Source organism: Glycine max, chromosome 19 (assembly GCF_000004515.6).
Source record: "Glycine max cultivar Williams 82 chromosome 19, Glycine_max_v4.0, whole genome shotgun sequence".
Classification (NCBI taxonomy): domain Eukaryota; kingdom Viridiplantae; phylum Streptophyta; class Magnoliopsida; order Fabales; family Fabaceae; genus Glycine; species Glycine max.
The window spans coordinates 38,344,417-38,399,245 of NC_038255.2; the positions used below are offsets into that span (position 1 = coordinate 38,344,417).

A 54,829-nucleotide genomic window follows, 5' to 3' on the forward strand; every position below is an offset into this window, starting at 1 on the left:
GGTAATATATTGTGTAGTTGGGATTCCGAAGAAACTCTGGGCATGATTTTTTCTCCTTGCTCTAGAAAATGGGTGGTAGTTTGTGTAGGAGCAACAGAGTAAGAACATGTATATATGAAGCATAAGTTTATCTCAAACAGAACAAAAAGTGTTTGTGATAAAAGGTATAAATGGTACTATGGGAAAATTTTCTTAATTATATATGGTGGTACTATGGATATCCAAACATTTGCTTTTCTCCCACATTAACGACTCACTTATGTGCTTGTTCCATTTGTTATTCATCTTCACTCACTAAAATGATTCCAACTGGTGTTTTCCCATCTATACCTGTCTCACCACTATGTTGCCACCAAAATTATGGTTCATGTGTCACAATTGCATGACTCAGCTTCTCCAATCTTGCTCAATTAAAACTAGTCTTTGCTTAGAATATCTTGGTTTCGTATATTTCATTAGCATGATGCTGCCTAAAGTTCATAACCGTAACTAGTTTATACAGGAATGCCTTGCAGCAAACTAAGCAGTTCATCAAGTTTGATGTAACTCTGTTTATGAATTCTAATCCGGCAAGCCAACAGTGTTTTGGGGAAAGGTTTAAAATCCAATATAAGTTTAGGCAATAGTCTCCCCACCAAACTCCATAAGGATCACGGAAATATAAATAATTGAAAATTACCTGTAATGTAATCAATGTTTAAGAAACAATAGCAGTAACCAAACTCAGTAAAGTGAATTTTATTTCAACTATTCTTTTCACTTCAGGGTTTCAAAATTTTACTATTGTTTTAGAATTAGTATCCACATCCTCTTGTTTCTCTTGTAAGGGCGATAGAATTTAGATAGAAAAAAGGTAGTTCAATCTCCTGCACAAAACTATTGACAGTAAAGTGAAGAGACTTCTTGGCTGCTAAACTATAAGAACTAGATCCTAATAAGTATTTCAAGAATTAGATGAAATTTAGCTTAGGGCCATATCTAGCAGTATCCATAACTTGATCTCTATGAAAATTAAATAAAAATCTGACATATAGAAGCAAGCATTATGTTGCATAGGAAATCAAATTCAATGTTAAAGATGCATCTAACAGGAGAAAGTCACGAAACTGCGTTACTTATGATGCACTAGTACTTCCATATGGGTTGAGAAATTGGGGTCTTTTCCTTTGGATTGGGTCCATGTTCGAGCCCAATCTGTTTTTTATTTCTTGTTTTTTTTTCACTGGCATTAGTCATTGCTTTATTTTAGTGTAATTGGTTTTGTGAATGTTATGTTATTGATGTTTATTTACAACCTTTGATTGATGATCTAAAGAAGTTGTGGAGTGGTGTTTTGACTTATGATGTTTTAATAAAGAAAATTTTCATATGAGGGAAGCTTTGATGTGGAGTATTAATGGTTTTCCTGCTTATGACATGTTATCTGTTTGGGGGACACATGGTAGATTGACATGTTCGTATTGCATGGAGGACACAAAGGCCTTACAGTTGGAAAATGGGGGAAAATTTTCTTGGTTTGACTCTCATCGTAGGTTTTTACCAAGTGATTATGCATTTAGGAGGAACAAAAATGCATTCAAAAAAGGGGAAGTAGAAAAGGATGAGCCACGACCTATGTTGACATCTACACAAGTTTGACGTAGGGTTAGGGATTTGCCAAAAATCATAGAAACTGGTTTGCCACCACCAACAGTACACAGATATGGGGAGTGACCTCATTGGACAAAAAGAAGCATTTTTTGGAATCTTCCGTATTGGAAAGATAATTTTTTGTGACACAATCTCGATGTTATGCACATAGAGAAAAAATTTTTTGACAACATATTTAACATTGTGATGAATGTCAGTGATAAGACAAAAGACAATGATAAGTATAGGATGGACTTAGCTTTGAATTGTAGGCGAAAAGACTTAGAGCTAATGGGAAGTTGTTAAAGCCAAAAGTAAATTCCACTTTAACTGTAGACCAAATAAAGTTAGTTTGTCAATGGATAAAAGAACTAAGAATGTCAAATGATTATTCTTCCAACTTGGCGAGATGTGCCAATGTTGATAAGGGAATCATGCATGGGATGAAAAACCATGATTATCCTGTATTCATGGAGTGTTTACTTCTTATTGCGTTTAGCTCATTGTCGGCACACATTTTAAATCCACTTATTGAAGTAAGTCATTTCTTCAAAGATTTGTGTTTTACAACTTTGATGGAGGATGACCTGAGTAGAATGAAACAAAATATTTCGTTCATTCTGTGCAAGTTGAATAGAATATTCTCCCCCAGATTTTTCGATTCAATGGAACATCTGCCTATTCATCTAGCATATGAAACTAGACTTGGTGGATCAGTCTAATATAGATGGATGTATCCATTTGAAAGGTGATAAAATCATCATTGTATTTTATTTAAAATTCATTTGTTCAATGCTCATCAATCATGACTTAGTTATGCAAATTTGAAGATTCATGGGCGATTCTGAACAATCAGTGAAAAATAAAGTTAAGGTTGAAGGATCCATTTGCGTGTCTTACTTACATCGTGAGACAACTCATTTTGGTTCTCATTATTTCAACAACTTTATGTTGTCCCCGTGTAATATTAGGAATGAAATTGCAATTGAAACTAAAAGGCATCCACCAACTCTTAGCGGTATTCCAAAAGCTAAGAGTCTCACATTACCTAAAGAATGCATATTACACACGAACATTGCATGAGAAATAAATTTCCATTACATCAAAAATAAGAATTTACCTCAAAAAAGTCGAAAGGTGATCAAACCTAATGGTGTTTATCCGACTTTCACAAGGAAAATTTGTTAATCCACCGACACAATGATTTCTTTCTCTATAGAAATGAGTTGTTGTAATTATCCCAAACTATTAAAGAATACTTGAGATGAAATAATCTTGGATTGAGATTGCTTGGTCGTAAAGTTTGAAGAGACTTAGAGAATACATGTTATTATAGCAGTTTGTTTAATGAAAATCTTCTAAGTTGAAGGAACTAGACATAGTTCTTGGTTTAAGTGTGAACCAATATAAACATCTGTAATCTCTCACACAGACACACATTCATGTCATTTTTATGGACAAATCTTTTACAAAGTGCTTAAAACGAAAGAAAACTTTTGTTTTCAAAAAGTTTTCAAAAATGACACAACTCACAATTCAATCCCCTTCTATTAGGTTTCTTTGTTATTTCAAATTGGACTTTTAGTGAGCTTGTGCCTCATTCCTTAAATGAATAGGCTTTTTAGTTTGCCATGCTATAACTCACAACCTATATCTATAATCGGCTCAAGCCCACTCCATGAAATATAGGTGTTAGACATAAATTTTGGACACAATAAATTTGAGCTTTTTTAACTTGATCTTATCATGTCTCAATTTGAGTTTAGCACACAAAACCCTAGTACAAATTAGGCTTGACCTTATTTTACTAACCTAAATTGAATATAGACTTTCCTGGCCTAACTCATTATAGTTTATGTCTCGTATCGTGTCTAGGACCAGTTTGACTCAAACCTACTTAATGAAATGTTGGACATAGACTTCAAATTTGGAGCAATATCAAAATATAGGTCCTTTTAGCCTTATCTAGGCTTCATCTATGACACATCCTATAAGCAATCAACCTAGTCCAAACTTGTTTGATATAAAATGCTAGACTTAAACTTTAAATCTTGAGCAAAATTAAAATACAGGCCTTTTAGCTCAAAGCTTACCCCCACAAAATGTAGTTGCACCATATTTAGAACAACTAACTTTCTATTTACACCCCATTTTTTACTAAGTACACCATATAGTCTCATTTTACATCTTAATTACTCATTATACCCTTTTTACTTAAAGGAATACACCCTATGAAATCTCTTTACCTTTCTGAAAATATCTTTCTAGAATAATATATACTTATCCTGCAAATGTATTTCCAAAACTATGATACATAGTTTTGGAAATGTATTTCTAGAATTATGTATCATAGTTCCATAAATACATTTCTGGAATAGGTATATGTTATTTTAGAAAGACATTTATGGTAGTAATAAAATATCTCTCGATATTATTGACATTGTAAATGCTTATCTTACACCCTCATATTTGTTAGTTTTATTTCCATCCTATCATTAGTGTTCTTTAAATCTTATCTAAAATCTTATTTTCACAGTATTTTTATTGTTCTTTAAATCTTTATTTTGAACCTCGTCTAAGGGGAAAATGCATAATGTTACATGTAATATACATAATTATATAATGAAGATGGGGTTCAAAATTAGGGTTTAAAAAAAATAAAAATAGAATGAAAATAAGATTTTAGATAGGGTTTAAAGAGCACTAATAATAGGATGAAAATAAGATAAGACTAACAAACGATAAACATTTACGACATCAACGATCTTAAGTGATATTTTATTACTAAAAAAATGTCTTTGTTTTTTTTCTTCATACACCATTCTTCGTTTCGGTTGAGCTCCCCCTTTGTTGTTGTGGTTAGTTTGGTTGAGGTGCATTATCACGGTGGTTCATTCACAGTTCATGGTTGTCGTCGTGGTAGGTGTTGCAATGCAAAGGCAAAGGAGGTAAATTTTTTTCGTCTACAACTTGAAGTTCGATCTGTGCAAATCTGTAATAAACATACAAATCCATATGAACCTCATGGATTGACAAAAATCCATATGTTATACGGATTGTTAATCCGTATAACCTAAAAAAATTATTTTGAATGTTTTTTTTTTATAAATTTAGTTATATTTTTTAATATATTTGTGTAAATATTATTACATTAAGTAGTTTATACAAGTATATAAGATATGAAAATTTAGATATACATTTTCATAAATATATTTATCAATTTCAATGTAATATATTAGTATATGCAGTAAAAAAATTATGATAATATATATTAAAAAAATATATTTATTGATACATCGACATACTTATCTAATGTAGAAGATTTTAAACAAATTTCAACATGAATTTTTTAAAAAATAAATAGATTTATTTATAATAACTATTTTAATAATTCATAAATAAATATTTAATTACTTTATAAATAACTATTTTAATACTTTTATATATTCATAAATCAATGTAGAAATTCATTTTTTAAAAAATGTATACTTCACATCACAAATTCTAACAAACTAAAATATATGATCAAATTTAAAGTAATATTTTAATTTTTATTTCTAATTAAAAAAACTACTTAATTATTTTATAAATAACTATTTTAATACTTTTAAATATTTATAAATAAATGAAGAAATTCATTTTTATAATTTTTTTATACTTCCAAAACCTATATATATATATATATATATATATATATATATATATATATATATATATATCTAATATTGTTAATGTAATAATATTCATAAAAATATATTAATAAAAAACCATTTTTCATATGCAATATTATCATTGTTAGTTTAACTAAATACTAAAATATATATACATTATAAGAATTTGGAATTTTTGTTATTTAAATTTTTTATAAATAACTATTTTAAATATATAAATGTATTAAAATAGTTACTTATAAAATAATTAAATAACAAAAAAAATTATACATTGATTTTTAAATAAAAAATTATTAAATAAATTATTTATTAAATAAATAAATTATTTAAAAGAAAATAAATAAATAAAAATAGTCAATTGAGTAAAAAATATTTAAAATAAACAATAGTTATTTATAAAATAATTAAATAACAACAAAATTTAAACATTGATTTTTAAATTAAAAAATTAATTAAATTAATAATTTATTAAAAAATAATTAAAAATAAACAAAAATACAGATTGGGAATCCCTATGGATCATACGGTAATCTGTATGGATCTAATCTATATGGATTACTAATCCGTATGGGTTTAACGTAGTAAAAATAAAACAAACACAGTTGGGGGGATAGGGGTACTCACAACGATGGTAATAGCGGGAGGCGATACCACCATGAAGATGATCCACATAATGGTGAAGATGAACGAAGGGATGAACTCAAGGGAGAGACTTGTGGTGGTGCAACAAGGATCCGTAAATGAATGTTGTGTCATGAGGGAGGGGATGAGTGTATTTCAATTTTAAGTGAAGGGTAATTTGATCACTTTAATTGTTGGGTGTAGAAGAAAATCATACGGTGCAGGAAGAATAACCTTGAATTTGAAATTTAGACCTGATATGCTATAGTTTGTAACCTGCAATCATCCGTCCCAACCATTTAATGGAATGTAGACTAAACTTAAATTTTTTAATACAAATTAAATCTAGATCTTTTTAGTCCAATTTGAACTTTAACTCACAAAAACCCATAAAATACTTAGATATTTTCTTTTCTATTCTACACTTTAGATCTTATCACAATTTCATGCAAAAAAATTCACATCTTTAAAACCAGAATTGTCAAAACTAGTCCGATTCATTGAGCCTGACCCCATAGTTTTACAGGCTGGGTCAGACTCTAAACAAAACCAACAAGCCACAAGCTAGTTCGAACTCAAGAAAAACATGCTTTATGTACCTATTTGACATGAAAATGTTATTCTTCTTTTTTTTTTTCGTTTTAAAAATCATATAAATTTAAACAAACAAAAAATGAAACGGGTTAATTTAACCGAGCCCAATCAGTGATCAAGCCAACAAAAACACATGAAGCTTTACTTAAAAGGGAGTTGCTAGGTGCACCCAGCAACATTGCTAGTGCACCCAGCAATTATGTGCATGGACAAAATTGTCCTTGTTTAAAAGTTTTAAAAATAAACACGAGTACTTTCATACGAAAGAACTATGCACATAATTGCTGGGTGCACCTAGAAACTCCCTACTTAAAACCACTAAAAACGAAGCCCATGAAGCTGATTATTTACATAATTACAGATTGATTATTGGCACAAAAGTAGCTTGCATATTTTGGTATGAAATTATCATCTTCAATTATAAAATAGGGAGACTGGATCCACACTCAAGCTGTCATACTTGGCATGATAGACTTATAGTAATTAGTGCGACGATAAATTTTATGAAGAATTTCCTAAATGCTAATACACGCTTAAATACAAAGGTGATGGAAATCAGCAGAAAGATTGATCTGATATTTGATTTTCACGTTTCTATATAGAGATAAAATGACAAATGCTTTAGATACATTTCATGTAACATTCTCCGCCAAAAGAAACAAAAAAAAAAGGAAGAGAAATGTTGAACTGAAAGGCAATTGTCAATCATCTCAACATGTTGTAAGCAGGTAAATCTTTCACGCTGAAGATGTCTTCAAGACCAAGCTCACGCTCTAACTGCGTTCTTGTGGATCTCAAAACATCCTAAAGAAGAAATTATAAATGAATACGGAAATTGTCACATAATAACAAAAATAATTAATCAATGGACAAATACAATTTAACAATACATTACATTAAATTCCATATATGACGCACGCTTTGCTAGCCACTGAGCATCCATCATTTGAAAGGCAACACAAAAAAGGATATCAAATGCCATTTCATCTTCTTCAAGCAATTTGAGAAAACGAATTCCGGACAAAGAAGATGGAAGCCCTGCAAGTAAAATAGTTGCATCAGTTGAGTTTACATATGAGTGAGTAATAAACAAACATCAACACTAGGTGCAAAAAAGGAAACCCCCAAAATAATCTTAAATCTGTGAAGGCGTAATGGTGAAACAAGATTCTACAATAAACTTAACTACTAGAATATATGCTACCTGCTTGAAGATCCAGCATCTGTGCTAACATAAAAGAAATATTGATTCCAGCTACTGCAAATGGGTATTCCCACTCAGCTCTGGTTCCATCTTGTTTATGCAATAATCGCTGGAATGAATCCTATGACAGTGACAAGTAGAAACGTGCTTAACTAACCAAAATCAAGCTACTTAATAAACTATGTAACACATTGTGTAGACCTGCTGTTTTCACGCAAGTGTGTAATACAGAAAAAAAACGTTTTTAAACATGCAGAATGAACACAAAATCAACTACTGCTTATAAAGCCTTGAAAGTAGAAATGCACAGAGGAAAAAAAAAAGGCTTTATCAACAGTAAATTGAAATTTTATATAATTGAGAGAAATATGAGGACCGCATACACAAGGAAAAGTTGGTGAGCCTATAGCAGTGCAGTATCAAGAATTTTACATTAAGGTTTTCTTATATAACCACTAGGGAATTTTTAAAAGAAGTCTTCTTAAATCAAACATGAATTTGTCTTCAAATATGGGTGTAATTTGCTACACTAATTCAGAAACAGCAACATTTATTTTTACATGGACCAGCTGTCAAATACAGTATGAATAGGCTTTTGCAAGTTTTTGGTGAATGTTGGGCATGCCCTCAACGCCACACAAGCTAAGTAGTTTGATCAGAGAAATGAGGGCAAAATGTGGCAGTTTGATGAGTATGCTATTTTCTGGAACCTTTAACTGGAAAGTAATGCTCACACCAGAGAAATGAGGGTATAGCTTGCATAGCCTCTCCGTCAGAGAAATGAGTGTATATTTGGGAAAATCTGCTAATAACGTCAAAATTCTGAATTAGCCTCATGAAAAAGCTACTGAGGTTGAAAGGCACACCCACTATTGACCAAGAAAACGACAGAATTCTACAGTGATGCCTTCTCAAAATGCAAAAATAAATAAATAAATAAATAAATTGGCACCTTGTTCTGAACTAGCCTCATAACACATTTGGGAAAATATGCTATTTCATGATTCTTTCAAAAACAGCTGAAACGCTGTCTACATATCATTTTCATGTGTAGCTGGTTAGTGGTAAGAGTAGAAATGTAGAATGCATGCTTTTGCAAGTCTGTTTCATTTCCCCCTACATGTTTTCTGATTTTGTCCATAGAAATTGCCCTTGCATATGCATGGAATAGGGTTGTGTTTTTGGTGGCCTCTCTTTGGTCTTTGCAATAGAGATTTTTCTTACGGAAGCTTCACTCTGATATACAGAGAGATTGGATAGCTGTGTAGAACTTCATTTTTTTTTTTACTTAATAGGCTCACTATTTTCTGACAGCTGATTTTGTTACACTTTTAGCCACTAAAGAGGACAGACTGTGGATACACTGATACGCCATCACCTCAGGAAGCAACTCATTGTGAAAGCCAGTGTAATCTAGTATTTTCCATTTTCTTTTAGTTTCTCCTTTCACAGGGATATCTTATCTTTATCCCAGAAACTTTTCTGTTTTCCTTTATAAAATATTTTTTTCTCATAAACAGAAAATATTTAAGCTTGACAAACTCCCTCCCCCCAGGGCAAAAAAAAAAGAAGTTAGCAGATACATAAAATACAATAGCTTATTTTCTTAATCACAATGGAATATTATATAGCAATCTGGTAATTTCTGAATCAAAGTGGATAAATAATGTGCCAATTTCAATCATGCACAAATAGATAGAAGTTTACCACAAAGGTAATAAAGTAAATCACTCTCTTTTTACAAGGATGGGGGTAGAATTTGGCCTTGAGAGAGAAATCGGTAAGCAAATTATAACTTTAAATATAATGAAAAGGATAATCAATAATAATGTATTGATAAGAAATATTAAACATGCTCATTAATGTGTGCATGAATGCAAATGCAATGGAAGAAACTTACAGGATACTTCATCGCAAAGAAGATGAGATTCTCTAATGAAATAAATCCTCCACCCCTGCACACCATGGTTAGAAGTTAATATTAACTAATCACAATTCCCCAAAAAAAGCAAAGAACGTAAAGTTAACTGTGTAAAGATCAGAGGTCAGGGAAACTATTGTTGGAAGATCAATAGTAGGATTGAGAAATATCTTGTCAAAAAAATAGTCTGTTTCTGGAAATATGTTTTGAATAAAATATTTTAACAGAAAATGATTGATCAGTATACCCTGTTCCATTATTTCATTCTATGAAGCAACTTCTGCATTCCATAAGAACATGCCAAGGGATTGTAACCCATTAGTTCCAAAAGTACACAAGAAACTACCCCTCAAAATCCAAAATTGAACTATCAAACATATAGAAGTACAATCTACAAGGACGGTGTATTAGCACATGATTATTACAGCAGTCAACAGAGTGCATAAGAGAGTCAAAATGTTCTCAGCCATTTCCTATTAGTAAACCAATGAGGTCTTAATGGTCTCAGATAATATTTTTAGTCTTTGACCTGTTGCTGAATAAAACACTATCCCACCCTCTCTTCTTAAAGTTAATGCATTGCTTTGGACCAGATACCTAAAATCTGTTGAAGGGTCAGAACCTTGCCATCCCATTTCCTTCCAAAGGTCTGATTTAAGTGAAGGAAGCTCCCTGTCCGGGTAAGCCAATTTCCACAATTGTTTAAGTGCGTCCTGCAACCAAACAAGATTGCAAATGTCATCCTAATAAAACAAAATGTCTATCGCATATTCTGTTGACTATTTATATTAGATTCTTAGAAACATCCTACGGGTACATTAGATACCCATGCTATATAGACATGGCAACAAATCGTCATTGTGCTTGTCCACCTTTCAGTTCATACATGACCATGTGAGGCAATTTAATTTTTATATTTTCCCTATCCTCATACGCAAGCATTTGCAAGTCAAGCAATTACCATGCTCACATTCCAGTTCAAACACATTAAGATTGTATATCAAGCATGCATGTAGATTGCAGAATGAAATAGAAAATCAGCCTAATGATATCAAAAGGTACACATGAAGATAACAGCAAAATGAAAACAAGTGAAAAATAAAACAGATAGGACGCAGGATATAGTAGCAAATGTCAGTAAAGTGATATGAAAATTAGAAACAGAAAATGCATTAGTTACATACTTGGTGCTCTGCTTTAGAACCATCAAAGGGAACTTCAAGCCGTTGTCGTAGATTTCTTAGTCTTTCTTCCTAAAAAAGAAATACATGTGAAATAACTACAAAAATCTATAAACAAGAAAAACAGGCAGTCAGAAGTTATAAACAATAAGTGGCAATATATAACAATTGTTTGACTTTTATATTACAGAAAACACAAATTTTAAAATAATTCATATGAATTCATTTGCTAAAGAATTAAATTAGAATTTGGTTTACTTGATTTTGGCAAAAACAAGCACATCAGAATTCCAAATAAGATTTCACTAGACATACCTGCAGAGGGCTTAGAGATGGAGGAAACATCCTATTGTTTTGCATATTTAGTGCAGCAGAAGGAAAAGATAAAAGACGCCCAAGAATAGATCCAGATCCTAATACCAAATTTGCTGCAAAAAAAATATGAATTAAATAAGGCTAAAGGTCAGAAAATCACCATTAAAATCATGACATGCTGCAGGTCTTGCCTCCTTATTTGTACACCAGTCGGCAATGAGGAAAAGATACAGACAATGAGACAAAACATACATGAAACCCAGATGTTAACTATTTAAAGTACAGGATCAAATTTTTTCCAAGGATCATAAACAAGGCTCTTAGAAATGAAAAATATAAACAGTCCCACATTTAGTAAGTTCATGTATTTTCAAAAACTACATATTCCAAGCAATGCTTCCCTTCTATATCTCTACTCTATGCCTTAGATTTCAAACCTCATGTACCTCACCAATCACCATGTGATTGAGCCCCCAAACTCAATTACTACCCTATTATCAATAACCTTTCTCCATCAGTTCAGTCAACTAATACTTACAAGTTCCACCAGAAATGTTCAATTATGCAAAGTTCACAGACAAAAGATTAATTCTTTTAGTTGCGAGTTTAAATGAAAGACCTCAAGGAAAAGAAAGATCATTGACTTTCTTTGCTTGAAGAGTCCCAAAAGTATTGAATTTTATTCACCCAATAATTAACAGCAATGGAAAACATGTCGACAAATTATAGCACAGAATGTGTGAACTATTATCACAAGACTCATGTTTAAGATTAAATGCAGGGCTTTATCTGAGAAAGTTAGGAAAAAACATGCCAGTCAGCATAAGCTAGAACAGAGAGAAGACAACTTCCTAATATGAAAAAACAAATATAACATCATTAGCTTAGCTGCAGTTAATGAACGTACTCATGATGAATAAACAGTCAGGCATTGCAGTATGCTAACATCAGTGAAACAACCTACTACTCAACTACTCATACTATCAAGCTTAATTGTATGAGAGGTAAACCAAAACAGCATCACATACCTAACCACTGAGCCCATTGCACAATAAGGTTTGAGAATATGAATGTCCAATGAAACTGCGCCTTCTTCTTCTCATCATCCCATAGATCTTCAAGAGTACATATCTGTATGACATGACATAGAAACATAACATCACAAAATGTAAAACCATTTAAAAAATGAACTCAGCCTGCCCCCATTTAACATACAGTTTCTCACCTTCTTATTCTCAATATAATCATCGTCTGCCAGCAAGGGCTCACTCAAAGAATCCAATCCCGAAGTCTCCAAATGCTCCTGCCTTTTGCCATCAACATCCCCATGATAGAGTCTTCTCCTCAATGTTCTTGACGACATTAATATGATTCTTTACTATGTGTCAGCCTACAAGTCAATAAAGGACCATTTCTTAGAGCACAGAACCATCAAGTTCAAAAACATTATGCATCAATGTTCTCAATCAAAAATCCATTAATTTCAATTTCCATGCATCACACAAGCTAGGACTCTAACTTTTCAACAACCCACTCCGTTTCAGATGTTGATTAACACCATAGAAAGGGTAATTCCCCTAACCCCACATACAAGAGGCATCAGAATCAGATTACTGAAATAAAACAACATAAACTGATAGAACTAAACTTCAATAACACAGAACGCACATAAATCAATTAAAAATAAGAATTGCATAAACCCTAACACTGACCAATTTACCGATTTGAAAAACGCAGTTTTTTTTTTCTTCTCTATTGAGAGCGAGACGAATAATTTGAATTGCGAATCAACAGAATTGGGGGCTCTTAAAAACACCTGAATTTCAAAGAGGGAAAGGAATCTTTGAATGGAAATGCAAAATAGTTAAAAATTAGGATTTATAAAAAAAAAAAAAAAAAAAAAAAAAAAAAAAAAAAAAAACAACAACAACAACAACAACAAAGGATGCTTAATTCCATTACTATTGCTTTTCGTGCCTGATAAGAATAAATAAAATAAAATAAAATAAATAAATTGTGGTGTGTTACCAAATCAACAGTGTGGCCAGCTGAAACGCGTTCTTTTGGGTGTGCTAACTCTTGACTTGTGAAGGATTCGATTCAATTCGATTTTAAGAAAAGGGGAGAAATAATTGAACGAAAATGAAACTCCCAATTCTTGCTTCCATGAAAAAGGAATTTATAGTCCTGTGTCAAATTGGGCATTCTGCTGTATTTTAGCTTAGTGTGTGATTTATTTATTATGTGTCACTTGCGGAAAAAAACTATTTACCAACTGTTTTTTTATTACTTATTATTATTAATTATTATTATTATTACTATTAATTACAAAAACTTTTAAGAATATCTTCTCTAATATTATAAATTAGAATATACAAATTAAAGATTAATTTGTGAAGATCTAGTTCAGTTGTTGAGTAAGGTATATGTTGTTTTACTGTAATTAATGAGTATTATATTAATATAACATGGCCTAAAATTAAAGAGTAATTCTTATTGTTAATATTTTTCCTTTTTTTAAAATGTGTATTTCACATATTTTTCAATAATTAGCCAAAAGAATTATCTATCAACAATATTATATATTACTAACTTTTATTTTTATCTATATATTAACTTTTTTTACTCTCATACTTGTTTTATAAATTAAATTTCAATATTTTCTTCTAGAAAAGTATATCAATCATTTAAAATAACTTTATATCATAATTGAAATTATTCATCATAAATCTAAAGTATAATTTATATATTTAAAAATAATTTTTATTGCAAATTTTAGTTATTATATAATTTATATATTTTAAATATTTATTATAAATTTTAATTATATAAAATAAATATGTAACTTATAGCATAGCCAAGAATGCTGATTGAGTTGGAAAGCTATATCCTAAGAACATTGAAAAATTTCTTTACAAGCAACAGACAAATCACAAGTTACTTGCAGAAAATTGCTGTACATAGATTTTGACACTTTAAATTAAATTGAAAACAATAAAAGCTCGTGTTAAAACCAAATAGTAAAATACACTTCCCTTATTTTAGAATCAAATCCTTATTTATTTATTTTTCAACTTCAATCTTGATCAAAACTTACATGTGACATTTCCAGTTAGGGTTGTGATCCATACAACACTTTGTAAGGTTCTCAATCAACAGTCACTTCACGGAAACTTCCATATTGTAAGTTGTAACGCATAATTTTATCTGTAACAATTGTGATCCGAACTATGATCACGTTTATTTAAAAGAACTAACAGATGTTATGTCCCGGAGGTTAAGTGTTTTTCCGTCAAAAGAAAACCTCAAAAGCCTCTGTATAAAAAAGAGGACTACAAGCACACTATCTAACATTCTCTTTTTAACACATTCTATTCTATTAGTTGAAATTCATGAGTCTCACGAGTTTAGAAATGGGATCCACCAAATGGAAAATTGACTAACATATTTAGTGAGATTCACATGAATTTCACCTAATAAGACAGAGGGTATCATGCAGAGAATATTAAAAGAGTGTATTACATTGCATTTCTCTTGCATGAATAAAGATCCTAACACACTATCCAGACACTAGCAGGTAAAAAATATCAATATTTTGTCAATTGGTATTAATCTACATTAACATTCAACCTCCCAGATTGTGAGCAAGGTGAAGCTCTGAAAATTCATCAAGAGGGGAATAACACCATCTGCTAATGTTTATCCCCACAGGCAGCTTCATAGAAACAAGATGTCCACATGCACCATAACAAAGGCTCCGTGATGTTTCAGAATTATTTAAGGGCCAACGAGGTGCTTTCTTTTAACAGTTGACACTGCTGAAGTAGATCTCAAGTATCATTATGATGTCAAAACCTACCACTCAGACTTTAGGCAGTAGGCAAAAAAAAAAGGGCAGGGTTGTACAAGGCTACAGATGAATTCTGGTCACATCTAATTCTATAACAATTTACATTATTACACAGCCTGCTGGAAAATCCTCAGCTTTCACAGCAATTTCCCAGAGGAACATGCTACAAGGTTTTGCAACAATGTTGGCTGATGATCTTGAAATAATGCTCACTGCCTAGGTACTGGTGGTGGTGTTGATAGGTGGCTTTGCCCATAAAACCCTATGCCAGGTGGCCTGTAAAATCCCGGTGGAGACTGCTGTTGCTGCTGCGCTGGTTGAGGGCCAGGCATTGATAAACCTATTGTCACGTGTGGAGGCAAAGGAGGTGGAGGTGGAGGTGGCAGGCTATTTGACCCGTATCCATAAGGAATTCCCCCAGCCATCAAACCAGTTGATTGGACATATTGGTTTGATTGTTGATATGCCGAAGAATGAGGCAGGGGAGGGGGAGGTGAAGCAAATGCAACTTGTAATTGATTGGCTTGAGATACGGTTTGCATGCCAACTGGCAGTGTAAGTGGTACATTAGGCACTGGTGGCTGTTGCATAGTGGCATAAAAGGGAGAGTTGGCCATATCATAATTGCTAACATCATGAGCAGGCGTTGGTTTTTCAAGTTTGGGTCTTTTCTCTGGGTTGAAAATAGGTAATACTGATGAAAATCCTGTAGAATTTAAGCTACCATTCAAGGAGGCAGCTTCTTCCGCAACAAGAGAAGAAAGAACGGATGTAAGCATCTGGGCAGAGGATGCAGAGGCAGCAAGCTTAGCAGCAACGGCAGCTGCTGCTGCCTTCTTGTTATCATCTTCAGTAGTTTGGAAAGGAGCATATGATACAGAAGATTGAACAGAAGTAGGCTGAGATGGATCTGTGGCTTCTGCTGCTTGGTTAAGCTGCTTCCTGATACCAACAACTTTTTCGATCTGGCCTCGTGCAACCTTCACAACATTAAAACCATCAATTTGTATAAATCAAATACATGTGGAATCAGTTGAAACAGATGCAAAACTTTACGCATTTAATCATCCAATATACGCAAAATCTGGGGAGATATCACATATAAACTCATAAACTAAAATACACCCTTTTGAGAGGAATTTAATCTCCTAGTGTGCTCTATCTTAGAGAATGACATGTCGTTATTAACTTCTTTTAAATTTTAGATACAGATTCTTACGAATTAATAATGGCTTAAATAACAATTTGGTCTCTATAGAAAATATCCTATTTTTGGTTTTAGTCCTTTGTGCAATGCACTGAATACTTGGAAGTTATGTTGCATGTGAAGTGAAAATTTAAGCAGCTCCTTATCAGGTGTTAAAGAACCAGCTACTATTATTATTTTTTTATTGATTTATCTACAAACAGTGAAAAATAGGTTCTTAAACAATGGTTTCAAACTAAAACTGCTTTCTTGGAAAGAAGTAAAATACGTTGAGTGCCAATTTGGGTGTATGTTGCTTCCTTTAACTCTTCACAAACCACATTACTGGAATTTAATTCAATAATAGAAATGGAATAACATGCTTGTCTTTTGAAATAAGGAAACACTAATAATCCGTATGTCAGACGTATATTAAACATTCATGAAGTGGCCATCTCATTGAATGTATTGTAGGCAATATAATCATATATTTCAGAAATAAAGACTAAACAATAATTGAACAAGAAAAGTTTCAAAACTAGCAGAACAAAGACCTCAAACAATTGTGGGAGATAAAATATATGCAAAAAGGAAGACTAGTTGATCAAAGGTTTAAAAACAAAAGTTTATAGCCCAAACAAATGTGGTCCTTCATTTTTATTTTTTTTTACAAAGGAACTAGGAAGCCAAAACTAACTTCATGAGCCACTTACTCAAATAATAATAAGCTCATAGGAAAATATTCAAATTGATTAAGACACATTTTCTGTCTCAGTTATTTTACAATTTGGTCTCTAAAAGTAGCAACTTGTGTTGCTTTAGTCCCTGAAAGGGCACATTTATATACGGACTGGTCCTCAAAAGTGTCAAACTGATAATAAGTTTGTTAATGTATTTGGGCAGAATACCTTGTTGGGTCCCTGAAAGTGTATGCCGCCTTCAATTTGGTCCAAGTGTTAATAAAAAAATTTTAAAAAATCCCTGAAAATAACTTTAACTTTCACATTCGTCTTTTGTTTCAGATAGGTCTTTGCATGTTATCATTAAAATGCAATTCAGTCCTTGGATATCTAGACTAAATTGCATTTTAATTATAATATACAGGGACCAAATTGCATTTAATGATAACATGCACGGACCTATCTGAAATGAAGGACAAATGTGAAAGATGAAGCTACTTTCAGGGACTTCTTTTAATTTACTAATATTCAGGGGCTAAATTGAAGGCGACATACACTTTCAGGGACCAAATAGGGTATTCTGCCATGTATTTATATCAAGAGTAGAATTTAGATAGATTGGTTCAATAGGCACACATAAGTATATGCATTTTTCATCATCTCTTGCACACAGGAATAACACAATAATACACTTTTTAAACATCTGGCTGTATCTATCACTTAACAAAGTTTACCCTGCCAAGTTGTCAAGTTGTAAATCAAAGATGAAAACTTTCAAGAACCAAATCAGCACGAGTTGCCATTTTTACAGATCAAATTATATATTAATTGTTTTATGTTATTTTAGCGACCAATTTGACCATATCAATGAAATCTATTGACAAGATATCTTCTGTTGAAAATTAAACAAAAGTTCACCTGTTTCTTAATCAGTGTAATATACTGATCAAACAAGATGGAAATCTGAAGAATACTCAAAGTGGATGTTATTAAGTGGCAACAAACACTCGAAATTATTAAAATTAGGAAAAACCAATAGTGTTAAAGACACGGAGAATGGGCAAAGACACAGATTAAAGAAAGGTTGATCTTACTAGCAACTGGGTGTGAACAAGCTCTTGCCTTGATTCCTGAAAAAGATTTAGATTTTAGATTAGTAAGCAGTTATCAGTTTTAGTTTTTCTTTTTTTAACATAAGCATACTTGTAGAAACAACTGTACTTGTTCCTGAAGTGCATGTTTAAGCTGAGAAAGCAATGAAGCCCTTGCAGCCTCCCCATTTTCAAGTTGCTCCATATATTGTTTAAGCTTTTTTTCCTGCTCCTGTAAGTCATTCACCAAAGTAGATTCCAACTGGTTTCCTGATGTGATATCCAACCAATTGTCCAAATAACCAAATTTAATAAAGTATCACTTCATTATTGCAATAGAAATATGCAAAAGCTATACTGCAAAGCTTGAAGTACAGAAGAGTCAGCATGTAGAATTGGCCATGAAAGTCTTCAAATGCCCTAAAAATCAGGTAAATACAATATACCAACACAATCTGTATCTGTTCTATGGCAATTATGACAATACACTCATGAGAAAATCCATATTCATAATCCAACACTCGCAAGGTATCCATACTTGTAATCCTTAAAAAAGAATAACTCTTGGCCACCACTGATGGATGTCCAAAAGGCACAGGCTACATGAGGAGAAGACTGATACAAGAAATATAGGCAAAAACACAAAAGAATTTAAGATCAATGTTTGGTCAATAGACACAATTTACAGTAGAAAATTTGGTCCATCTTAATGAATGCACAAGTAAGCCCCGCAATTTTACAGCTCTCTTCAGTGTCGTACTATGAAGCAACTATGTGTTGACAATGGATCCTATCACTTTATTCATATTAGGCATACCTCGAGGCTAAATTTTGTCCACTAAAAGTATGCTTGAGAATTAGATTTTTTTTTGGTAATGAGATAATTAGATTTTGGAGGGAAAGAGAATGGACAGTAATTTTGTTATTTTTAATAAAAATTCTCTAATTTAATTTTTTAAAATAATAAAAAGAAATGAAATGATAGATCAGCATTGTGAGTGTATACTCCATAAGTTAACTCTACTAGTTAGAGTTAACTTCTAGTTAGTTAGTACAGCTGCGTACAGTTGTCAGTTAGTTACATAGTTAGAATCTCTGCTCTATAAATATCTGTTAGTGCTCAAAGATTCATTTGAGCCAATTGTATTTTTCTTATGAAATCAATAATATCAGTTTCTCAACATGGTATCTAGAGCTTTCTGATTTTTTTCAAGGCTTCCACAACCGGTGGTGAGACGATTCCAGCAACCAGAACTCCAACTTCAGTCACCTCTGTACCGATGAATCAAGATGTTTCTTCTACGTCACTTCCTATGACGAATTTCTCAAAACAAATCACCAAAAAGCTCAACGATAAAATAATTTTGATGTGGAAACAGCAAATTCAGCCCACGATCACTATGCTTGGATTCAACAATTTTGTCACTAGTCCTCAAATCCCTCCGCGATATCTTTTTGACGCTGATCACGATCTAGATCACCTCAATCCTCAATTCTCGCTATGGTAGAAGCAGAACAAATTTTTTCTTGTTTGGCTCCGGTCTACTCTCTCGAGCTCAATGCTTACTCGAGTTCTTGGATCGCTGCACTCGTATCAAGTTTGGGACAAAATCCATGCCTATTTTCATCATCAGACTCAGACGAAGGCGAGGCAACTTCAATCTGAACTTCGTCATACCTATCTCGAAAATCAATTAGTGTTGGAATATCTCGGCAAGATCAAGATGATTGTTGATGTCTTGTTTCAGTTGGTGATGCTGCAACCTATTGTGAGCACATGGACACCATTCTTGAAGGTCTTCCCAGGGATTTCGATTTTGTTATTGTTCTCATAGAGAGTTGTCTTCCACATATCTCCATTGAAGAAGCTGAAGGTTTAATCCTTGCGCAAGAACTGTGTCTTCAAAAAACATGTGAATCTTAATCATGGAAACTCTTCGCAATCCATAACTGATGATGATTCTGGCTCTAATTCTTCCTCTAATACCAATATGACATATGCAAACCAGTATTCCTCTGATTCTAGGGTTTCTGGTGGTCGTAATAATCAAGGTGGAGGTGGCTACAAGCGTGGTGGTGGTCGTAGTGGTGGTCGTAGTGGTGGCCGCGGTGGTCGAAGCTCGGTCCAATGTCAAGTGTGTTTTAAGTACAATCACAATGCTCTCACATGTTACAACTGATTCAATCCTCAGTATCAGGCCTCCAACAATAGCAACAATGGCCATGATAATCATTCGAACTGATCTCAACCAGAATCAGAATTGGAACAACTCCTCTAGCTCCAATTGGCACTCTCAGCAGCAAAATCAGAATTGGAACAACTCATCTAGTTCTAACTGGAATTCACAGCAGCAAAACAATAACTCAGGACTCAGAATTCTGGAAATCGACCTCCTGAAGCTATGGTAGCCAATTCTGATGCTACTTCTTAATCCTCTTGGTTTCCAGATTCTGGAGCTTCATTTCATGTGACCAACAATTCTCAGAATATTCAGCAAAACTCACCTTTTGAGGGTCCTGACCAATTTTTTATTGCTAACGGACAAGGTCTGAAAATTTCAGCATCTGGTCATTCTAGTTTCCCTTCTCCTTATAATCCTAATATTAGTCTTGATCTTAAGCATATGCTTCACGTTCCTCAAATCACTAAAAACTTCAAAGTGTAAGCAAATTTGCTCATGATAATCATGTCTTCTTTGAGTTTCATGCTAACTGTTGTTTTGTCAAATCTCAGGATTGATGTTGGACCTAATGACTTGTATAAATTTCCTAGTCTCAAGCTCTACTCAGCTGCTGTTCCCCCCTGTATAAACATTGTTTCTGCTTCTAATTGTAATAATAAAGTGCCTAATTCTGTGTATACTTGGTGTAGAGAAGATAGGAGAAAAGCAGAGAAGAGGGATTTCTATTATTGATGTAGGAGAAAATACAAAGCCACTGAGATCTCTTACAAGAGCAGTATTTATATTGCTGAGATTCAGTTGTAACTGAAAACTAACTAGAGCTAACTGTCAATTGACTACAGTTATAAAAACTAACCAGAGTTAGTTACTCATATACACTTACACCCCCCCCCCCCCCCGGCGCGGCAAACTCAATGGAGCTGAGAAACCAAAGGTAGCTCTACTACATTGAGTTTGGAACTCAAATAGGTAAACCTAGTAGAAGACAAGGGCTTGGTAAGTAGATCTACCCACTGGTCTGTCCCAGGGATCTAGCTGCTTGGTGAGGACCCTTTCTCTTACAAAAAACACATCCAACTCCATGTGTTTGGTTCTAGCATGTAGAATTGGGTTATGAGCTAGCTGCACTGCACTTGAATTGTCACAAAGCACAGGAACAGCAAGTTCCTGAAGGAGAGTCTGAATCCAGAGGATATCAACTGTAGCAGCAGCTAAACTTCTATATTCGGCTTCAGTGCTGGAATTCGTCTTTACTTTCATCATGGATTAATTCTAAGCTACTCTGTAACCTCTAGTTAGTTAGTATAGCTGTTTACAACTGTCAGTTAGTTACATAGTTAGTTAGAATCTCTGCTCTATAAATATCTGTTAGTGCTCAGAGATTCATTAGAGCCAATTGTATTTTCTCTTATGAAATCAATAATATCAGTTTCTAAACAAGCATTAACTTAATGTGTAGATCTTTTTTATTTATACAAACATCTCTGATCTAAAAAAATAAAATATTTTCTCTCCTCCCTTTCCCTCCCAAAACTCAACTCCCAAACACATCCCAAGTGTGACGGGAATATAAAAGAGAATAAATTAAAAGTAATTTTATTAACTACTATGGTAATGGTAAACACCCTAGACTAGGGCTACTCCATTGAGGATCGATTCAATTACCAATATACCTCATGTTCAAAGGTTTTTAAATTGACATAATTCAAACATTCCATCAAGGATTGACTTAATTAGAAGTACACATCATGTTGTAGGCTTTTAAAAATAACATAATACCCATCCCCACTTCCACTGTCATCAACACATGCCCGAGCCACCACCATCAACATTGCTACTATAGCCACTAACCTCTACCACCGTCAATGCCACCACCAAATTTGGTGATAAAAGGGAAAAGTCATTCCATTCTTGACCATACCAAATATACAAACGGATAACCTATAAGACCTATTATTTTTTATTTGTTTGATTCTCTATTAATCCCACTTATTTCGGTCACAACCAAGTATGACATAAGAATTCAAATTTTCTGACCATTGCATAATATTTTTACATTGAGAAATGCTAGGAACACACTCTTTTGAGCACACTCTCTCTTATTGGTTGGAATTTATTGAAAATGACAATATGGTGGGTCCCACATAATATTTAATGTTTCTCCCTCCTGATTTTGTAATTTTAAATAAATTTTAGCCAATTAGACAGTGTGTTTGAAGGTATGCGTTAGAGAGTGTGTTTCTAGTACTCCTCTTTTACATTTTAAAATTAGTGTTTCAGTCATAATAACCATCCCTCCAAAACCATCTACAATTAGACCTGCAGAAGTTACACCTAGAAAGAGAGAAAAAAAAAAGGATTCATCATCATATAATTGATGCTAAATAATTTAAATATTTTCCATCCATGACATAAAAATGTTTGCTTCAGTCAAGCGAGAGTAGCAGGAAGAAATGATCAAGTCCCTCTAGCAATCCTCTTACCATGAGCCAATGTATTTTCAACATCTTCCACAACTTTACCCACTTCGCGCACAGCAGCACTGCAGTTGTTTAAAGCATCTTTCTCATTAAGATGTTCATCAAGAACAGGCTGAAATGCTGTTAGTATTTTCTCTGGCAAACACCCAACAGCCAGTTTCTGCAATGAAGATGACCAAGTATTGACACATCTAAAAATCAGACACATCAAAACATCAAATAGGCAACAGATCAAACATCAGACAGTGACCACAACTTGCTTACTATTCTCACTGAGTGGGCATCCCTCTTCACTGTCTTGATAGAATTTGAACTCTTTCCATTGCTTGCAGATGGAAGGGGATTCTTGCCCATTACGTCATCCTTAAGACCTTGACCTCGTGAACCAAAAACCTTCCTCTCTTCCCATATGTCAACCTATTCAAAATTCAACCCAACACACACCAACCCCAAAAAAGATTCAACCCAAAAGGAAAGAAAAAGAATGAAAGATCAGGTTAGAAAAATACTAATTGATAAGGCAAATGACACAAGATTGAAAAAAAAAAAACCTCAGAGAATAATGGTTTTTTTTTTTTTATCAGCAAAACTAAATATTATATATATATATATATATATATATATATATATATATATATATATATATATATATATCAATGATCAAAAGTACCAGAGGTACTAGTACATAGGGATATACATCCTGATATCTAGACACCGAGACTAAGGTATTCTAGATATATTAGTAACTTAGCTGACCAAAATGGATCTCTACAAAAGGAACCGCGCAGTTTAGCCTCATCTCACTCACCACAAAAGTGGATTTTCTAATACATCATTTTTCTCTGGAGTAGCATATAAAGATTGCATATATTACACTAAAATTGATTCAAAGATTAAGAATACACACACAAAAACCCCTGACATGACTGAACAAGACACTTTCATTACTATGTATGACAATGTAGGAAGCACTGATACAATACATGAATCGCTAGATAAATTGATGTCAACGGAAATGGAAACATTGTGATTGCAGGAGAAATCTATACCAATAACAACAATGAATAAAAAACTGCAGCACAATATAGAGAAGTAGATACTTCAACCGGGAACGTTTTAACTTTCAGAGCTATATCCATTCAGTTATGTGTACTCATTCTAATAAAAGGGGAAATGTCGAGAAAAAGAGAAAGGGACAATAAGATATCACCCAAGCCAGGCACCCACTATTCAACGCCATTACAATATAAACATAGTATGAAGTTTAAGACAATAATTATTCTGTGATTGTAATACAATTAATTCACAGAATTTGTAGAAACTGGAAATGAGACTTACTAGTCTGGTCACTGCTTTCCTTCCATTTTCATCACCACTTTCATAAACATGCCTGAGAGCTGCTGGGAGAACTTTCCAGAATTCATTGACAAACTCACTGCCCTTTCGCCTACTATTTTGCAAGATGTCATTAGCCAAGTATAGAAAAGAGATACGCTGCTCTTTCTGGGAAGCATTGAACAATTTATCCCAAGTTTCAACTATTTCTTTAGCTCTCTTCCGGTGAGAAATACACCAATGGGACAGTGCTGAATGATTGCTTAAGAAATACAGATAGCAATACCAATCTCACTAATAGAGAACTAAAAAGAGGAAGGGGGAATGGTATGAAAGAAATAAGATTGAAATCACAATCAAATCTAACCAAGTTAACTGACTATATATATTTTTAAGCTGAAAAAAGTAATTAAAACAAATATTACTTTTTTAAAAAATTATTCAGCTAGTGAAGATAATTGAGCAAAATGCTATTATCATTTGCCAACAGGTTAAAATGTAACTAGCCTATTGATAATTTCTGGTACAGACAGGTAGCAACATACATCTCAAACAAATTTCTAAACAAGTTGTCTGGATTCTCATTCTCTGTACTCACTGTCTCTTAATGGGGGAGGTCTCTTAGGGATATGCAAAGAGACAAGATGGATCATTTGTTGGTTTCCTTTGTTTTGTTGCTTTAGTTGTTTTATGGCACTCACTATCCTCTTGTTTCATACTCATCTCTTCCTCAGTTTCAGAATTTTTTCATCCCGTTCCCCCCACCCCACCCTTTACTTCAGTTTCAGTTGACAAATACTGTCATTGTCTGTACTTGCAAATTTTTCTTCATTACATTGCTTCTTCAGTCTCTACTTCTTTGTTTCTTGTTAGAAATTATCTTGCTTAATACTACCTCCGGTCCAATAAATAAAACAAATAATTCATCAAGACCAATGAAAATAGTTAAGTTAGTTCATTTTAATTAATAATGTCATAAATTTTAATTTATTTCAGAAACACCCATAGAATTAAATGGTAGTTATATTTAATGACACTACTCGTAATTCAAGGAATAATTTTTTTCCACCAATGGCTTAAGCAATTAATAGATCAATGAATGCATCCACTGGCATGGGAAATGAATGGATGTTTCATTAATAGATTTCACAATAAACTAAGGGTATAAAAGGAAATTAATAATTAATACATTTGAAAATGGGTCTCTGTTTCTTATAATTAGGAACAAAAAAATGCACCCATTTGTTTCTTATATAAAGGACTATAGGTAGTACTTAATAAGGGTTAAAAAAAAGTCAGAGGTGCAAAAGACTTCACCTGTTTTTATTTCAAATGAAACAAACAGTACCATCATATATAGAAAATCTTTGCCAAATATTATCACAGAAAGGCTTCCAGTTGAAGCCTCAATAAAGAATGCTTCAATAGCTGCTGCAATGTTCCGTCACCTATGAACACAAGCAAGGATGCTGAAACAACTGAATAATATATGATGCAACAATCCCTCCTATGATCTGATCAGAGACAGAGAGAGTTACTTAAGACCCAAAATACCAGCTTCCCAACAATAAATTAAAAATCAATCATTTAGGAAATATTTCTCACGGCACTTCTGTAAACAAGTAAATACAAGGGTTAAGGGTATGGGGGCATTTTTGACATAATCATAACAAGAGCTTATAAGGGCCCGTTCCCAAAAGGAGGTGCAGCAGAAAATGTTCAAGTCTATGCTAGAAGAAAGGAGGGTGGTAAAGGAAAATACAAGGCCCAAAAAATTTTACAACCCACATCAGGTGCCACCAGAAAAGAGGGGGAGATAACTATTTCGGACCCTGGGGATATACCAGCAACCCATTGAGAGACTGATGCCCAACCCGAACCAGCCATAGCCACTCTGGACACAATTCTGGCTCAACCTCAGCTTAGCCCTACCCTTCCATGCAAATCGAACAACCAAAATAAGGAGGCCCGGGAGGGGAGGGATTTCAACATCTCAGACCCAGTGGGGCTGACTCCTAAGCAGCAATACCCATCCCACAGCCATGCCACTAGTAGTGGTTTTAGTTCTGACAATGAGGAAGCCCTTCACATGGCAATTGCTAGAGACTTGGGGGTGTCTTATACTAAGACTAATAACAGTAAGGAAAAAGTGATGAATGAAGACAACATTAGTAGCTGTTACAATGAACTAGCAGGTCTGATGGGAATGAAGCAGATTGAACCATGAATATATTGTCCTTCAATTCTAGAGGGCTGGGCAATGGCATCAAGAGGTCAGCCATTAGGAAGCTAACCTTGGCCAACAATGTTGACATACTCTGCATACAGGAAACTAAAAAGGAGTCCATAGACAAAACTTTCTATCAATATTTGTGGGGGGATGATAATGTATCTTGGGAGTTTGTCCCTTCTATTAGTGCAGCTGGAGGACTTCTGTGTATATGGGATAATGACTCTTTTGTGGTGGATAGAAGGGTAGTGGATAGAGGATATATTTTGCTGGAAGGAACGTGGATGAAAGAAAACAAAAGGGTCTGTATCACTAATGTCTATGCTCCCTGTGATTTGCAGGGAAAGAGAGAGCAGTGGGATGAGATTAAACTTCTTAGATCTTCTCTTCAAGATGGCCCTTGGTGTGTAGTGGGTGATTTTAACTCTATAAGACACCAGCATGAGAGGATCAGCTCATCTCAGTCAGTGGGGAACTTCACTAGCACCTCTGAATTTAATTCTTGGATTTCTGATATGGCCTTAGAGGAAGTTAGGTCTGTTGGAAGGAATTTCACATGGTATAGACCTAATGGAACTGTCATGAGTAGATTGGACAGGTTTCTCCTATCTGATGAATGGCTGTCCCAATGGCCAGATTCTACACAATTTGTGCTTGATAGAGATTTTTCTGATCATTGCCCCATTCTTTTAAGGTCTAGAACCATTGATTGGGGGCCTAGACCTTTTAAGATAATGGACTGGTGGCTGAAGGACAAAGATTTTCAGAAGATGGTGTCTCACAGATGGGGCAATTATCACCCTAGTGGGTGGGGTGGTTATGCCTTAAAGATGAAACTGAAGTTCATTAAAGGTTGTATAAGGCAGTGGAGCTCACAAAATGGTGTTATTACTGCTTCTAAAATTCAGAATTTAAAAAAGGAGCTGAATGCTTTGGAGGCTGGTGGCAATGCTTCAATTTTATCTCAAGCTGAGGTGGAGCTTAAGAAATCTCTGCAGGAACAGCTTTGGACTGCAGCACTTGCTTATGAATCCATGCTGAGGCAAAAATCAAGAGTGAAGTGGATAAGAGAAGGGGATAGAAACTCTGCTTATTTCCACAGATTGATCAATCACAGAAAGAGGGTTAATGCTATTCAAGGTCTGCTTATTGCAGGTGAATGGGTCCAAGAGCCTAACAGAGTTAAGTCTGCAGTTTTAAACCACTTCAAACATAGATTCTCAGAACAGAATCCAAATAGGCCAACTCTGGATGGAGTACACTTCTCTTCCCTTGGCCAAGGAGACAAGGAATGCCTTATTGCTAGATTCCCTGAAGGAGAAATTAAATCAGCAGTGTGGGCTTGTGGAGGAGATAAAAGCCCTGGTCCTGATGGCTTTAATTTCAATTTTATAAAGCAGTTTTGGGAGACTCTAAAACCTGATTTTACTAGGTTCCTGGATGAATTCTACATCAATGGCAGATTCCCCAAAGGAAGCAATGCCTCATTCATAGCCCTCATATCCAAGACCACTAACCCTCAGACTCTTAATGATTATAGGCCCATCTCTCTTATAGGGTGTGCCTATAAAATAGTGTCCAAAATCTTGGCTACTAGGCTGGCTCGTGTCTTACCTCATCTAATAGATGAAAGGCAAACAGCTATCTTGAAAGGAAGGCATATCCTCCATGGGGTGATGATTGCTAATGAGGTTATAGCTGAAGCCAAATCTAAAAAGAATCCTTGTTTGATCTTCAAAGTGAATTTTGAAAAAGCATATGATTCGGTCTCTTGGGGTTTTTTAAATTATATGATGATGAGGATGGGTTTTTGTGAAAAATGGAGACAATGGATATATGGATGTTTGTCTAGTGCAACCATATCCATTCTAATTAATGGCATCCCCACTTCGGAGTTTGTACCGCAGAGAGGGTTAAGGCAGGGTGATCCCCTTGCCCCTTTCCTTTTTAACATAGTAGCTGAAGGCTTCACTGGGTTGATGAGGACAGCAATTTCTAAGAACTTGTTTCACAGTTATCAAGTGGGGAGTCAAAAGGAGGAGATTAATATTCTGCAATATGCAGATGATACGCTGTTTTTTGGATCTGCAACTACGGATAATATTAGAGTCCTCAAATCTGTCCTTAGAATCTTTGAGATGGTGTCTGGTCTCAAAATTAATTATGCCAAAAGCCAATTTGGGTGCATGGGGAAATCAGAGTCTTGGTGCAGGGAGGCAGCACTTTTTCTCCACTGTGGTCAGCTGGATATCCCCTTTTCCTACCTTGGAATTCCAGTGGGGACAACATCTAGAAGCTGGAATGTGTGGCAGCCTATCATTAGCAAGTTTGAGTCCAAACTTAGTAAATGGAAGCAGAAATGTCTTTCCATGGGAGGAAGGATAACACTCATTAATTCTGTATTAACAGCTCTTCCCATTTATCTGCTGTCCTTCTTTAGAGTCCCTAAAAAAGTGGTCAATAAGTTAGTCTCAATTCAGAGAAACTTTCTTTGGGGAGGAGGTTCTGAGGTAGCCAAGATTGCTTGGATAAATTGGGATACTATATGCCTTCCCAAGAACAAAGGGGGACTTGGGATTAAAGACTTATCCAAGTTTAACGAGGCCTTGCTTGGTAAATGGGGTTGGGAATTGGCAAATAATCAAGATCAGCTTTCGGCCAGAATATTAATGTCCAAATATGGAGGATGGAATGCATTATGCTATGGCAGAAATAGAGCTGACTTTTCTCCTTGGTGGAAGGATTTAAGATATGTTTTCCAACAACATCATCATAGAAATTGCATCTTCAATAACTTGAAGTGGAAGGTGGGCGATGGGTCCAGAATTAAGTTCTGGAAAGACAAATGGAGGGAGGATGATTTAAGTCTTCAAGATAAGTACCCAACCCTATATCAAGTGAGCACTCAACAGAATCATACTATCAACTCAATGGGCCTCTTAATTGGTGGTAGATGGGAGTGGAAGATTCAATGGAGGAGACACTTCTTTGACCATGAAATTGATATGGTGGCAACATTCATGGCTGACATTGAGGCTGTTCAGATCCAATCTTCAAATCGGGACTCTCTCATATGGGGGGATGATCCTGTTGGTCATTACTCCACAAAGTCAGCCTACAACCTCCTCAAAGATGAGGGCAATTCTTTTTTTTTTGCACAGCAAAAGTCAAATATATTATATATGAAATTCAGTACTAGGTGTACTGAAAATACAGTTATGAATACAAGGCATAAAAAGCCTAAACCCCACTAGGGAGAATCGGTAGATAGGACATAATACAAAGCAAACCCATCCCCTTTAAGAAAAAGCCTCCTTCAGATTAGTTGACCAGAAATTAAAATGCGATTGGAAACCCTTCTCCACACACTTAAGCCAGGACCAGGTGTGGAATAATGCCTCATCCATGACCTTTTCTGGATTGAAAGGCTGATTATTGAAAATCATGCCATTTCTGTGATGCCAAATGGACAATGACAGAGCTATCCAGAGAAATTCCCATCTCTTGGCTGTGCAGCTTGGTCTATTCCACTGAGAGAATTGCAGAAAGTGATTCTTTGGGTCAGTGGGGAAAGGACCCACTCTATTAACCCATCTCATAGGCTCCCACCAGAGACTCCTAGTCTTGGAACAGTTGAATAAAAGATGATTGACAGATTCCTCTTCAAGGTCACATTAAGGACAGCTATATGTATGCAATGTCACTTGCCTCCTTCTGAGATTATCCCTAGTAGGGAGCCTGTTCTTGAATAATCTCCATGAAAAAGCACTAGCTCTTGGGGGAATTTTCAGACTCCACATGATCTTAAGAACCCTGTCCTCATTAGCATTATCATGAGCCTCCTGCAACACTTTGTATGCAGACCTTGTGGAATATAGGCCATTAGGATCAGGCTTCCAACAAAGGAAATCCCTGCTGGAGTGATTGATGTTGCCTGACTCGATGTCAGCTAGAAAATCAGCTACCATGTCAATTTCATGGTCAAAAAAGTTCCTTCTCCATGTTAGCTTCCATTGCCTAACTTGAAGAGGTCTGCTGATTGCTTATTAAAAATAGAGTAGGATATTTTGTTTGAAGATTATAATTATCCCCCAGCCATTTGTCCTTCCAGAAACTGATTTTGGTGCCACATCCCACCCTCCACTTGAGGTTATCAACAAAACAGTTGGTGTGCTGCTGCTGGAAGATACCCTTTAAGTCTTGCCACCATTGAGAGTGGAATTTACTCTTTCCACCAGTGATCAGCTCTTTCCACCCACCATATTTGGAGATTAAAATTCTAGCCCAGGGCTGGTTGTGGTTATTGGCCAGCTCCCACCCCCATTTGCCAAGTAAAGCCTCATTAAAGATGGGTAAATCTTTGATCCCTAGGCCCCCTTTGTTCTTGGGGAGGCAAACTGTACCCCACTTCACCCAAGAAATCTTGCTGACCTCCCCAAAGAAATTTTCTCTGAATGGAGACAATCTTGTGCACCACTTTTTTGGGAATCTTGAAAAAAGATAGAAGATAGATAGGTAAGGCAGCTAAAACTGAGTTAATGAGAGTGATTCTGCCCCCCATAGATAGGCTTCTTTGCTTCCGTTTTGCAAGTTTGTCTTCAGACTTCCTTATAATAGGCTGCCACACACTCCAGCTCTTCGAGGACACCCCTATTGGAATTCCGAGATAAGAAAAAGGAAAATCCATGTGACTACAGTTAAGGAATTGAGCTGCAGCCCTGCACCAACTTCCAGTTTTGCCCAGACAGCCAAGATGGCTTTTAGAGTAATTTATCTTGAGGCCAGAAACCTTTTCAAAGCACCTCAGAATGCATTTTAAAGTTCTAACATTGTGCTGAGTGGCATCTCCAAAAAACAGGGTATCATCAGCATATTGGAGGATGTTCACTTCCTCTTTTAAATTTCCAACTTGATAGCTGCTGAAAAGATTCTTGGACACAGCTGATCTCATCAAACCTGTGAGGCCTTCCACTACAATATTGAAGAGAAGGGGTGCAAGGGGATCACCTTGCCTTAGACCTCTCTTAGGAGCAAATTCCTTAGAAGGACTTCCATTAATTAAAATGGATATGGTTGCAATAGACAAACAACCATTAATCCATTTCCTCCACCTATCACAAAAGCCCATCCTCATGAGCATGTAGTCGAGAAAACCCCAAGAAACCGAATCATACGCCTTTTCAAAATCTGCTTTGAAAGCCATGCAAGGTTTATTTCTAGCCTTAGCCTCAGCTATAACCTCATTAGCAATCAAGACACCATGCAGAATGTGTCTTCCTTTCATGAAAGCTGTCTGTCTTTCATCTATAAGATGAGGTAGTACAAGGGCCAGCCTCTTGGCCAGAACTTTAGCCACGATTTTATAGACGCACCCTATGAGGGAGATGGGTATATAATCATTAAAAGATTGAGGGTCATTAAGCTTTGGGATGAGGGCTATGAATGAAGCATTAGTTCCTTTGGGGAAGGAACCATTGATGTAGAATTCATCCATAAACCTGATGAAGTCTGGTTTCAAAATCTCCCAAAAATGCTTAATGAAGTTGAAATTTAGCCCATCCGGACCAGGGCTTTTGTCCCCCCCACAATCCCAAACTGCTGATTTGATCTCCACTTCAGAAAATCTAGTCACAAGGCTTTCTTTATCTGTTGAATCAAGAGTAGAGAACTGGACACCATCCCGGGTTGGTCTACTAGGTACTTCCTCTGAGAATTTGTCCTTGAAATAAAGGATAGCTGCATTTTTAACAGTGCAGGGTTCATGTACCCACACACCATCTATGGAGATACCTTGAATGGCATTTTTTCTTCTTCTATGGTTGATCAATCTATGAAAATAGGTAGAGTTGTTGTCCCCTTCTTTTAACCACTTTACTCTAGCCTTTTGTCTCAGCATAGATTCATAAGTATAAGTTGCATCCCACAATTGACCTTGAAGGGATTTCTTAAGGATCACTTCCTCTTGAGATGGAACTCTATCAATTAGGCCAGTCTCCAAATCATTCAGCTCCTTTTTAATATTCTGGACTTTTCTAGCATTAGCTTCCCCATTTGACATACTCCAACTCTTTATACTCTGTTTAAGGAGATTTATTTTGTGATTCAGGACAAAGCCTCCCCATCCAGGAGGGTGATAATTGCCCCATTTCTGCTCCACTAGATGCTGGAACCCCTTGTCCTTCAACCACCAATCCATAACCTTAAAAGGTTTTGGCCCCCAATCAATGATCTTTGACTTCCAGAGGATAGGGCAGTGATCAGAATAATCCCTATCAAGCACAAACTGAGTTGAATCTGGCCATTGCAGTAACCACTCATCAGACAAGAGGAACCTGTCCAATCTGCTCATAGCACTGCCATTGGGTCTAAACCAAGTGAATTTCCTTCCAATGGACCTAACCTCCTCTAAAGCCATCTCTGAAATCCAAGAATTGAATTCAGAGATGCTGGGGTCAGGACCCACAAACTGAGCTGCACTTACTCTCTCATCTTGGTGCCTTATAGAGTTGAAGTCACCTACTACACACCATAGACCTTCTTGAGAGGATGTCTTCAGATGCAAAATTTCATCCCATTGCTGCCTCTTCCTATGGATGTCACAGGGAGCATACACATTGATTATGGAGACCCTCTTATTGTCTTTGGTCCACATTCCTTCCAACAAAATAAATCCTGCCCCCACTACCTTTCTATCAACTGAAAAAGAATCATTATTCCAGATGCAAAGGAGGCCACCACCAGCATTAATTGAAGGGGCACATTCCGAAGCAACATTACAGTCATCCCATAAATACTGACATATCCTCCTATCAATGGCTTCCATTTTTGTTTCTTGGATACATAGAATATCAAGATTGTTGGTCAAGGTCAGTTTTCTGATGGCTGACCACTTGACACCACTACCCAACCCTCTAGAATTAAAGGATAAAATATTCATGAGTCAATATTATCCTTTCCCAACACAGCTGTTAAATCTGTTGTATGTTCACTAGCAACCTTATCAATCTTCATTTTTTACAGAACTGTGTATATGCTCTTCAAAAGATAGGCCCAATTCTCTGGCTAATTCAAGATGGAAATCTTCCTCATTTTCTAAAAGAACTTTGTTGAAACTGCTGGAGAGAATAAGGCTGACAGTGCTGGTGCTGAATTGGATCCACCTCAGCTACCTGTACACCCCCTGCCATGTCATCATTCTTATTAATCGTGTCATTTTCTGCAAGATCCAGGGAATATGGCTTGTTGTCGTCCCTTTTGGCCTTTGAAACAGAGTTGCTGTTTATATGGGCCAAAAAATTTCTTCCTACACCATCCTTTCTTCTAGAATAGACTTTTAAGTTGAGGACAGTTTCCTCTCCTTTTGATGTTGGGCCATTAGTAATCAGGCCCAATTCCTGCAACACCTCATTATTTTCCTTTTTCTGAACGGGGTTGTTTAATTCAAATGTCTCTTTATTTGAGAGATTTGAATTTGGTTTGACCAGAGGGTATGACACTGGGTTAATATCCTTTGGATCATGCTGTAAGACCCAAAGGTCAGCCCCTTTACCAGAGTCAACTTCATTGGGACCTTCACCCGCTTTTTCCTCAAGTAGCATCTGCTGTTGGCCAAGGGAGGAGTCCCTACGTTCCAGCATTCCATGTCCATGCAAAGGGCTATGGAGGGGACTGTTGTAGTCCACGTGTCGCGCGGGGAGAGGCAACAGACCCACAGCAGAAGGCACCTCCGAACGATGAAGCGACACGTCATCTTCAGAGTGAGCTTCAGACTCCGTGCGCCAAAGGTTGATGGCCCTGGTCCACCGTCGACGGCGTCTGTCCCTGAAGCAGTTGGACGAAGCTCCGTCGGGAGTAGAAGCTGTCATGACGTCGTCGGAGTCCTCCACCGCCGTTGTGAACGGCGATGGCGGAAGAATCTCCGTTTCCGGTCGCCGTTGCCATTTTCCTTTAAGACGAGGCATGTCCTCCTTCAAAACCAGCTGATGCTCTGTACCATTCACCGTAACCACCATCGATTTGGAGAAGAATGGCTTCTCCTTCGTACGCAACAGTACCCGCGCGACGTCGAGTCTCGAACGATCTGCCGTCTCCTCATCGAGCTCGATAAGTTCTCCATATGTCGATAACAAAATCGCAAATTGTTCCGCATCCCATACCTCCAAGGGAACACCCCATATGTGAATCCATATTAAGCGGAATTCGGGCTTCATCGCCGGCATCCATTTCTGGATTGAGTATAAGGGTGTCTCTCCATTAGTTTGTTCTCTGAGATTGATCTTTCCTGCTTTGACTTCATCCATGTCATAAAGGATAATCATGTCGTCCCCCCAGTAGGATACCTTGACCTCCTCTCCGACCACCTCCTGAACCTCTTCCACCACCCTCTCAAACATACCTCTGTTTTTTATACGACCCACCCAAGCTTGGTCCAGCCATTTATTGTTCTCCTTTGAAGTGTGAAGAGTTACAGATGCAGCAGGAGGTTCTAAACTATTCTTCCCCAACAAAGGCACCACAATCTCCTTCTCTTTCATCGCCGGATTGCACTTAACAACTTCCGCGTAGGATTTCAGGCTGGTGGATGGCATACTGTTGGGTCTCGGTTGATTGGGTTCCATGGGGATCATGAGTTTCTTCCTAACTCCGTTACCGTCTCCCGCCGGGTTCTGGATGTCTCTTTTTCCTCCTCTTTGGAACTTTGGTTTGTTAACAAACATCTTCATACCTTCTATGTATATGTTATTGTCGAGTTGTCTCTCCAATCTACCTTCTTCCTCTACGCCTTTAAAACGAACAAAGCCGTATTTGTGGCCTTGTTTGTTCTTTGACTTAGGTACGAAAACCTCCCATACATTTTCCCATTCCTGGAATAACTTCTAGAGATATGACTCACTAACGGAATCTGGGAAATGAGAGAAATAAAAGGAAGTTATGTCCTTTTTACTCCTCCATGATTGGGGTCTGTGTTTTCCGCTTGTCGGGTATACATAAATTTCTCTCTGTCTACGTGAACCAGCTCCTTGTTCAGTTTTTGTCTGTCGCCAAGCCTTCCTCCTACCTCCCACTTCAATCCAAGGATCCTCCTGGTGTTTATTATCAATGACTCTGTGATTGTCATCTTCTCTGGTGAAATTTCTTTCAACCATGACTTGACATCTTCTCCCCCTACTCTCCTTACTCAATCTGTATCGAACCCTTCCATATTGGTTCCTTTTCAGGTCTCTGGCACTCGAACGGCCTCTCTCTCGCACAGACTCCCTCTCTTCTTCTTTCACTCCCTTTCTCTTTGACTCTCTCTCTGTCTCTGTGTCTCTCTCGATCTCTCTCTCCCTCTCGTTCTCTGTTTCTCTCTCCATCTCTGTCTCTGTCTCTGTTTCTCTCTCTAACCCTCATCTCTCAATTTACCAATTGGTGCAACAGTTATCTGAGTGACTAAGCACATATGAGGGCAATTCTATTATGGAAGACAGCACTTCCAAGATTATTTGGAGACTGAAAATCCCCCCAAGAGCAAGTGTTTTCTCTTGGAGATTATTCAAGAACAGACTACCTACTAGGGATAATCTAAGGAGGAGACATGTGGTACTGCCCTCTTTGTGAACAGGAAGAGGAAACTGCTGGCCATATCATGTACTCTTGCAGGAAAACTAGACATCTTTGGTGGGAGAGTATGAGATGGGTTAATAGGGTGGGTCCTTTCTCTATTGAACCCAAAAGTCATTTTCTGCAATTCTCTCAATGGAGTGGGAAAAGCAATGTAGACAAGCGATGGGAAGCTTTCTGGATAGCTCTATCCATGACTATTTGGAAGCATAGAAATGCCTTGGTGTTTCACAACCAGAATTTTAGCACTGAAAAAGTCATGGACAAAGCTTTGTTTCACACTTGGTCTTGGATCAACTGCATGGAGAAAGACTTCCATACACATTTTAATCAATGGTCTACTAGCTTAAAGGACAAAATGTCATAGGGGTTTTCTTTTGCTGTATGGGTATCCACTTATTGTGGTTATATCTTATGTAGGTGGGGCTGGCAGAGTTCTGCCTGTGTATATTTCGTTATACTTCAGTACACCTAGGACTGATTAATTATTAATAATATCAGATTTTTGCTATGCAAAAAAATATATTAGGTACTGTAAGTCAAAACTGTAGCATAGTAACATCACGTCCATTGTCTGCCAAAATTTTACACATATCTTACTCATTCAAAAATGAATGTTAACTCTACATAGGCAACATTTCAACTCAAGCAAAAACTGATATTACATCAAGATGATATAGGTCATATTTCTTTACATCTATTTTTCTAAATCCATAAAAGCCACAGTTAAGTGTTGTAATTGCATTTCATGTAATGAACAAATCATGCCATAGAAAGTTTATAGACATAAACGGTCTATTGGTACTATAGGAAACCTGATAATGCAGAAAAAACCAAACAGAAGAATGTCATTAAAAACATAAACAATAAAGAAAAGAGGGACTAGTGATGGATACATTCAATGCTTTGTTGTGAATTGTTAAGTTTCAACAACTTCTCGGCTAACAACTGTCCATCAAATATGTTGTTGCTCATACTGCTTTTGACAAGTTTCACATATCCTGGAGAGTTTCCTATAATTTACCCAAATGGGATATCAATTAAAGACCGGACTTGATGTATAGATTGAATCAAAAATGCATAATCAAAATCAAATAAATCAATCATGAAGGAAAGACAATCATCATCATACATTTATCCATCTGTTTCATTGGGTTTTCATTTATTTTAAAAAAAATATTACACAAAAAGGAGAGAAAGTAAAACTACAAGACAGAAATAATAATAATAATAGGGGATACGGCAAAGTTTCTTTATCCCTATGCATAAATTAAATGGCAACTCCCTTGAAACTCTCATTAGCATAGTAAACCAAAGAGTAACCAATAAAATCATCCAATACCAAATTGAGAACAAGATGGGCAAAGAGAGAACCAATGAATTATATCAAATTGACTAGACCGGATATATCTCTTCCTATCTACATTGTAAGTCAGTTCCTTAACTCTCCTCATGAAGAAGTACTCAGCAAGCAATATATTTATATTGGTTCAATATTTAATTACATTTAATACTAGTGAAGGACAGTAAATTCAATTTCCTAACAGTTACGTGAATGATGAATCTGGAGAATCATGTAACTTATTAGACCAATTGCCAACAGATGTAAAGTTGTAAATCGGACTTGCCCTTAATAAGATGGTAGCATTTAGTGAATTGCCTCCAAAGAACAACCCAGCAGACATTTACCAGCCAGATCAATCATTTCAATAAACAGATGGTTCTTTACTTATGCCCTGCTTCAACAACAACAACAATTAAGCCTCTTTTCCTACTAGATGAAATTGGCTATATGAATCAAATGACACCATAATGTTCTATTGTCAACCATGTCTATAGACAAACCATTTAACTCTAAAATTCCCTCGTAATCTCCTATAGCCTCTAAGCAACCCCAACAAGGATCCGCAAAAGAAATCCATATTCCATAACAAAGAAGATTTCTGGACAAGAACGTTTCACCAAGATTAACACATCAACCTGCTGTAAAATATTAATTAATTAAAAGAAGCATTCCGATTATCGGTACTTCAAAACCATTAGCTGTTTGGACCAGGATCATGGCACTTAACATAGCTCAACGTCAGGCATTACCACCATTACCACTGGGAACTTCAACATACAAGAGAGAATGACAAAATCCGGCATGCAACTAAAGATATGAGGGGAGGAAAATTAGGAGGAACAAGGGAAAGAATATTCACAAATTCAGTGCAACACTATTCACTCTTCCAGAAATGAGATTTTGCAACCTACACACTGCAAGAGTAAGATGCCAAAACCTCCTACAATCTCACTCTCACGCCCTAGTAAAACCCTATCAACTACAACTACAGTCTACAAAGTACAAACCACCCAACAAAGCACACCCACAACCACAACTAAAGGGGTAAAAAAGTCAATAAATAATCACCATTTCTGAACTGAACAAAGCAATTGAGACTCACAAATGATAGAAAAACAGTTCTTTGTCTTACTGCACTTGGAATCAGAATGCAATAATTTTATTCGGCATGCGAATACATTACATATAACATAACACTGACCATACAGGAACCCTAAATCGATACTTTGTCAATTCCACTAGGTTTAAGAGCTCGAAACCTAATATGCGATAGATAAATAAATAAAGTGAAGCGAAGCACCATGAAGAGCGAGGAGGGGAGTTTCTCTACGCGTCGATAGATCCGAAAGACTTACGAGATGAGAGGAGTGTAGAAGGTGAACCACCGCCGTGCACGGCCGCCGTCGCCTCCGCCGAGAGAGGGGAGCTTCTGACGTTGTGATTTTGTTTTTCTTTTGGATTGTTCTTTTTTATTTTTCCCGAGCTTATTGCTCTATTACCGCGGCCCACTTTGTTATTGTCTAGGGGTGACAACAGAGGAGTCTATGATCTGACCTACATAAATTCTGACTTTAACTGATTTATTTAATTAAAATGTTAGACTTAAGTTTTTTTAAAAGTCTATTAAATTAAATAAATCAGGTTTAGGTTTATTAAAAAGCCTTATAAGTCTGATAAACCAGCATATATATATATATATATATATATATATTATTTTTTGGGTACAATTAATTTTATTTTTGAAACTAGCAGACTTTGATTACATATTACAGTTCCATAACTTCTATTCCTATAATCAAGTAAGACTTTAATTACAATTTAGGTGTGAATAATGTGTCTCTTTATATTTTTTATTATTTTTATTGACTTTCTTATTCCTGTTAATGTTTCATTTTCCTTTAACTTTATTATTACGTTCCTCCTACTCCAGAATATTAAAGATTTAATGTGAAAAGGTTATCAGGTCAGGCTAGACTTTTAAAAAGGTCAGGTCGAGGCAAAATAAAAGCCTTTGATAGGCTATAGGCAGACTCAGGGAGATTTTTTAAAAATAAAATTCTGAAAATATCTTTTCAATGGAAATATTACAACAGAATCGTATTGCATTGCACACATGGATTGAAAAACATAAAACAACAAAAATACAATTTTGTTGCATAGAAGCATTTATGTTGCTTTATTTATTTCACCCCCTTTATGTTTAATGGAAAAACAATTTCGTTGTATATTATGCAACATCAAAATCATATTTCCGTTGTTAACTCATCCCCAGTACCAAAAACAATGTAGATTTGCCCATCCCGGTCACCATCCCAAATCCAACAACAACACAAATTCAAAAACAACATCACTTGCAACAAAATAGATCAAGGACAGGGTGGGGTGGGTGGGTGGGTGGGTGCATGGATCGACACCAGGGTCAGGTGGGCTGGATCAAAGTGTGGGTTGAAGTATGCAGGCCGGATCAACAACAGGGGTGCTTGGAACTCGACAAGATGGGTGTGCGCACAGTTTGGAGGGGTGGCATGGGGGAGGGTGGTAATAGGGGTTTAGATCTAGGTTAGGATGTGGGAGATGATTTTGGATATGAGGAGAAGGGAACGGGTGTAGGGATTTGGTGAGTGGGCAAAAGAGGAATTTCACAAATGTTGGTAGTGCCAATGGTAAATATGGTAATATAAATAATTGTTCCTATAGTGAGCAAATTAGATATCAGGTTTGATTTTCGATTTCATAATTTTTTCGATCTTATCATTATTTTTGCTTATCAATGGTTTATTTTTTTATTTTAATATTTTTTTATAAATATGAATGAAAAGAAAAACAAAATACTTAAAATCATAAAATATTATAGAGAGTTTAATAGTATAAAAATTTCACAAGTCCATTTGTTTAAGCTTATTAAAAAAACACTTTTTCAATAAAATAATAAATAGTAATTTGTTTTTCTAATGTATTTGTCTAAATTATTTTTTCTTTGAAATAAATAATTTTCTACTTTTTTTTAAGAAGCAGATTGTTTGCTTCTTAAAAATGCATTTTTTAAAAAAATTATTTTTTCTAAGTTTAAACAAAATGGGTCAAATATCTACTCATTATTAATCTTTTAGGGAGTATTTGATATAAGGAAGAAAAAAAAATTCATGCTCAGACACCATAATTCATGAATATCATGAATTATAGTAATCATGATTTCTATATAAAAAAAATTTACACCATGATATTAGTGCGTACTATTTTTATCAATTACTTTAATTATTTATCACATTAAATAATGTGACATTGTAATGTGATATTCTACTCTAATAAAAAAATACTCAAAAAAGTTAGATTCTCACCTCCTTTCATGAGAATAATTTTGTGAGAAATCTTACTAAAAAATTATCAAGAAACATTTTGTCATGGGTATGTTATTTTTTAAAAATAGATACCAAATATGTGACATCATGAGTGACATTAGACGTGACAAGTGTCGTTTTTCCTCATCCAACCCTTCTATCATTCAAATCACTCCACATCTCTTATCTCTTTAACTCTTTAGAGGAGCAAAAATGGAGTGGGAGAGAATGATTAGAAAGGTGAGAGAAAAAGACTTTGAGGAAGACTAGCTGGCAACATCAATGTTGCCCTTCGTGGTAATATGGGAGGCCATTAGAGAGCGAAAAGAAAAGGGAAAAAAGGAATAGAAGAAGGCAAGTGTCAATGCCCACTAATGCCACCATGGTAGTAAGAGGTTGAAAGGGAATGAGGTGGAGAGAAAAGGAGGGGGAAAAAAGAAGAAAAGATGACATGTTGCTGGAAATCATCTTCGACAATAGCATATGATTGTTTACAATGAAGCTCACAACATTTTTCTTTATTTTTCTTGTTTTTATAGGGGTTTTCATTCCTTTAGTTGCTTCTCTAATTGTCCTTTCTTGCTTCCCTATGTTGGTTTGTAGTTGCAACTTGTTATTGTGGTGGATTTTGAGTGTCTGGTGGTTTGGTGCATTTTTCTAGTTGTGGCGTCATAGTGTTGCTTAGCTATAAAGAGGACAATAGTTTGATGGAGCTAAGGGTGTGTTTGGTTTAGAAAATAGAAATAAAGAAAATAGGAACAAAAGAGAAATTTTTTAATTAAAGTAGAGTGTAGGAGGTGTGAAATTCAGATGGGGCTCACAATTTCTTCTATTTTTCTCTCCTCTCCCCTCAATCAAGCACTACCTAAGGGATGGCCTAATGGGTTTGAGGTGGTGTTTTAGGGGCGTGCAAAAAAAAAAGTTGAACCTAACTAAATAGTTAAAAAAAATCAAACCAAACCTTCAAAATTGAACTAAATCTCTTTATGAAACTGACTTAGTTCACTTCTTTGAAGGAAAAAAAAAATTAAAACATGCAAGGGAAAGAAAAAGATAATTGAGCTAAAAAAACAAACTACTTTGAGAAAAAAATAACAAAATCACTTTATGGAAATGGATTAGTTTAAATCAAACTTTTTTGTAGAGTAGTTTGATTCATTTAAGAAAAAAAACTATGCAACCCCTAGTAGTGATTCAGTATGAGGAAGAAGACAATGATATAATTTTGATTTTGTAAAACACAAGAAAAATGGGATTGAGTTGTGTTTTTAAATTTGTTTGGTAAATCATCTTTCTAAAAACAACATGTTTACATATGACAAAGGTTTTGTCTTAAAATATATTTGTGAAGACAAGTTCGTAAATCACAAATGAGATATTTTACTCTTTTCTTTTGTCAATCATTGGAATAATAAAGATAAAAGTAAAAAAGATAACACGATGAAGTTATACTAGTTTGTCTTAAACGAAGAGTACATCTAGTCCTTGACTACTTTCCAAGAATTTCAGTAACAACTTTAACCATTAATATTACAAGTATTGTTTTGACTTAAGTCTTTTTAGTCTCAAATACCCAAGTATTCTTTCTTAGCAAAGCCTCTCCAAGCTTACAGCAATTTCACTACAAAATGCTCATGGGTAAAACTCACATGCTAGTTGTCTTAACAAAGAGAGTATATACTTTTAGATATCTCATACATTTAGAGCAAAGACAAATTAAGAATAAAAGATTAAGTTACAAATTTTCCACTACTTTACTTCTCTAATCTTTGATTTAGTATAACAAGAACAACAATATTCATCGAAAAACATTGAAAGCTTTTCTTGAGATCTTTTAATATGAATGTATAAGCATTGAATGATCTCATTAATGCTTTCATCATCTGTTCACTTAGGATATGATAAAGTATAGTGTTTATCTCCCTTTTTTCTCATACTATTAACACCATATAACGAGGTAATATATGCCTTTTGGAAGTAGTTCATTATTGTTGTTGTCTTGTCTACTATAATTATTTTTGCATGCTTTTAGGTTGATCTCAATATTTGACTTTTGAAACTTCAAGGACAAAGCACTTTGAGGCTTTCTTGATATACTTTTGGTTGTATAAGATAAGTCATTCTTTCAACTCTTGGAGATACATTCTTAGGACAAAATAAGTAAAGCAATTGAAGGGTTCAAAAGACATAGCATTTAGGTATCTGTTTGTAGGACACAACAACAATCTTCCTATTTCCAAACAAATCTTACAAGTTATGTGTTGTCATTAAAATTTCAAAGGCTACAAATGATCCTTTGATCTAATAGGTTTGATGGACGACAATGGTGGATTAAGAAGACAATGTGTTTCTTGTAGGGTTGGGTAATTTACTTTCCTTCCTGGGAACTACAACCTCTTGGCCATCATTAGAGAAGAAAACCTTTTCAATGACAAATGGTGACATGATTTGGGTTTGATGTGTTTGTTGCAAAACTTTGTGTTGTTCATGGGGAAATGAGATGGGGTTTGAGTGTTTGAGTTGTGCTAAATATTGTCTTAGATCTTGAAAACTTGGGGCATGTCTTAGAATTATCCATACAAAACTAGCTTATAAGATAAATATATACATTATTTTGGCCTCACAACTAGGAAACATGGAATTTCCAACACTCCTTCTTATGTCGAGGACTTAACATCTGTGGGTGGTTTGATAATGGCTTGATAACATAAGGCATGATAGGCCCAACAACGGATCACTTGCATAGGCTTTGATACAATCTTAGAATTGTGGGTTTTGATCTAACTCAACCTTACAAAATCGATTTATAAGGTGAAAGTTGCTCTCACTTATATTATACACATTATTTTGGTCTCATTAGTCGATGTGGGATTTCCAACGCGAAGCATTCAAGTTTGTCATTGAATTAAAACATGAACAAACACTTAAACCAAGAGTCACATGGAGTTGATGTTGCTAGTGGAACCCCTCCAATTGGCGTAAATTGAGATTTTGAGGTAAAACTTCCTAACAAAGATGAATTTTTTGGCATGCCTAACTTGTTTTGTAATGACACTTAAGCTTATTAGGACATTGTCATTGGGTTGGTAATGGGTAATTAGGTATCATTGTTAACTCACTCTTCAAACAAAACTAATGAGAAAAGTGTCTTATAACACATGTTTTCATAAAAGAAGACCAACACTTTTTTTTATTTAGGTTAAATATCACTTTTAATTTATTATATTTTAGTATTTTTTATTTTATTACATTAAGTTTTAAAAGTTTTATTTTAATTATTTATATTTTTTTTTAAATTTTCATTTTAATCATTTTTTTTAATTTTATGTTAAAAAACATTAATGTTTCATCAATATTTTAACTAAAATAATACCTGAAATCTCGTCGAAGAGTCAAATTAACTAAGGAGGGGTGGTAAGTTTTTATTGGGCGATGAATCGAGGCGCAAAAGAGTTGGGGTGGGATCCTTCTTCCCTCATGATGGCTTCACCTTCAAGTTCAGTAGAGTAGAGTGAGCGAAAGTGGAAAACAAAAATGGAGGAGACTCAAGTGCTGCACGAACTCCACAAGCTATCACAGATAGAATCAGAGGAAACCCTAAACCAAATGCTATGCACCCTTTGGTCCACTCGTAAAACGGGTCTTCCCCTCTCCGACAAGTCCCATTTCCAATCCCTCCTCCACCTCCCTTCCCCCTCCCATCTCGACCCCGTAAGTCTCTCTCTCTCTCTCTCCCTCTTTTCGATCATCACGTGACCAATTCCAATCTCACGTAACGGATTTCAACGTTAATAATAGGTTTTAGCGTGCCTCCGTTCCCTCGTCAGAAAATGCGCGCACCAGAACCTCGCCCGCGACGACCTTCTCAGACTGTTTCCCCGCGATCTTCCGATTCAGTTGCAAACGAATTTGGTATCAGCGTTGCAGAGAAACAGAGATCGGTGGAAGGAGGACGTGAGTCACGTGATTCCGCAGCTGAAGGGAACGATAAACTTTGCTCCTTCGCTGCTTTGGCCGCGCCAAGAACAAGATTTTGATGCGGTGGCGGTGCCGGCGGTTGTTCCTGATGTTGGCCCTTCGGGGGTGAATTCGTGCTTCCAGTGTGATGCCGTTGGTGCTTCTGATAACTTGGTAGGTACTTGGAAGGAATTGAATTCGGTGCGGTCAATTTTTTGGGCATTCATGTGGTCGTTGCATTTGTAACTGTTGGATGAAGATTGAACAGCTTAGATTTTGAATTTACTGAAAGAGGAATGCTAGCAATACTCTCCAACACTCTCTATCTAACACACTCATAGAGTGAGTGTTAGTAAAAGAGTATCAGAGAGAGAGAGTATCGCCGGCATTCTTTACTGAAACAAGATGTGATTCTGTAGGTTGAAGATTGGACGACTTAGATTTTGAATTTGCTGAAGAGGAATGCTAGCGATACTCTCGGACACTCTCTATCTAACACAATCATAGAGTGAATGTTAGTTAGTAAAAGAGTATCAGAGAGACAGTATCGTTGGCATTCGTCTTTACTGAAAGAAGATGTGATTCTGTTGGATGAAGATTTCTGAATGTACTGAAAGAGGAATGCCAGTGATATTTTCTGACACTCTTTATCTAACACATTCATAGAGTGAGTGTTAGTAAAAGAGGATCACAGACAGTAGCGCTAGCATTCATTTTTACTGAAACAAGATGTGAGTCTGTTGGATGAAGATTGAACGACTTAGATTTTGAATTTACTGAAAGAAGAATGCTAGCGATATTCTCTGACACTCTATCTAACACAATCATAGAGTGAGTGTATGTAAAAGAGTAACAGAGACTGTATCGCTGGCATTCGTCTTTACTGAAATAAAATGTGTCTGTCTGATCTTCTAGTTGTTAAATGCATGGACAAGTTGAGTGCACTGATTTTGGTACCAAATATCATAGGGTAAAGTAAGTAATATCATTATTGATGAGAAAAACAAGTAATAGTGTATCAAACTTATGATATGTATATATATACATGTAATATCAATTTTTTTATTTTCTCATTAATGTCAGAAATAATTTACTTTGGGATCCTCCTTGAAAGTGAGTAACTAAATTAAATAATTTATGAGAAAATCAATGGTTGATATTACGTGCTCATGCATAACAAATCATGCATGTATTTGGATATTAATGGCTGATTTTTTCTTCAATAATTGAGATCATTTACTTTATCTGAACTTACTCTATAAGAGCCAAATCCATTTACTTTATTCTCCAAATCAAGTTCTTCCCCTCCCTTTTCTTTTGGCTATTTATTAGATTTTATTTGTTATTATAAAATAATATCGTAGGAAAACCTTCCTTGCCTCAAATCAATGACGTGGACCATGGAGAATCGTGGCTCATCCCCTGCAGATAGAGTAGCTATAATCAGCCTTAAGGTAAAAGGAAAATTGAATTATGTATGATGTGAGGTTATTATGAATCATATTTTAAAGGGCCAAAATGTACATGCAATGTTTAAATGATTTTTTTGGTTTTGTTGTGGTGTAACACTGATATTACTATGAGGTATTTCCTTGTGATATCTGTTTTTGTTTGTAGCTGCATGATTATAGCAAGTCTCCATCAGGTGAAACAGAGATAAAGTTTCAGCTCACAAGGGACACACTTGAGGCTATGCTGAGATCCATGACATACATCAGGGAACAACTAAATGCTGTAAGGAATTTTTTTATATTTATCATGATTATGATGAATGATGTGTTGGAGAATTGACCTACTCCTCACTGGACATAACTTTGAACCAGGCAGAAATTTTAGGTCCCCGTGGAACTTTTCATATATTTACTTATGGTTTATTTTCAGCATATTATAATATTGTATGCTAGGTGAGAACTTTAGGAAAAAAGTTTAAATATCTTTTTGTTCTTACAAATATACCAGTTTTCGCTTTTAATTCCTATAATTTTTCTTGTGTTTACAATCCTTGTAAGGTCTAAACCTTATGTTTTTCATCCTTCCTGTCAATTTTCATTGCAATGCTTACACGGCTTCATTTGGCATTGCACAAGTGTTTTTGTAACAGTAACAGAGATTGACAGAAGGACTAAAAGCAGAAGAATTGGACATTAAAGGCATCATGAACAAAAACTTTTTTGACTAAAAGTGAAAATCTCTCGGGAAATTTCATGGAGTAGTGCTTTCCAGACAAAAGCCTCTAGTATTGTAATTAATTGTCATTCTCCAATATGTTTGCAGGTTGAGACTTCTTCAGGACCAGCAAACAAGAAACAAAAGCAGTAGCTTATTTTCCAGAAATTAATGCTGTAGTTAGTAATATTAAGACAAATATCTCATCCTTTTAGTCATTGGATGTTATAACTGATTTTTGTCCCTCCGATTCTTTGATGGATGCCATTAAGGCTTAAGCAAACTTAATGGTTTGTTATAAACTATCTCTCTCAATGATTTGTATGTGAGGATTTGTTTAAGATGCCTTCTCTTTTAACTTTATGTTTATTTTGTGACAATGCAATAAATTTAAAATTATCTTCATCTCTTACTAAACCCTTTCTACTTTTTCTCACGTTGAACTTAAAGAGTAAAGCGAAAATTATAAATTCCGGAGCAAAATATTATAAATTCTAAACAGATGCAACCTGGTCCAAATGATGGAAGGCAGTCCGAAGGAGAATTTTGAAACTGAACAAGTTCAATCTCTGCAAAAATGGCTCCTTAAGCGTGTCATGGCCTCCTTCTGTTAAACCTTGCGTTGGTGAAAACAACCCATTTCTTACTTTTGCATCAAACTTTAATTTTGGAAGCATTTGAATGTCTTTCCAAACATGCATTAGAATGTCCCAAAAGAACTTAGGTAATCGAAGCTGATAAATCAAACCAACTAGAAATGCCAAAACATTTTAAAAGCACTACCTTCGAGGTTATAACATTTGGTGTCTAAATTATGATATAACCAAAACCCAGTAAAAATAGGCTTCAAAGAGGCATCAATCCAACCGTGTCAGCTACCTTTTGGGACCCGAGTAAAAAATGGAGTTCATATTTTATAAATGTTAAACGAGTCAAATTAAATGGACAGAATCCTCATCATTCACTAATGAGTATCCAAAAATTAATATGGCTAGTCATTGATTTGGTCAGTAGAGACACAAAGCCGAAATTGAGCACTGCAATTACATTCTACGATGCTCAACTAACTAAACAGATTATAATTATTGATGTAAAGGTTAATGATGCAATGATATTTCCCTTGGAACAAAAAACAAAAAGATTATTGATGTAAAGATGAAGAAAAAAGTAGCAAAAAAAGAAAAGGAAAAGAAAAACAGAACAACTGCTTGATGTATACACAAAAACAAAGTCCGACCACCATTTCTACAATCGAAGTATAATGTACAATAATCCAATTTCTTTTTCTTTTTGGACTACACAATGTGCACCTGTTGGAAATAAACACTCAACCTATATTTGCCAAATTGCTCACACTAAGTGGGATAAAATTGAACAAAAAACTGCACGCTTCAAGAAATAAAACCAAAAACTCATTCTTGAAGAAACCAATCCAACAAAATTTAAGAAACCTGACCTGAATACTATTAGCCAAGACATGATTGGTGCCAAGGCTAAATACCCAAATTCCCATCACTGAAGAAAAAATTAAATAAAACAACATAAATGAGAAACTTATACTCTTCTTGCTCAAAGTGGCCACTTGGTATCAATCAGAATCACTTGAGCTCGAGCTGGAGCTGGAACTGGAACTAGATTTCCTACTGTGGGATTTTTCCTCGTTACCCGAGCTGCTATTAGGTACATCTTCCGATTTATCCACTGTGGTTCTGCTCATTTCCTCAGAACTGGTTGCTACATCAAAGAATTCATTCACCTTGGCTGAGCCAACTTCATTCTCTTCTACTTTGACTGAAGTGTCTTTTGAATCCAAAGAATTTGGCAACTCCCCTTTATTACCTTCAGAGACTTGGTTTAAAGCAATGTTAATATCTTCTAGAGATCTGGCTTCAACAACTTGAAGGTCTGAATTAACTTCCAGATGATCTCTAGATTCTTCACTGACATCCTGATCCTTAATTGTACTTGGAAGGATGACTTCTTCAACATCCACTCCTTCTTGAAGTTGCTTAAAAGCCAAGTTAATATCTTCAAGTGATCTTGCTTCAAGAACTGGGATGTCCTGCTCAACCTCTTCTGTCTTTACATCCTTAGGGAGTGAACTAAGTTGAGCATCTCTAGTTTTCTCATGTTCAACGTCAGTATGAAGTGATACACCAGCATCATTGACACTAAAGTCTCCAACAGTGTCCAATTCTGACAAGAATTCTTCGTCAATTTCCTTCATATCATCAAATTCATTGCTATTTTCTTCAGTAACCTGAGACATGCTCTCTTCTGAAGGAAGTGCAGTTTCTAACACTTCATTTTGGTCTTCATTTTCAACTTCCCTGTGCCTATCAACTTCCAAATCTGCTTCACCAGTGGGTGACACAAATTCAGGAGTCTCAAATTTTTCAGAGGTCACAGAATAAATGCTTGGAGGAAATTTGTCAGCTGCATCATGCAATTCTCCAACTTCATCATTGGAAGTGCCAAAACCATGTGCAGATTCAACCTGGATAGCATTAGAACTCTGCAGAATGTTAAAGAAATTATGATCAGTTTTCTCAGCTAATTTAGAGTCTTAGATCAATAACCACATTTTTTACAGAAAAAATGCAAAGCCAGAAGAGCTGGTACATTAGATAAAAACAGGTGAAAAGGACAGAACAAGTTATTCATGTACATCAATCATGTGTTTGTAGAAATAGTCAAAGAAAACATAATTCAAACAGTTACTACTTGGAAAGAAAAAATTCTATGCACTAGTGCAATGAACTGACCTCAACATATCTTCTTACTAAGCATCTTATGTGTTTGACATCTATTTGCGAAAGTCATCATTCTAGAAAATTCCTACAAAAGGGCTTTTCTTCTGTTTGGTGGAGCAGAGGCTAAAAACTTGTGTCATCACTAGCAAATTAGACAATAACAACCTATCTGATATGCCAACCTATCTTAATAGGAGTAACATTTTCTCAGTAATGGTATACAAGGATTAGCAGTCTCAGTAGGAGATGGGAATTGAGTTTTAATGATAATACAACAGAAAAAATCAGGAAAACTGGAAAAGCCATGAGTAAATATGGGTTTGTGGGTAATGAAAAGACGAGGCATCCTCAGAACCAATAGAATTTAGAGAAAAAAAATATCTTTTTCTCCTTCTGCCTTCTGGGTATCAATGAAAAGGAAAAATTGAATGGTAACTGCATTTTATATGTTTTGGATCTACTTACTTGTTTTTGAAGGATATTTAATTGCTCATTTTCTAAATTTAAATGGAAAAAAGGAGTAAATTCTATTCAATATCTTTATGGGGTAAAAAAGAAGGAAAATATATTTTAAAAATACTTTTTTTTTACTTAGCTTTATTAAGAATGAATAATAATGAAATGATTTTTTTTCTGCAGAAGATATATCCACATCATATTAATTGAAATGTAATAAACATAACATGTTTTCTATGTCTTTTTTTTGTTCATATTACCGATTTGGGTACAAAAGAACTGCTTGTTTATCCTACCATGTCATGACAGGGAATCTAAGCAAAATGTAGATTCTGAATATAATTAAAGCAGGTTAGATCTTTTTCTTTCTTTCCCCCTTTACTAGAGAATCTGCAGGGATGGGGCATATAAAAATGTTTCTTTGGGATGCAAATAAATGGATAAAAAATATTCCAATATGGAACTGTGCAACTGTTATTGGAAGCAAGCAGTTACTGCCAGGGACACAATCCTATAATTTTAATGGCAAGTACCGATAAATAGCAATCCCGATCCCATATAGATTTACACAAGTATTGGGAATATTACCAATAGGATGTGTTAAAAATCAAACAATACCGCTATTTCCTTTTAGGACATCATCATGTGATTTTCCTTAATAAACAAATGGGTCCTTAAAGCAAAAAAAGGGTCAACAGATAAATTATTTAGATTAATGGGCATAAATTGTCATGTGACTTACCTGAATTTCATCATGATCACTAGAAGATTGTGCAACAACTGATTTATCAGAGCTTGACAGATTATTCTCCAAGTTAGAGGGAGACTTCACATCAATTTCATGTTGACTGTCCGAAGTGAAAGCAACCATATTCTTATCCAAATCTTGGTGGATGTTGACTTTACCTTGCTGAATCTGAAATATGGCATCATTATTTGATGAAAACTTCTCTATATGTTCAGTTTCTTCAGAAGGTAAATTAGGATGAACCACTGGTGCTGGCCCTGCTGTAGGTGAAAGCTGAAAATCCCGTGGTGCAGGCATAGATGAACCATTAGAAGAAATATGGTGGGCATCAGAAGCTGCAGAATCAAACATTTCATCTGCATCTTGGACTGGCGTAGACATATTTGCATTATCAAATCTTGATTCTGCATTGGGCAGTGCAGATTCCTCCACAGATTCATTATCTGATAGATGTGACTTTTCAGAAGCCATTTGATAATCTGAATCTGGAGAATCTACATTGTCTTGATGAAGAATTTCAGAATCAGCACGTATGTGGTCAGCTAGATCCTGTCCATGAACTAAGCCTAAATTAGTCACATCCTTTATTGATCCAATATCGAAAGACAAATTTGAATCCACAGAAACAGGGACAACTTGAGGCTCAGCCATTGTAGATCCATTATGATCAACAAAATTTGGGGCAACTGCAGATAACTCATTTGCAGTAATATTATTAACATCTTCAGATTTCTCAGACCTCAGTTCATTTTTGGCTTCCACATGTAGTTCGGAAGAGGTTGCTTGATTTTTATCATGACCAGAAGTATAACCTTCCTGTCTGTGATCATGCACTTCAGACTCTTCATCTGCCACATTAGCAGTCATTTCTACTGAAGCAGGATATGCCCTCTCGGACAACTCCATAGCAGAATCATGAGAAGATACAGAAGGAATCGATTGGAGTGTTTCAGAAGCTTGTGGACTAAGATCATAAACAGGGTCCACATGGTGATTTTCTTCCACCTCACCACTAACTTGCTGGAAGTCTGATTCCTCCACTGAAGCTTGTGTTGAAATTCCAGATTCAGAGAGATGACCATCTCCTTGCTGCAAATTTTCCTCTTTTTCCATGTTTTCATCAGGTATGCTGTCAATTACTTCTGATAGTGAAGAATGGCTTGATCTGCTGCTGCCAACACTTTCCTCATCACTTGGTTCTCTTCTCAAATGTGTTTCCCCCGCATTGAATTGTTCATGAATTTCAACCTCTCGTGTTTTAGGAAAGAATACCATCTCAGAAGGATCTTCCACCCCACCCAGCACTATTTCCACTTCATCATGATGAGCATTGCTCTCCTCAACTTGGATTATCTCCACAGAATCATTTTCTCCAGAGGATTGGCTTCCATGTTCAACAGCATCAGAAGCATGGTCAATGTTAGATATTAATTCAGTTTCTTGAGACAAGTCTTGCTCACTGAACTTCCCGTCATCCTGATCAATTGAACTCACAGATTCAGTATCTGGAACAGAACTCAACTTTGAATCACTTACTTCACTTGATTGCCTCTGGAATGAAGGATAGCTTGTTCCCTCGGAAGCCATCCTTTCAGATATAAAGACAGGTTTCCAATCATACCTCTCTTGCTTGGATAACCCCAATACTGATGATCCCACACTGAAACTTTCATGCCGCCGGAAAAAGGCCTCTTTTTGATGAAACACTGTGAACTCTTGTTGAAAACTGTCCGCCTTAAGATCAGGTTTTTCTTCATTTGAGTCATAGGGAATATCAAAAGGGTTTCTCCTAGGCTGTAGAATAGACGGAGCAGATCCAGGAATGGGTGGTAATCCCATGGCAGCAAAGGAGTCATCAGGAAAATCAAATGGGTTATGCCTGGTCGTAGCAATAGGTGCAACATTACAGGGAATATCAACACAATCTAAGTCTATTAGATTCTTCTCATCCATCAATCTCCTTGCTCTTCTCCTAGCAATAAGATTCTCCAATCTTTTATTCCTTTCCAGCTCTAAATTTCCCAGATCCATGAGATTCTTTTGGTCATCCTCTGTCCACTTAATAGCAGATTTACTTTCATCCTCTTCTTTGCCACCCGCCACTTCTTCTTCCTCTTCATCATCGGGCTCGTCAATACCATCATCGTCCGCATCAACATGGTTTTCAGTATCATCGTCTGATTCAACACTGTCATCATCACTTTTCTCAGATGCAGCATCAGAACCATCACAGGACACATGAGCCGGCTGTGGAGCATCTAGGTCTAGTAGTGGATGGAGTTCATCAAGCATTGGAATGATGTCAGCCATGGAAGCATCTGGTGAAGAGCTCTCAGCCCCATCAGAACCTGACTCCACTGAGTCATCCTCGTCACCGTCGTTTTCCACCTGTTTCCAAGATGAGCTGGCAGAAAAGTCCACATGATCTCCGGGAGTTTTCTCATTTTCAAATTCAAGAATATCATCATCCACCTTTCGAACCATGACATATTGTTTCTCAATAGCTTCATCATCACTTGAAACAGCTTCAGACCTAAGGTTTTCTTCATGAACTTCCCTATTCTTTCCCAACTCAAAACTATGGAATTCCCTTTCCCTCTCCACTTCCTCTTTTTCTTGCTTCTTGTGCTGAAAATCCGGCAACTTTTCATCATCTGGAGGCAAGTCAGAAAGCAAGCCTTGATCTTCTTCGGCCCTATTATCCCTCTCACTAACCAAACTTGTTTCCTCCTCAATGCCCCTCTCTTCCACATCACTCCTATTTTCTGAATAGCCCTTCACAAAATAGCTCTCATCTCTGTCAGCAAAAACAGTGTCACCCTCAGAAAACCCGGCTTGGAAGGATGAAATGTCATGAGTAACTTTCTCTTCTATCTCAACTTCAGGCACATTTGGCTGCCCAAAACTGAGAAGGGTCCCAAGCAGAATAGCAGTGCAGACCAAAACAGGAGATGCAGAGACCAAAACAGAAAACAGAAAAGGAAAAGATCTGTACAACAAAAGCAAGAAGCAAAAAAAACCCACAAGGAATGGATGGTTGCAAGCTGATCTGTAACCACCTCTGATTGAAATGACAACAACTTTCCTTACTTTGATTCCAATTTCTGATCCCATCTCCCTCTCTCTCTCCTTTGATAACTCTCCCCCTAATTAAAACCTGATATGGTTGATCAAGCAAGCATAAACAAACAAAAGGGTAGCCAAATAAGATCCAATGATCCACGGACAACAGTTCCCACAAAAAAGAAAAAAGTTTGCAAATTTATCACAGTTCAAACTTAAACGTACCTTAACATGAATCAAAATAAATCCCACAGATCAATCCAATCCCTGAAAAACCAAGAAATTCAGGAAAAAAAAAAGAGGGCATGATTATAGTATAACCAATTAGAGGACAAAGGGTATGCAAAATAAAACATAAAAAAAAAATCAAATTTTGAAGATAAATGGCTCACCAGATATGATTGTGGAAACAAAAAGAAAACAAAGGGTAATTGGGATTTTCAATGTTTCTTTCTTTTGTTTACTTTATGGGGCAAAAACAATGGCAACGGGAGCTATGAGGAGCTGAACGTGTGTTACGCTATTGGTTATGTGTATTTGATGGTTTGACAAAGAGAGTGAGGGGCGGCACGAAAAGAAGAGAAAGAGGAAGATTGAGGGAGAAGAAGGAGAAAGAAGAAAAAAATAGAAAGCTATCATTACATTATTACAACTATCTTTTTTTTTTAATTTTAATTTTTTTTTTGCCTATGTTGCTTTTTCCAAAGGAACCTTTTATACTGTCATGCTTTCTTGTTAGTTGTTATTTTGAGATGTATATACCAAAAAGAAATGTGGGGTAGTTTATTTTCCATCCCAACTAATTTTTTGGTGGGAGGTATCTTATGGTTATTATTTAACACTCAATTAATTTTTATCTCAGGTCAGTATATTTTGGAGTAAAATGATTTTTTTGTTTGTGATTTCATGTTCAAGTTGGAGTTTAGATCTAGGGTAGCTTATTTTTTATTTGATTTTATTTTTTGATAAATATTCTTATGCTCCATTTAATGCATGACTTAGGTGTTCTTGATCTACCTTGGTGTGAGTTTGAGGTAAGAGGAATTCTGGAGTTCATATTTTAGTTTACCCATATGAGAGTGAAAATGCAATTTGATGATGGCTAATACTGCAGGTATATTACAAGAAATGAATAATGAAAAAAAAAACTCCAATAATTGATTATGAAAACGCATCTATCAATTTTGTTTTACGAGTTGTATTCGAGTCACGGAGATAGCATAAATGTT

The 54,829-nt window shown here is 35.6% G+C and overlaps 4 protein-coding genes across 9 annotated transcripts; 1 reads left to right on the forward strand and 3 right to left on the reverse strand.

Moving 5' to 3' along the window:
- Positions 1-7,070: 7,070 nt before the first annotated feature.
- Positions 7,071-13,344, reverse strand: LOC100777764 (ELMO domain-containing protein A). Of its 3 annotated transcripts, none has more exons than XM_014771539.2 (11): positions 13,165-13,343; positions 12,857-12,952; positions 12,362-12,526; positions 12,165-12,267; positions 11,137-11,249; positions 10,825-10,893; positions 10,238-10,353; positions 9,620-9,674; positions 7,720-7,840; positions 7,411-7,553; positions 7,071-7,319 (listed from the first exon to the last, which is right to left on the reverse strand). In XM_014771539.2, the coding sequence occupies exons 3-11, from the start codon at positions 12,497-12,499 to the stop codon at positions 7,221-7,223; spliced, it is 957 nt and encodes a 318-aa protein (XP_014627025.1). In that variant the 5' UTR covers positions 12,500-12,526; positions 12,857-12,952; positions 13,165-13,343; the 3' UTR covers positions 7,071-7,220. The 3 variants fall into 3 exon arrangements, with proteins under 3 accessions (XP_014627025.1, XP_006604283.1, XP_003554071.1); XM_006604220.3 differs by having other exon boundaries at positions 12,849-12,952; XM_003554023.4 differs by lacking the exon at positions 12,857-12,952 and having other exon boundaries at positions 13,165-13,344.
- Positions 13,345-14,714: 1,370 nt separating this feature from the next.
- LOC100800067 (regulation of nuclear pre-mRNA domain-containing protein 1A) lies at positions 14,715-38,653 on the reverse strand. Of its 4 annotated transcripts, none has more exons than XM_041012504.1 (9): positions 38,475-38,618; positions 37,403-37,510; positions 36,671-36,787; positions 23,945-24,192; positions 22,871-23,023; positions 22,610-22,766; positions 18,074-18,213; positions 17,947-17,982; positions 14,715-15,966 (listed from the first exon to the last, which is right to left on the reverse strand). In XM_041012504.1, the coding sequence occupies exons 3-9, from the start codon at positions 36,747-36,749 to the stop codon at positions 15,196-15,198; spliced, it is 1,584 nt and encodes a 527-aa protein (XP_040868438.1). In that variant the 5' UTR covers positions 36,750-36,787; positions 37,403-37,510; positions 38,475-38,618; the 3' UTR covers positions 14,715-15,195. The 4 variants fall into 4 exon arrangements, with proteins under 4 accessions (XP_040868438.1, XP_040868439.1, XP_006604284.1 ...); XM_041012505.1 differs by having other exon boundaries at positions 38,420-38,611; XM_006604221.4 differs by lacking the exon at positions 37,403-37,510 and having other exon boundaries at positions 38,475-38,653.
- A 5,190-nt stretch (positions 38,654-43,843) lies between these two features.
- Positions 43,844-46,994, forward strand: LOC100778299 (uncharacterized). Its single transcript, NM_001253030.2, has 5 exons — positions 43,844-44,168; positions 44,256-44,588; positions 45,779-45,868; positions 46,032-46,148; positions 46,689-46,994. The coding sequence occupies exons 1-5, from the start codon at positions 43,992-43,994 to the stop codon at positions 46,731-46,733; spliced, it is 762 nt and encodes a 253-aa protein (NP_001239959.1). The 5' UTR covers positions 43,844-43,991; the 3' UTR covers positions 46,734-46,994.
- An 802-nt stretch (positions 46,995-47,796) lies between these two features.
- LOC100778840 (uncharacterized protein DDB_G0284459) lies at positions 47,797-54,335 on the reverse strand. The gene is made up of 4 exons (XM_003554025.5): positions 53,993-54,335; positions 53,826-53,867; positions 50,532-53,694; positions 47,797-49,095 (listed from the first exon to the last, which is right to left on the reverse strand). Exons 3-4 carry the CDS (start codon positions 53,649-53,651, stop codon positions 48,169-48,171), a joined length of 4,047 nt encoding a protein of 1,348 aa, XP_003554073.1. The 5' UTR covers positions 53,652-53,694; positions 53,826-53,867; positions 53,993-54,335; the 3' UTR covers positions 47,797-48,168.
- Positions 54,336-54,829: the final 494 nt, after the last annotated feature.

Excerpts from the sequence above, each read along its gene's own strand:
- LOC100777764 (XM_003554023.4), bottom strand. The coding sequence starts at position 12,499 with ATGTCGTCAAGAACATTGAGGAGAAGACTCTATCATGGGGATGTTGAT. Across the intron at positions 7,841-9,619 it reads TCTTTGCGATGAAGTATCCT|GATTCATTCCAGCGATTATT; the intron begins GTAAGTTTCTTC and ends TCACTGTCATAG. Across the intron at positions 7,320-7,410 it reads CGTCATATATGGAATTTAAT|GATGTTTTGAGATCCACAAG; the intron begins GTAATGTATTGT and ends TTTCTTCTTTAG.
- LOC100800067 (XM_006604221.4), bottom strand. The coding sequence starts at position 36,749 with ATGAGCAACAACATATTTGATGGACAGTTGTTAGCCGAGAAGTTGTTG. Across the intron at positions 22,767-22,870 it reads ATGCCCACTCAGTGAGAATA|AAACTGGCTGTTGGGTGTTT; the intron begins GTAAGCAAGTTG and ends TCTTCATTGCAG. Across the intron at positions 18,214-22,609 it reads TGAAAATACATTGGCTCATG|GAAACCAGTTGGAATCTACT; the intron begins GTAAGAGGATTG and ends ATATCACATCAG.
- LOC100778299 (NM_001253030.2), top strand. The coding sequence starts at position 43,992 with ATGGAGGAGACTCAAGTGCTGCACGAACTCCACAAGCTATCACAGATA. Across the intron at positions 44,589-45,778 it reads TTGGTGCTTCTGATAACTTG|GAAAACCTTCCTTGCCTCAA; the intron begins GTAGGTACTTGG and ends ATAATATCGTAG. Across the intron at positions 46,149-46,688 it reads TCAGGGAACAACTAAATGCT|GTTGAGACTTCTTCAGGACC; the intron begins GTAAGGAATTTT and ends ATATGTTTGCAG.
- LOC100778840 (XM_003554025.5), bottom strand. The coding sequence starts at position 53,651 with ATGGGATCAGAAATTGGAATCAAAGTAAGGAAAGTTGTTGTCATTTCA. Across the intron at positions 49,096-50,531 it reads GTGATCATGATGAAATTCAG|AGTTCTAATGCTATCCAGGT; the intron begins GTAAGTCACATG and ends AACATTCTGCAG.